The sequence below is a fragment of the Chroicocephalus ridibundus genome, unplaced genomic scaffold, assembly GCF_963924245.1.
Source record: "Chroicocephalus ridibundus unplaced genomic scaffold, bChrRid1.1 SCAFFOLD_84, whole genome shotgun sequence".
Lineage (NCBI taxonomy): Eukaryota > Metazoa > Chordata > Aves > Charadriiformes > Laridae > Chroicocephalus > Chroicocephalus ridibundus.
The window spans coordinates 588,976-659,885 of NW_026961297.1; the positions used below are offsets into that span (position 1 = coordinate 588,976).

General features: G+C 52.3%; 2 protein-coding genes across 2 annotated transcripts; both read right to left on the reverse strand.

Moving 5' to 3' along the window:
* Positions 1 to 474: 474 nt before the first annotated feature.
* LOC134509214 (olfactory receptor 14J1-like) lies at positions 475 to 1,597 on the reverse strand (the record flags this gene model as incomplete). Its single annotated transcript, XM_063321691.1, has 2 exons — positions 475 to 492; positions 1,136 to 1,597. Coding segments are annotated over 2 exons (480 nt in total), but the record flags the coding sequence as incomplete, so codon positions are not given.
* Positions 1,598 to 13,679: 12,082 nt separating this feature from the next.
* LOC134509217 (microtubule-associated tumor suppressor candidate 2-like) lies at positions 13,680 to 41,861 on the reverse strand. The gene is made up of 9 exons (XM_063321694.1): positions 41,808 to 41,861; positions 34,421 to 34,487; positions 32,562 to 32,776; positions 25,053 to 25,158; positions 23,155 to 23,228; positions 21,497 to 21,595; positions 19,956 to 20,075; positions 17,256 to 17,353; positions 13,680 to 13,995 (listed from the first exon to the last, which is right to left on the reverse strand). Exons 1-9 carry the CDS (start codon positions 41,859 to 41,861, stop codon positions 13,779 to 13,781), a joined length of 1,050 nt encoding a protein of 349 aa, XP_063177764.1. The 3' UTR covers positions 13,680 to 13,778.
* Between the last annotated feature and the right edge of the window lie 29,049 nt (positions 41,862 to 70,910).

Sequence of the window (70,910 nt, forward strand, 5' to 3'; positions counted from 1 at the left end):
GTTGAGTCCCCATCCCTAGAGGTATTTAAGAAATGTCTACATTTGGCACTTCAGGGCATGCTCTGAAGGGCAGAGATTGTAGGTTGTTTGTTTGCGGGTTGGGTTTTTTTTTGGTGTGTGTATGGTTGGACTCGATGATCTCAAAGGTCCTTTCCAACCATGAAGATTCTATGATTACATGATGCTATGATTCTAGGCCCAGCCCTTGGTCCCTAACAGATTCCCCTGCAACTCTGACCCTGTCCCCCTGAGTCTGTGGAGAGCCCCAGAACACCAAGAGGGCTTTTCATGGAACAGTTCCTTGGGTGCGTTCCTGATACCAGCTTTGGAAGAGCCATCCAACCTCTACCGCTGCCTTGAGGAGTCCCGTTAGTGAGAGTGGTGCCAGTAGGAAGGCCCCCTCTGACACAGTGGTTCACATGGCCTGTTGCTGCCTGCAGCCACAGGGATGCCGCTGTAGAGACATCAGGACGGTCACAAGGTACACGAGACCTTAGGGGGAACACAAAGGCAAGGGCACAGCAGGACAGTGGGGGTGTGAGGAGAAACCAGCACTGGAAATGCCACATCCTGCTGCTGTCCTTGACCATGGCTCCAGGGAAGCAGCAGCCCCGACTCGCAGACAGCAGAGGCAGAGTGCCCAGCGAGGCAGCCAGGGCAGCCCCAAGGGCCCCCAGGGCAGATCCTCCATGGAGCAGATGGGCATTTTCCTCCCGAACCCCTCCTGCATGCTGGGGCTGCTCGGACAGCTCCGGAGGAGAAGTGAAGAGATGGAAGCAGAAACTAATAATTTTCTGCTGGCTTCTTTATTGAGTTTATCTAACCAGGGAGCCCAGATCCGTACATACCTTAGGTATTTGGGTCAAGAGAAAAACATGTAGGAGACCAAGAAGAAAATCACAGGTATAAAGCAAACAAACAAACAAAACAACAACAACAAAACATTAAAAAAACACAACGAAATAAGAAAGACAAATATGAAGAATAGTTAGTCCTGCTTTTTCCTGATGTACAGTTGGAGCCGTAGTGGTATAATGGCCACCTTATTAATCTGAAGTAGACACCATTAAAATAGTTTCAAAACTCCATCCCTGACTTCCTTGTTCCTCATGCTGTAGATGAGGGGGTTCACTGCTGGAGGCACCACTGAGTACAGCACTGTGATCACCAGATCCAGGGATGGGAAGGAGACGGAGGGGGGCTTCAGGTAAGCAAACATGGCAGTGCTGACAAACAGGGAGACCACGGCCAGGTGAGGGAGGCACGTGGAAAAGGCTTTGTGCCGTCCCTGCTCAGAGGGAATCCTCAGCACGGTCCTGAAGATCTGCACATAGGACAGCACAATGAAAACAAAACACACAAAAGCTAAAAAGCAACTTAATATGAGAAGCCCAGCTTCCCTGAGGTAGGCATCTGAGCAGGAGAGCTTGAGGATCTGGGGGATTTCACAGAAGAACTGGCCCACAGCATTGCCCTGGCAGAGGGGTAGGGAAAATGTACTGGCCGTGTGCAGCAGAGCAGTGAGAAACCCACTGCCCCAGGCAGCTGCTGCCATGTGGACACAAGCTCTGCTGCCCAGGAGAGTCCCGTAGTGCAGGGCTTTGCAGATGGCCACGTAGCGGTCACAGGACATGACAGTGAGAAGATAAAACTCTGTTGCAGCACAGAAAACAAAGAAAAAGACCTGTGCAACACATCCCAAGTAGGAAATATCACTGATATCCCAGAGAGAATTGGCCATGGCTTTGGGGACAGTGGTGGAGATGGAGCCCAGGTCAAGGAGGGCGAGGCTGAGGAGGAAGAAGTACATGGGGGTGTGGAGGCGGTGGTCACAGGCGATGGTGGTGATGATGAGGCCGTTGGCCAGGAGGGCAGCCAGGTAGGTGCCCAGGAAGAGCCCGAAGTGCAAGAGCTGCAGCTCCCGTGTGTCTGCCAATGGCAGGAGGAGGAACTGGGTGATGGAGCTGCCATTGGACATTTGTTCACTCTGGGCATGAGGGACTGTTGAAAGAGGAGAAGACCTTGGCAAGTTAAGGCAGACTTCTTTGGGCCCATCCTATTCCATTTCCCAAAATTTTCCTCAAAATGACTTCTCTTTCCTCAGAATAATTTCATTCATATCTTTTTGCGAGATCAGCTTTGTGCTGCCGAGGGCAGTATCGTTGCAGGGGCAGAGATTCAGTTGTTGATTTCCAATCCTCCCTGGATTATTCACTTCTAAGAGAAACAGATTTGGAATTTCAGTGCCCCCTCCTCAACTGAGAGATGAATTTCTCTGTCCCATCGCCCACCCAGACAACCCGGAGTAGAAGATTGGAAGAACAGGATCCTTCCCTTGCAGGTAGCCCCTGCCGTGCTGTGCTTCTTGAAAAATCTCCAGGGAACGTCCTGCAGCGATCTGCAGCTGTGAGCAGCCCTCACCCACGCAGCACCCTCTCAACAGCAGGACCCTCCCCTGCCAGCGGTTGCTCTTTCTCCAAAGCTTCTCCCCACATGCCCGTGGGGGTCTCCCGGGGCAGGCTGAGAGCTGACCCTGGCAGCCGGCAGAGTCCCTGCCCCGGCACACAGACCCACGGGGTGCAGGGACCCTGCTCAAGGACAGCCCTGGGCACCCCTGCCTGCACACCCTGGCTTCACGGCTATTCACATTTCATAACAAGACCCCTCCTCCCCCTCCGCCTCCTTACAGATCCCATAAGCTGTGGCTGTGCCAGCTTTAGGAGATGCCTCCAGGAACTCCACCTGCAGTGCCCTGCACCCAGAGGCTTACCGTGCCAAGGGCTGCAAGGATTTCTCCTCCAGTGAGCTCTCAGTCATCCTCCCAATCCTGACACCTTTAAGCTCTCTCTCTGCCTCACTCATCTCCCTGAGACACCCAGGCACCGCCCTCAGACCTGCTGCGCTTGGCAGAGGAGCTGCTCCTGGGCAGAGCTGTCTCGCTGAGGCGCTGCCCGCTTGCCATGAGCTCCCTCCATCCCAGGAGCCCAGCCCAGCTCAGACGCAGAGGACCAGCCCAAGGAGTTTTAATGACCCCTCTGGTGGGATTGATGCCGAGTCCATGAACCCCAGACACTGAGAGGAAGCTGAAAAAACCTCTCAAGAAGTCAAAGTCAGGTTCAAACTCCAAAGTTTCTTGGAGTGTTAATGGGTCCCACTGAGATGTTGTCCCCAGGGTCCAGTTAGAGCAGAAACTGGAGGCAGTGATGACAGGTCGAGAAAAGCAAGGTGAAGGTGGCTCTGGTGCTGAGTAACCCTGGATGTGTTTCATTAGTGCAAAGGGCCAAGGCCTGACCCCCAGCCCCCAGGAAGGGAGATCCTGTCCCTCACTCCTTCCTCAGGGCTCTTCCTGGCACAGTGTGGTGTGGAGATGTGCAGTGCCAAGGCCAGCATAGAATCAGAGAATCATAGAATCATAGAATTGCTGAGGTTGGAAGGGACCTTTAAGATCATCGAGTCCAACCTTTAGCCTACCCTGACAAGAGCCACTTCTAAACCATGTCCCTCAGTGCCCCATCTACCCTTTTTTTAAACACCTCCAGGGATGGTGAATCCACCACCTCCCTGGGCAGCCTGTTCCAATGTTTAATAACCCTTTCAGTGAAAAAATGTCTCCTAATATCCAATCTAAACCTCCCCTGACATAACTTGAACCCGTTTCCCCTCGTCCTATCACTTGTCACCAGGGAGAAGAGGTCAGCCCCCATCTCTCTACAACCTCCTTTCAGGTAGTTGTAGAGGGTGATAAGGTCTCCCCTCAGCCTCCTCTTCTCCAGGCTAAACAACCCCAGCTCCCTCAGTCGTTCTTCATAAGGTTTGTCCTCCAGGCCCCTCACCAGCTTTGTAGCCCTTCTCTGGACACGCTCCAACACCTCAATGTCCCTCTTGTAGCGAGGGGCCCAAAACTGAACGCAGTACTCGAGGTGGGGCCTCACCAGTGCCGAGTACAGGGGGATGATCACTTCCCTAGTCCGGCTCACCACACTATTCCTGATACAGGTTAGGATGCTGTTGGCCTTCTTGGCCACCTGGGCACGCTGCTGGCTCATATTCAGCCGGCTGTCCACCAGCACCCCCAGGTCCTTTTCTGCCGGGCTGCTTTCGAGCCACTCTGCCCCAGTCGTGTAGCGCTGCATGGGGTTGCTGTGACCCAAGTGCAGGACCCGACACTTGGCCTTGTTGAACCTCATACCATCGATCTCAGCCCATCGGTCCAGCCTGTCCAGATCCCTCTGCAGAGCCAACCTACCCTCAAGCAGATCAACACGCCTGCCCAGCTTAGTGTCATCTGCGAACTTACTGAGGGTGCATTCGATCCCTTCATCCAGATCATTGATAAAGATATTAAAGAGAACCAGCCCCAGCACCGAACCCTGGGGGACACCACTTGTGACTGGACACCAACTGGATTTAACTCCGTTTACCACCACTCTCTGGGCACGGCCATCCAGCCAGTTTTTTACCCAGCGAAGAGGACACCTGTCCAGGCCACGAGCAGCCAGTTTCTCCAGGAGAATGCTGTGGGAAACAGTGTCAAAAGCTTTGCAAAAATCCAAGTAGATAACATCCACAGCTTTTCCCTCATCCACTAAGTGGGTCACCTTATCATAGAAGGATATTAGGTTTGATAGGCATGACCTGCCCTTCACAAACCCATGCTGACTGGGCCTGATCACCCTGTTCTCCTGCATGTGCCGTGTAATGGCACTGAGGAGGATCTGTTCCATGACCTTCCCAGGCACCGAGGTCAGACTGACTGGCCTGTAGTTCCCCGGATCCTCCTTCCGGCCCTTCTTGTGGATGGGTGTCACATTTGCTAACCTCCAGTCAGCTGGGACCTCCCCGGTTGTCCAGGACTGCTCATAAATGATACCAAGTGGCCTGGCGAGCACCTCCGCCAGCTCTTTCAATACCCTTGGGTGGATCCCATCCGGCCCCATAGATTTGTGCACCTCCAGGTGCTGAAGCAGGTCCCTCACCGTTTCCCTTTGGATTACAGGGCTTCATTCTGCTCCCCATCCCTGTCTTCCAGCTCAGGGGTCTGGGTGCTCAGGGAACAACTGGTCCTACTGCTGAAGACTGAGGCAAAGACTGCATTAAGTACCTCAGCCTTTTCCTCATCCTTGGTCACTATGTTGGCGGCCCCATCTACTAGAGGACAGAGATAATCCTTAGTCCTCTTCCTATTGCTAATATATTTATAGAAACTTTTTTTGTTGTCCTTGACAACAGAAGCCAGGTTTAGTTCTAGCTGGGCTTTGGCCATCATTTAGTTCAAAGCATTCATAACACTCCTTAACATACAGGGCCACACCCCCGCCTCTCCTTGCTTGCCTATCCTTCCTGAAGAGCCTATAGGCATCCATGGCAGCACTACAGCTATGCGAGTCATCCCACCATGTTTCTGTGATGGCGACTACATCATAATGTACACATTATGATGCTGCACAATGGCTTCCAGCTCCTCCTGTTTGTTGCCCATGCTTCAACATTAGTGTATAAGCACTTCAGCTGGGCTATAGGTCCTTTCTCCTTTTTACTGTCGGGAGCAGAAATTCTGCCACCCCCAGACTTATTCCTAAGGAGCCTGGTTATGCCCCCTATCTTTTCCAAGTCAAGTGCCAGCATGCCACCTTCAGGCTTTTTGCTAGCAAGCTTGGATCTATCCCCATCCTCCTTCGAATCTAGTTTAAAGCCCTGTCAATGAGCCCCGCCAACTCCTGCCCTAAAACCCTTTTCCCCCTCTGAGACAGGCTTTTGCCGTCTGTTGCCAGCAGGCCTGGCGTCCTGAAAAGCAGCCCATAATCAAAGAACCCAAAGTCCTGCCGATGACAGCAGTCTCTGAGCCAGGCATTGAACAGCTGGCATTTCCTGTTAATCTTCTCATCAATCTTCGCAACTGTTGGGATAGAAGCAAACACTACTTGTGCTCCTGATCCCCTCACCATCCGTCCCAGGACCCTGAAGTCTTTCTTCATTGCCCTCAGGCTTCTTCCTGAAATTTCATCATTGCCTACCTGAAAAATCCATAAAGGGTAGTAGTCAGTAGGCCTAACTAGGGTAGGGAGTTTCTTCTGGACATCCTTAACTTTGGCCCCAGGGAGACAGCAGATTTCCCTACAGATTGGGTCTGGCCTACATATGGGACCTTCCGCTCCCTTCAGAATCGAGTCCCCTACTACAAGGACCTGTCTTTCTTTCATAACTGAGGATGATGTTGTTATACGAGGCATAATCCATCTTGGCCTCAGTGACAACTCCAAGTTCAGCAAGCTGTTGTCCTTGTCATCGTCCGGTTCCCTTTGCAGAACATCATATCTGTTCTGCAAGGGCACCTGGGATGGTGTGGGGGTTACCTGGGTGGCACGCCTGCTATGCTGGACGGGGACTTGTTGCCACTGGCCCCTGTCCTCTGAATCTCCACATTCAGCCACGCTGCTAGAGGGTGGGGAGCGCTCTGTATGTGGAGCTCTGTCTGCCTGAGGTGCTTCTTTCAGGGAAGGCAGGATGCGACTCCAGTTATCTATCTCCTGTTCACAATCCCTTATACTTCTCAAACGACTTACCTCCTCACGGAGCTCCATCACTAGGTGAAGGAGTTCCTCTACCTGGGCACACCTCCCACAGGTCTGCTCACCACTGCCATTCAACACAGGCGCAAGAGCAGGGCACACCCTGCAGCCTGACACCTGGGTGGCAGCATGTTCCCACGCAAGCTCTGTCTGAGTGGCCACATCGGAGCTGCTCGGTGCAGAGCTCAGGGATAGCATGGCCTTCTGCCGAGTTCTTACCATGACGTCCTGGTCAGGTCGAGAGGTTTCCAGTGACTTACTGTTCAAAGAGCTGCGTCCTGTACACCCGCTCTCGCCGCGGTGACACCCACCAGCTGCCTGCGTGCTGGGTGTGGGGACAGTCCGTTTAGAACTGCCGCGTGTGTCGTTGTCTCCACCCCCGTCGTGTCAGCACCCCATCCCCGAGCTGCCGGTTCCGGCACGAGGCAGCTGCTTTTCCCAGCCACGATCCCCTTCCCCAGTGAGGCCTTACCTGCACTGGAGCTGGTCTCCTCGGCGACTTCAGCTATTTCACCCTTTGGAACACCCATTGTATTTTCAGTGCAGAGCCATTTTCTTTACAGTCAAGGAGGCTTACCTTATGTCCTGGAGGCTGCTTCAACACAGCATCACTACAACTTTCCGTAAGACATGTCAGAGAGAGAGTGGCCCAGCAGGGCACAGAACGGCACAGCAAGAGCCTGAATCTACAGCCCAAAAGCAGAAATGGAGTGTGCTCAGAGAACCCTGCTCCTGGTTAGCGTCTCCTTCAAATGAGAGTTAAGGAATAAACCTAAATTGCTTTGAAATGTTGAGTTCTTACAGCTATAAATGTCTGTTACCTGGCACTGTAAAGACCGCAGGTTACAAAGCTTCGTGCAGCCTAATGCGGGCGGGTTCCGCTTGGAAAATGACACTTAAGAATTTGGATCCCACTTGATGTACTGGTAACGTGGTTTCAGGCAGCTGTTGCCAGCACTGACCAAAGGGATGAGGATTGGCAAAACCAGAGAAGGCCGTAGCCATGCTCTATTTCTGCTAATCTCTGTTTCCCTGAGACGCGAAATAGCAGCTGGCTGCTCCAGCTCTCCTTTTAGCTGCCTTTGAGCTTGCAAAGTCATTTCAAGCCAGTGCCTGAGGACTCGTAGGAATGGAGAAAACCAGTTTCCTGCACTGTGTTGTGTGAACTCAGAAATCGGGTAATGAAAAATGGGGAAAACGCTCAGCTCTCCTAACCTGGGGATGGGCACCGCTTCCTGCTTGGCATCTCAAGACTTGCAGCACCTCAAGACTTGCAGGGATCAAAAAAACCTCAAAGGGACTCAAAAAAAACCCCACAGCCCCTTCCCTTCCAACTTCTGCCTGCTGCCAGGGAGACACAGCTCACCATTCCCTGCTCCCGGATAAGCTTATTTGCCTTCTCGCTGAGGTCTAGTGCCCATAAATGGACTGGGAGCTCTGGATCAGACTGGCAGGAGCAGATCGGGTAACAGGAGATGAGGCAAAAGACAAGCATCTATTGAAGGAGGGAAAATGCGCTTCAGAACGTCTTCTTACCTTCTTGTAGACCAGGTCAATGCGACACCCGACATTGATGTCCACAAAGTCCACTTCAGTTGTCTGGTTCGGGAGCTCTGCGCATTTGGTCATCGTGTCTGGAAACGCTCCCTCCGGCTGCCAGAGGGGGACAGGCTGCATGAATTCAAGCAGCAGCTTTTCTCCTCAGAAGCGAGTTATCATTTCTTTGGTTCTCAAGATGACAGCACCCACCCGCACCCCAAAAATTACCTTCGGTGTGATGCCGTTTGAGGAGAGCCCACTGGGAGGACTGGCCCTGAAGCAGGTTTGTGCACGCAGCCGTCTCTCCACAGGTGACGTCTGCCCCAAAGCGCTCGCATCGCCTTCGGAAAGGGAGGTTACCGCCCTGAAAGAGACAGCAGAGAGATGGTTTGTCAGGAGATTTGCTCTGTTCCAGATGTGGCAATGGCAAATTTGGACAAAAGGAGAGAATTATCCACCTACCGTGGTCAGCGGAGCCCAGTAGAGCTTGCCTTGGATTTCCAGCTGGAAAGCAAGAAGGATGGAGGAGCACGTCAGGAGAGCTGAAGCAGCAGTGGTTAAACAGAAGGATATTCCAGGTAGCAATTGTAGCACTTGCCTTGGCTAAACGTCAGTGGGAAACCCAGGAAATCACTGGTTTTTCTTCGAGATCCCCAACCATTCCAAGAGAATGTATCACTTGGAGAAAAGAACCAGAAACTGGAACCGCTCCGTTTGTTTTCAGTGCTCACCCTGGAGAAAACTCAAAGCAGTTACAGATCTAGAGGGATGCAAGACTGGCTAAAGGATGAACGCGGAGAGGGGCCAGAACTGCTCCAAGCACCCGTCGCTCCCCGGGTGATGTTGGGTGCCCCACGAAACGCTCCCAGGAAGCCGACTGCTGTAACGTGCCGCAGAAGGGCGGTGACGTACCCACTTGAGGGGACATTTTAGCACTAGCGCTTCAGGGAAGCTGAAGCTTTACTTGTCCCGCTCAGCTCATCCTGCTTCACCCTCTCCCAGGCAGCCAACGGAGCTGGTTTTGTCGGCGCAGCCCCCTGCTACGCGCTCCCTGCTGGGAGCCTGCCCTGGTGCGTCTCTCTCTTCAGTGTGCTTCCCTAGACTTCCAAATCAATGCAGCCCTGGAGGGATCACCGGGGTCCCAAATCCCCCACCCCAGAGCAGCGCAGAGCAGGGCCCCCGCACCCTACCTGCGTTACCCACGGGCACAGCCTGCTCTGCTCGTAGCGCTTGGGCTTCATACACGGCCTGTTCTTCTTCTGCCCCCGGGCCCGCTTCCGCTCCACGGGCTCCTTCTCTGCTGCTCCACCATCCTCTCGGCTTTCCCCGTCCTGAGCGAGGTCCTCTGACTTCACTCGTTTGACGGGGGGCTCGCTCTGGCAGCTGCCGACCTCCTCCTCCTCCTTGACCTTCTCTTCCTCCTCCTCCTCCTCCTCCTCCTCCTCGCCCCTGCCGCTGGGCTCGCCCCGGGCCCGCAGGTAGGCATGGAACTGCTCCTTGGAGGCGAGGAACCTACAGAAACATCCCACCCCTGTCACCCCAGCCATGGGGGGGGCGGTGTGACAGGGCCATGGGGGCAGGGGGCTGCTGGGGGGACAGCGGGGCCGGGCATGTACTGGGGGGGCAGTGCAGAGGCTTGGCATGTACCGGGAGGGGGTTATGGGGGGGCCGTACACGTAGTGGGGGGGTTATGGAGGGCCCTGGCCCCTACCAGGGGGGTTATGGAAGGGCCATACCTGTACCCGGGGGGTTATGGGGAGGTCTGCGCATGTACTGTGGGGGTTGGGGGGGGGCCTGGCACGTACCGAGGGGGGTTAGGAGGGGGCCCGGGCACGTACCGGGGGGCCGCCGGGGCCGGGGCCGTCGTGGGCCCGCACTCAGCGGGGGCCGCCGCCGCCGCCATGCTGCCGCACGCGGGGATGAGGGCAGGGGCCGGGCGGGCCACGTGACGGGGGCGCGTGCGCGGGGCGGGTAGAAAAGGCCCGGCGGCGGCCAGGCTGCCTCAGAGCGGCGGCGGGGCCGGGGTTTGCGTGTGCCCGGGCCGGGGGCGGCGGCCGGGCGGGCTGTGTGAGGGGTCGCAGCGCCGCTGAGGTCAGTGTCCGTCCGGCTGTGGGAGGCTCTGAGCGCTCTGCGGGGGAGCAGGGCCTGTGGGCTGGGGGCGGCCCTCAGGAAGGGCCTGGCCGTGGGGGCAGGACCCCCGGGGGAGGGGCTGTCCGTGTGGGGAGGGGCGGCGCGGGGCGGCCGGTGTGTGGGCCTTGCACCGGGGAGAGGTGTCGTCCCGTGTTGTGGCTCCTGAGGGCCTGTGTTTTGGGGCACCTCCTGGGTGCTGACCTGTGAGGCGTTGGGGATGAGCAGCAGCTGCTGTGCCGGGGGAGCAGGGCTCATCCTGGCTCGAGGGACAGAACAACCCCCCTAGAGGCCCCCATCTGGTGACCTCTGAGGGGTTCTGTGCTTTGGGGCTTTGGCTCTTCTGCCTCCTGCTGGCTGTCAGCTGGAGAAGGTGGAGCTCTCTGCAGAGATGCAGGGCGCTTGGTGTGGGCTTTTTTAATGTGGGGTTTTTTGAAGCAGTAAATGCAAGGCCTGGTTGCTCAGGGCTCAGCCGTCTCCCATTGCACAGAGGTGTAAATCTGCTTGAAGCTGTCCCGTGGGCAGAATTCTGTTGGTGCTGCTCCGGCAACAGGGTTTTCCACATTACCCCTTGGAAGGATTTTCAAGCTCAGCCCAGCAGAGGTGTGAGAGGGCTTTGTGTTTCGGCTGCTGGTGGCCCATGGGAGGAACTGTTTTTTGCTCCTCCTTTGGTGCGGGCCGTTGTGCCTTCTTCCTGCTGTGGGCAGGCTGCAGGATGGATGGAGGAGCCGTGGGACAAAGTCACCTTCCCTCTGGGGGCTGGGGTCGTTCTCTGACATGGGCTGTAGCCAGCACAAAGCTCACTGCAGATGTTTGGTGCTGCCACACGTTCCTGGTGGGTGTATGAAGGAGGCTGTGCTGCTAATGCAGCGAGCACGGGCTGGTGCTCATGAGAGCGGCCGGAGTGCAAAGTCTGTCCTTGTGTTTGGTGTGTGGGTGGGAGTTCAGACTGAAAGACAGAGTGATGTGGATGCCATCCAGAGGCACCTGGACAAGCCTGAGAAGTGCGCCCACGTGAACATCATGAGGTTTAACAAAGCCGAGTGCAGAGTCCTGCATCTGGGTTGGGTAAATCCCCGGTATCGATACAGGCTGGGGGACGAAGGGAGTGAGAGCAGGTCTGCTAAGAAGGACTTGGGGACACTGGTGGATGAATAATCAGGTATGAGCCAGAAATGTGCGCTCGCAGCCCAGAAGGTCAACTGTGTTCTGGGCTGCATCAAAAGAAGCGTGGCCAGCAGGTCGAGGGAGGTGATTCTGCCCCTCTACTCGGATGTGGTGAGACCCCACCTGGAGTACTGTGTCCAGATCTGGGGCCCCCAGCACAGGAAAGACATGGACCTGTTGGAATAAGTACAGAGGAGGGTCACAAAAATGATCCGAGGGCTGGAGCACCTCTCCAATGAGGACAGACTGAGAGAGCTGGGGTTGTTCAGCCTGGAGAAGAGAAGGCTGCGGGGAGACGTTCTAGCAGCCTTCCAGTACCTAAAGGGGCCTTGTAAGAAAGATGGAGAGAGACCTTTCACCAGGGCCTGTAGTGACAGGACAAGGAGTAACGGCTTTAAACTAAAAGATGGTAGAGTTAAATTGGACATAAGGAAGAAATTCTTTATTGTGAGGGCAGTGAGACACTGGAACAGGTTGCCCAGAGAAGTTGTGGATGCCCCATCCCTGGAAGTGTTCAAGGCCAGGCTGGATGGGGCTTTGAGAAACATGATCTATTGAAAGATGTCCCTGCCCATGGCAGGGGGGTTGGACTAGATGATCTTTAAGGTCCCTTCCAACCCAAACCATTCTATGATCCTGTGATCTCATTGTTTCAGAATTGTTTGGGCAGACTGCAACATGACAATGCAGTAGGTATTGCAGCTATCTGTGCATTTAGCAAGTATGAAAGGGATTAAGGTTGTACTTGGCAAGGAGGGGCTTTGTGTGCCTGTGTGTGTTGGGTGCCTGTCCTACTTTCAGGTTCTACTCGCTGGACACACTAAAATCTCGTAATGCACTTCAACAGTAGTAGTTGGTGTGGCAGGATCTATTCTAACAAGATGCTCAGTTTATCACAGTATCATGCAAAAGCTGCTACAAAAATACATTTCTCTAAAAAGGAGAAAAAAATCAATTTTTTTTTTTTTTCTAGTGCTGTGGAACAGGCCACAGGCGCTTTGATGGTGATTGAAGCTGTATCTAAGCTGCGGTCTGTGAATCCTGAGTACTTCCCAGGAAAGCTGAAGCACAGCTCCCATCCGAGCAGAGCCGGGTAGGAGCGCCGCCCTCCCCGCTGTGCTCCTGCACCCCGGGGATTCTCTGCACGTACCGTCTCTCGCTTACTTTGACCCCGGTGCTCAGAGCAGGAATGCACGCAGGCTCTTTGCCCCAAGCTGGGTAGAAAAGCATCCCACAGATCTCCCTTTTTTCCAAAAAAATTACGCTCAGGCATATTTTTTTTCTTGCTAGCAGTGCCCACGAGGGACCTGCAGCCCGTCCCACCCCATCCACTCCTCATCCTCGCCACCCCCTCGGGTGGGGGTCACGCCAAGCCTGGGTGAACCCCAAGCAGGGAAAGTTAAAGGTAGTTTAGCCGCTTTTTTCCATGAACCTTAAAAGTGCTCTGGAACTTTGCGTAAGCTTTAGCAATATGAAGTAATATATATATGGGGAAGGAAAGAAATTCTGACCTCAGTTGCGCCCATGTAGTCCGCTGGTGTTGCACCACTGTTTGGTGTTACAGATGGGAGGAACCCGGAGCCCTATCAGGTGCCCGGTATCTCATCCTAATACTGGAAACCTCTTGGCAAGCAAAGATCGAGGTTGAATAACTTACCTTCTCCTTCTTGCTTACGGGACTTTAAATAAATCAAAATGGACCAGAACCTACAACCAGAGATTTTAATTGTACCCAAACCAGGACAAGGTAAAACAAGGTAAGACCTAACTAGGATTTAAATTCACTAAAATTGAAACACGTTAACCAGTAACCTCTATCAAATTCGCTAAAAACCCTCAGGTTTCTCATCTCTAGCCTAGTAGTATCCAATAATATAAAAAAAGCAATTCAGAACATCTTCAACTACATATATATGTGTGTGTGTCTATATATAGGTATAAAGGTACAAGACGTACATGTATATAAACACAGACACATATACAGAAATATTAACAGCTTGAACTGTATTTGTAACTAACCTGAAATACTGCAGCAAAAGTTCATTCTGATGAACCATTAATATAGTAGTTTCCAACTTTTGGCTCTAACCACAGTTAAAATGTTAGTACACCAAGCTAAACATTTTGCTATCCTAACCTTCTGCTGTCCTAGCTTTTTGCTATCTTTTTTGCTACCCTAATCAACACGTCAGAACCAAGAGCTCCTATGTGGGGACGATAAGAGTACCCTGCCTAGTGCAAAGCTATGCAGCTACCGAGCACGCCTGCAGCCACGAACCCTGGGCGCCTGTTGATGGTAATACTTCGCTGGATGGTAACATGTAGCAGATTGGAAATGCAGAAAAGGCAGGGGACCTTTGGGGGTCAGGCGCCGAATCATCGCCGCAAGGTTCTGACTTTTGCTGGAGAGGAGTGCCCTGATGAGCAGCGATAAAAAGAAGTGGACGATGGCGGTGGGAGTTTCACGGGGCTCACGGCTTCTCTCTCCTGCAGCTTCCAGAGAAGCTCTTCATTAGTCCTGCTCAGCTTCTTCTTCTCCTCCACTTCTTTCTCAAGGTATTCTTGAAGATTAGCGTTCTCCTCTGACAGTTGCCTGGAGAGGTAAGCAGGACAACATGTAAGGTGGTGGAATTAATGCAGCCAGTTCTGCACAAGAGGCAGGGCCAGGCAGGACCCCCAGCACCTCCGTCCAACCCATCCCATCCCATCCCATCCCATCCCGTCCCATCCCGTCCCGTCCCGTCCCGTCGTGTCACGTCTCATTCCGTCCCTAGAATCACAGAATCATAGAATAGTTTGGGCCGAAACGGACCTTTAAAGGTCATCTAGCCCAACTCCCCTGCAACGAGCAGGGACATCTTCAACTAGATCAGGTTGCTCACAGCCCCGTCCAGCCTGACCTTGAATGTGTCCAGGGATGGGGCATCTACAACCTCTCCGGGCAACCTGTGCCAGTGTTTCACCACCCTCATTGTAAAAACTTTCTTCCGTATATGTAATCTGACTCTACCCTTTTTTAGTTTAAAACCATTACCCCTTGTCCTATCACAACAGGCCCTTGCTAAAAAGCTTGTCCCCATCTTTCTTATAAGCCCCCTTTAAGTACTGAAAGGCTGCAGTAAGGTCTCACCTAACCAGGTGACTGGTTTTAAAAAAGACAGGGCAGTGCAGGCAGGCTGCGGGACCTGACAGACAAGTGTTTTGGGCATGTGCTGGCAACACCACCATCCTGGAGGATGCATGCAGGAACACCTAGCTTCTGCAGCCCCATTACGCTTGGGCAGGAGCAGGTAAGCAGGGAGACCTTTGAGCAGAAAAGTAGCCAGATGCCTGTGAACACACCTTACAGCATGTGGACATGTCCTCCAGAGAGACCTGCTTTGGCACGTGGATGGAGAAAGGAGCTTATCGCACTTATTTTAGCCTCGTGCACATTGCGCTGGTAATTTACACTGTGTCACCTAAGGTGACGTGACCGGACACAGGCAGAGCCACCTTCATGCCACATGGAGACAGTGGCAGCTCGCACAGCCCAGCAGTGCCGGCATCCTTTAGCAGAGACTCTGCCTTCAGCCCAGCCAACCTGCATCTGCCTCTGCTGCGCCAGGGGCAGGGAGATGGGCAGATGCAGCGTTGCTGCTTCTAAAAGGCAGAGATGCCCGTTCAGCCCCTCTTCATCATTCAGACAGAAGAAGGAAGAGAGGCAATGTAAAAGCAAATGTGTTCTCACTATTGAGTTTGTATCTTGAGATATATGCTCCAATTTTAGACCTAACCTATCCCCAGCACTGCAGACTTAGGATCAGACGCGTTCCTCTGCCAGCCTCCCTGCAGTTTGAGGAGCTGTAACAAATCACAGCCATAAAGCCACAGAGGTCTGCAGGGGCACACTGACATGGTAGGGATGCAGGGGAAAGCACTTGAGTCGTGCCCTCAACTCATGTTAAAGCCTCTCCCAAAAGGCTGAGAGGTCAGTAGGTGCCTAGGTTATGCCAACAGAGACCAGACACCCTCCTGGTCATCTTCATCTCTAGGGTGCTGGAAACAACCATTCCTCAAACATCCCCAGTCCAGAGAACCAAGGAAATGCTGGTTAATTTGGAGGGAGAATCTGAGATGTTGGGAAATCAGATGATTTATTCAAGCACTTGGGGAAGTCCCAGCAGAGATTCTGTGGAGTTCCTGTGCCCAAAGCTGGTGCATGATCTACCTGCAAGGCTCTTCTCCCTTCCTTTGAACCTGCCCTTGGCTTATGATTGGAAATAGCTCTGTAGTGCGCCCCTCAGCCCCCTGATGCCTCCAGGACCCCATCCTGGCCGTGCTGCAAAGGCTGGCTTTGCTCTTGTCCTCATCCCTCCTGCTCCCCTCCCTCCTCTTGCTGCTGCTGGGCTGCCACGGCCGCGCGGGCTCCCAAACTGCAAATCAACAGAAACAGCTCTAATCCGCGCTGTTCCCCGGCAAGGGCAGCTCCCTGAGCTCGTTCACCCTGCACTTCCCAGGCAGTGCCAGCACAACAGAAACGAGCAGCTGGGGTGGCTACCGCTGCCAGGAAAACACATGTTTTAACAACTCCAGCTTCAAAGCCCTGTCTGATGCTGTCCCCAAACTGCTACTGCTGAAAATGACTGTCCTCTAAGTTGAGTTTTCAGGCCGACCTCAAATTCCGAATTTCTCCTGGTAGATGTTCTTCGAAACCAGTACCTACACAGTTACAGGCACGAAGCAAAGCGCTGCAGCCGGCTGCTGGCAGGGGGTGGAGGGTGCTATTCGCCCAGCCGAGGGCAGGGAGCTGCTGCGCAGGGAGACACCAAGCACCGAAGCAGGCACCCTGGCTGCCGTCACAGGCCTGGAGAGAGACTGCCACTTCCAGACCACAATTCGTCCAGTCCAAAAGCGGGTGTCCCAAACTGGTCTGATGAACCAGACCTTAAAAATTCCTGCTTTTCCTCCCCGGCCACAGAAAGGCTGTATGTAGATACCCTCCTCAGACAGTGACACGTGTGTTACAGCTATTTACAATCAGGCGTGATGAAACATAATCCTCAGCCCAACCTGAATGTTAGTACAAGCAATGCTGCCTTTTAAAAATATCTACACGCAAGAGACAATTTTTTTAAAAGGCTAAACCGTTAATAGAGGAGGCACCGGAAAGATAAAAACTAAATTGAAACCAGAGATGAGACACCAAAGCTTTAAAAAGTCAGCTAAAACTTAAATTGCATTTTAGGCCAATGGCATCATTTGGGGCAACAGTGACAGCTGGTGTGTTGGGACAAGTTCAGCTCCAGCATCTCCCCCTGGTACCCTTTCTGCCTGGCTCCAGCTGCCGTCTCTTCCCTTACAGCAGACTATGAACTCTCTGGGACAGGGACTGTCCTACCCTTCTCTATTTCTACACTACCTAACACACGGAGCCGTGTCACCCTTATCAGGTTGTGACAAGAGTGCAAATAGACAGTGCAGATGAAAAAACCCACCTAAGGATAACCCTGCCTGAGTGACAGTGGCACCGTGATGATGTCTCTTCTGAAATTGCCCCATTTCCCACCTTTGTTACCCACTGACTGTGGGGTCTCAGGGCACTGACACTGAGATCAGAAGCCACCGGCAACTTTGCTCTCAGCAGCATGTCAAAATCATGGAAATACACAGACAGATATGTGGCATTCCTTATGTTAGAGTAAGCAAACCCCGATATAAAAAGGATTGTTTAATAAAACAAGCAGATCAGGACACCAATAGACGTTCAGGAGGAAGTAAGTTTTTCCCCTTCTGAAATAAGTGTCAGCCGTGGGCAGTCAAGATCTGCAGTCTCCTTTCAGGCTCAGACAGATTGCAAATACCAGCACAAACCTTGTTATGACAGTGTTTTGCTCAATTCTGGCTCTGAGTTCTTCATTCTGCTGTTGCAGCATGGTGATTTTTTCTTCCAGTTTAAATTTTTTCTCAACCTGCAACAAAAGAAGGTTCGTTAAGTCTGAAGAAAGCCCAACACCTGATCCAAGAGGATTTGTTCTTTATCTTTATTTCTCCCTAGAGCAAATTCTAACATTTGGGGATAGATGGATGTGGTCATCTTGAGATGCAGCTAAGACTTAGAGGTCTGACTCACACCACATCATACTGGTGAAGCAAGTGGGGTCATCAGCAGAGCATGGAGTGGAGGCAGAGCTGAACCAACCCTTACTTCTAACTGAGGAAAAGGAGGTTAGTCTTGTCAGCACAAATGAAACGTCTTCCTTGATGATGCCCTGACAACTTTCATCCCTCAGGCGCCAGCGTTACCAGCTGTTGTTGTGGACAGGGAGCTGGTGGCACCTGGGAAGCATGGGGATGCCCAGCATGAAGAGGACACTGTAGTGGGAGTGGTCAGCCTCTCGATGAAGGAGGAATGCCAGGTGGTATGATGTGCCTCATCCAGCTCAACTAACCTCATTGGACATAAATGTCTGGTATCCAACCTCTAGGATTGTGATTCCATGGGTATGGGGAGGAAGGAGTTACCCACCAGGGCGGATTACGCCCAGAAGCAGCCTTAGATGGCTGCTGCATTCACATGAGGTGGGCTGCCCTTTGGAGACACTTCCCTCCACTGCTGGCAGTGTTGGCTTAAATGACAGGCTTAAACTAGTCATTTAACTTTAAGCTACAATTAAATGACATTAATCCCATCCCAAGCAGAGGTAGCTTTTCCTCAGGACAGTTCAAGGACAAAGTTTGAGCATGTCAATAGCAGTGTATTAAAACATCAGTAAAATGTAGCACAGCCTCAGATGCCCTCTTTTCCCCAAGTTTGGAATATGACATAATTTATCACCTTAGTTCTTGGTTTTCCAGCAGTTTGAATTTTGCTGGATTCAACACTTTTGGAAGAAAACAAGATATCACAGGGTAACCTTATTTCTGTGTAAGCTCGGTTATTCAATTTCCCAACCTTTTATAAAGAACCAAAATATTGTGCACAGGAGTTTGCAATAACTCACACTTCATGGTGGAGACATCAGTTTTGTGCAGTGGTTCCCAGTCTATGCAGGTAACTGTAAAGGATACTCCCGATTCTTAGATATTCTGGCCTCTCCCAGTACATTTTGTTAGAGCAGCACAAGGATTCTGGCCCTGTTTTGAAATGCTCTGAGAGAGGCACCACTACCACGGCTAGCCTCTCTGCTTCCTCAGTAGTTCTAATAAGTAGTAGCTATGCCAGCATGAAGCATGGAAGAGATCTGTGCATCTCCTTCCCCCTCCACTGCAACCCTCACCCTATACCACTCCTCTCCTGCCACCTTCATTTCTAGCCTCCCTTAGGGAGGACAAGGAGCCAAGCCTGACCCTGTATTTGAAATGCCCTCCTGCTCCCTTGTGAGGCACCCCATCTTTCAGAGCATTTGGAGATGCCCTGAAGATGTTCTTGCACCTATAAAGGTAACTCTTTAAAGAGAAAGCAGTTGTGCCTTTGGACAACAGTAGGGCCAGTGTTTTACTGTGATAAAAGGCAGGAGCAGGCCTGTGTGCTCACATGGGGTTAATTAGCAAAAGCAGCAAAATGACCAGGAACTATGTAGGTTGTTGTTTGGGATTTTTTGTTTTTTCAGTATAACACTACAGCGCATGTTTTCAGATGCTGGCTTTGCTCCAGGAGCAGCGTGTTGGAAGGAGCACAGTTAACAAGCCTCAGTTGTAGAGGCACTTCTCTCTACTTCCGCTTACTCAAGCATCTGTTCAGCAAAATCACCATCAGAGTTCTCCAATTTCCCCGTAAATGGAAACAAATCTTGCTGAATGCTGTGCTGAACCAGCTGTTCTGGCTCCCCAGCTGAGGTGGTGCCTCATCCTCTCACCACGCCACACGTTTACTGTCACTGTAGGATATGCCTTACAAAATCAATCCCCTTTCCAACAAAAAAATGTAATTGATGGTGAACCGGGGAGTTCTTCGTTAGGGACCCCGACAAGCAAAGGATGAGAAAACAGCACAGGCTGCAGAAAAGCATCGCTTTAGGGTTGGAGAGACCTTTCCCAGCATAGGGACTGCTTGCTGAATATCGCTAATTCATACTCGCGGCTGGGAGCTCCCTAAATGCCTGCACAAGCAGCAGCAAGACACACACATCTCAATCTTCCTCCACTTGTCCTTTCCAGCCCTGAACCTGACTCCTGTTGGGGCACATGGTGCAGGCTGGTGTACAAAATAAAGCCCTGGCCTTCCACAAAGTTCCCCTTCCTCCATTCTTCCTACACCACTTGCCTCACTGGCTAACGTAACAGGCTGAGCCGGTATGGCATGAAAAAGCAACATAGATCAACGGATGTGTAGGAGAAATCAAGGGATGGGATAAGATCCCAATTTCTGAGTGAAAACCTGACACATGGTACAGTAGAATCAGCTACGCAGGCTGACAGTGGAACAGCACAATACATAGCCATTTATGAACCTCTTTGTGTCTTTCCCCAACACCATGTGTTGTCTCACCCTTTTTAAGTTCATCTGCTGTAACCAAACTTTTACTTTATCATCTCTGTGACGTCTCCTCTGGAGGAAAAATGACAACTCACCTGCATTTCTAGCTCCATAATCATCTTCTCCTGTTGGTGAATCTGATGGTTCTTCATTTCCAGAACATGTTTGAAGCTCTTCAGATCTTCTTCTAAGTGCAGATACGGAGCTCGTACAATCTAGGACATATACCAGTGATTTGGATACATATCAGTCATAAATGCATCTTCCACCATAAGATAAAGTTTCCTCAATGCAGACAGTGGTTTGAGAGTCTCAGTGATGTGAAAACCACCTGGACTTGGGCCTCCACAGCCCATCCGAACCCTGATATTCTCCTTGAGACCATCCCTTTGGCTGGATAGCTAGTGGTACCTTTCTTTTGACCAGCCTCATGGCTAGAAGAATGGGCTGCCAGGTTGTTCAGCAACCTCATTCCTACTCATAGCTTGGGAATTGCATGAGGTGTTTTATGATTGTGCAGGTATTTTGGCTTAGGAAAAGTACAAACCCGAAACTGAGGAAACTGGAAAAGGGGGCTGGAAGGGAAAACTACAGTGTTCTGCCTTGCCTGCATCACTGCATCACGGTGCCCGTTAACAAAGATCAGATCCAGTGGGAAGAAATTCCTCCTCTGCTTGAGAACTTCAGATGTAGGGGACACCAGGGTTCGATTCATGGGCAAAAGATGTGCTCTGAATTACACTGATGAAATACTGTTGCTGACTTCAGCTGTTTGTATTTTTCCCAGTGAACTGCCTGGTGGTACTCAGCGTTAACATCACTGTGACACAGCAGAATTTGTCCTTTCACATAAATCAGTACAGTGGAGGTGGAAAGGGACAGATGCTCCCTGTGTCCCATGGCCAAACCTGTTCCAGACATTTGTGCTCCTTTCCTAAGGAGTGCTCTCACCTAAAAACTCACTGAGCCCTTTCCTCACCCCACTGTTTTTGTTCTGTCCCCCCTGTCCTGTTGATATAACTGCCGATGGGGTTGTGCTGTGAACACACGGAAATGCCCCAAGTTAAAAGAAACCTCTTTTTGGAGGGTCATTTCAGTGTTATTTATTTCATTTCAGATAAATAATTGCAGTGTGTGTTTACTTACACACTGTAAATAAGCAGCATGGCCCCCATAGACAGCAGTTGAATAAATATTTCATATGACAGGGCTGTCCCCTGCAAGCCCAGAAAAAAATGAGGGGATACAGAGGATATCAAAGAAGTTAGTTCAGAAGGCACTCAACAACAAAAAAAAGAAACCTAAATGTGAAAAGACAGAAAGTAAAGAGAGGAAGAAGGGAAAGAAGAATAGACAACAGTAAGGATGTACTAGATGGAGTTAATGAAATGTGAAATGTGTTGGAAATAGAGCTACAAAGGCTGGGTGAAAGAATAAAGAAAAAGAAGTAAAATCAGAAAATTATGAACCTAGACTAAGATTTCTGACTCCTCGTCAAAGCTAACTGGGGTCTTGGTTGGGACCTGCCCCCCAGTCCCTGGGGTAAGGATCCCATTTCCATCCACTTAATCGCATGATGTGAGTCATACTTAGAAACATGTATCTTGATGACCGTACAGTTATAGTCGCCATCTACCTTCAGCTGTTCCTGGGTGTTTTTCTTCAGAGCCTCTTCAAATCGGTCTGCTTTGGCCTTAAGAGATTGGTTCTGGAAGGTGAGGGTGTCTACCTGGTCCTGGACGGGAGACACATCAACCGTGTTATCACCCCTCTTACATTCATACAAGTCAATCTGCACTGAGAAACCACCAGGGGAGTCGAACAAGGCTTAGAAACTTCTGCAAGGTGGTATGTTTTATGCAAGGCCACTTGAACATACAGTGATAACCCAGTGCCTCAGGAAATCCCAAAATCTCTGCAACGCCTGAGGCTGGCTGACGCTAACTGGAACTAGTTCATGAAGTTTCTTGGATGCTAAATCACGCCATCACCTTGGGCTGGATGAGAACGAGCATGTCCTTCCTTAAGTGAGCTGGCATTTACTATCACAGGCATGAAAGAGATCATTTGTGCGGTCCCTAGAGCCTGAATGAGGCGGTAGCTACCCCGTCCCTGCTTCCTTCACCTTTCTGGGCTTCTAACATGGTAACACGCAACGATGAATTAGTGGTGTGGGCTTTAAAAGATCGTCATTTCATCTCAGAGCTATACACAGGAACAACACGTTATTTTAAGCAATCATATTTTTGTTACCTCTCTATATACAACATCTGTAAAAGCCACCGTTGCCGTGAAATTGGTATTCTTATCTTTCATACGTGTAATTTCTTGGCCATAACAGTACATCAGTGCTCATTGCAAAACTGCTGACACGCCTCAAACTGTCACAGCCGCCTGAGGAAGGCAGTGGCAGTTGCTGGGTGCAACGATATGTGCTCGTCAGGGGTTTTAAAAAGTGCAATTCATCTCTGCCTAGGAAATCAAACAGCGCTTGCATTATTTGCTGTGGCATTTTCATTTGTTCACACAAGATTTCCAAACTTAGCATGAATCCCAGGGGCATGTTTCTGCCCTCCACTCCTTGGGATTTCTTCATCTAGAGAGTGAGAACAGCATGGAGTTGTTAGAAGGACTGAAAAAGCCAAGATGATCTTGAGCTTGGTGTTAAATAGTGGGATGTGGGAGATATGATGGGCAGGGCTGATCCTGGCCAGCCACAGCCTGGCTGCACAGCAGGGCCAGCCCCGGGGCATCCCTCACCAGGGACCGCATTGCCTTCCGGTGGGAATGGTGATGTGTCTACACGCGGGACTGGTCCTCTGTCTTCAGGCAGTGGGAAAGAGTTGAGAGCACAGGCACAGGGCCAGGCAGGGAGAGGCGAGCGTTTCTGAGCCCCGGGGGTGTCTGCCCGAGGGTAGCACGTAGAGAAGGTGATGCTCACAGGCACGGCAGGTGCTGGAGCTCTCCCCACCATGCAGGGAAGAGCTCATCTTTGCTCCTTATGCTGGGCCAGCCGCCAGCAGGGTCAAAAGGACATTTCGTTGCTTTATCCAGCTGCCTTTTCCTCCCTTTAGGTTTTCCCTCTCTCCTCTTTCAGATAGTATTTTGCTGAACCAGCCAAGGCAGGGGAGGAAAAAACCTGAGGGGGCACCTTTGCTGCCAGATCCCAGTTTGGCCGGGCAGAGGACAAGAGGTACTAGAGCTGGTAAGAAGCAGCCGGCAATGGGGCTGGGGCTGCCCCGTCAGCTGCTCCACAACATCATTCCAGGGGTGGGGAATAACAAAACTGCTAACCTGGAGTGACAGCCGCAGCTTTTCAAAATTCTCTTCTAATTGTGCCTTTTCCAGCTTGTGAGCAGTATTCAGTTCTGGGGGAAGACACACAGACACGACACTGCTAAGTGAAATCCAGCAAGCCAGGGTCCAAGAGCACAGACATCAGGAGCCAAGCGCAATTCGGGATGGAGTTTTAGGGCATGGAGGTTGAGTAGGAAACTGGTCGTAATCTACTCTGTGACCTTAGGTGAATTGTTTTGAGCATCAGGATTTCCTGCCCTTTCAGTGGCTGCGGGTACCTCTATTTCTACACGAACAGATTCTGACTTTTCAGAACTGCTCAGAATTCCCGGCTCTCAGGGGCTCTGATCTGAAAAGGGTCAGTCTGACACACCCGTTCAGAGTGAATGTCCCCAAATCAAAGAGTTTTACACTGAATATACTTAAAAGCTTGGGTTGGAATTTCTTTGGGGAGATAGAGGGGCCAGTAACTGGGATGCAAAAATACATGTGATAGTACTTCTCCAGGAGCTGTGGCGAACGACCCGTGAGGTTTATTGCATCAGTGAGACTGACAGACCCCGAAGAGAAAAAACTCCTCTATTTATATTACATGACTTAAGGTTTCCTTACTAGAACAACTCACACTGGACTTAATAATAACCAAAGCAGTATAAAGTTTAATCTCTAAACCAATGGCATCAAATTGTCATTCAGTACAGCAGTAGAACCTACCTTTTTGGTACTCGGACACTTTATTTTTTGTGTCTTTACCCCCAGATCTATGGGGTTTTTCCCTCGAGCTATTGCTCGCTAGCCACAATAACAGCAATAATACTACTATTGCTCTAGTGCCCTGTACATGGCACCAGACGGCAGCTGCTGCAATGCCTTTTCCATGCGCAGGAGGGCATTTCGTAGCCACACCAGGAGCAGGGAGTACAAACTTTGGCCACCAGAGCCCTGATAAACCGCTGCCAAGATTTATCGTCAGAAAATACTAACGCAAATGGACAGATATGAACATCCTCAAGCAAGGAACAGCTCTTCTTTTGTTATTTTCGAAATTGTATATGTTAATTTAAAAATCGTACGCTAGATGATACCATCTCTGCCTACGGGAAAGGGGAATAGGCTGTTCTCCGCTCAAGTTGTGCTGTCGACTGTGTCTCTAATTGACACAGTGCAGAGCTAAGCAATGTGGCTTGGTCTGGGGAAAGCTGTGGGAAAACCTACCAGAGCTATTTAAATATTAGACCATGCTTATATTTAAAAGAAAAAAAAAAAGAGGGCGATTGTCCAGATATCTGCTAAATGTCAGCTAAAGCATGTACAAAGACATTTATTTAGATACTGAGCTGGTAGGGAGGAAGCAGCTCTCTCTGCAGCATCCAATCCTGTGGAAAAACCATAACATAAAATTAAGGTAACGGTGCTGAGGTGCAGATTTGCACCGGCATGTGGCTTTGGTCAGCTCAGCATGGCCAGACTTGTGCTACTGAAAATGATGAGTCTTGTTTTTAGAAGCAGTGTAGGCATTTAAGCACCTAAATTTGGAGATCTTCAATGAACTCTAGCCTCCTGAACACCTCCTGAGGCTCTTGAGAAAAGTCTGGGTGTGAAGTGAGGTGGAACTTGGACTCTGTGTTCAGCAGCCCATGGAGAGAGCCTTATTGTTGTCGCAGAGACCCCTCCGATAGTCTCAGGTCCAAGTGAGATGCTGTACACACTGCATACAGCTCTCCCTCACCACTAGCACGAACCTGGTGGTCCACCCCACGTGAAAGCACTAGACCAACACGAACTTTCTCTATCATCTACTCTGGAGGAAGAAAATCCAGGTTTACACAATCTCACTACAGCGCTAATTTCCGCTCTGGAAGAGCTCTGTAGCCATTGGGTTGTCGCTGGCTTACCTCGAATCTTCCAGTCATTCTCATCCTGCAGTACTGTAATGGCAACTACGTGGTTATTTTCCAGCTGTAACAGTGCAGCCTCGTGTGAAGCTGTGATATCTTCCACCTGTTCCAACGACAATGGATGGAGACATGGAGACACGATTAGGCATGCTGTGGCACACTGACAAGCCACTGCGAAAGAGCTCCAGTGAGCTGAAAACAGTAAAGGGATCTACTGAGCGTGACACTTCCAGCACCTGAGCAGGTTTATTCATTACGAAACAGGCATGTCGACGCCTTGAGTGGTAGCGTGTAGTCACTGGTGGTAGCATTTTTGCTCTTTTAACTTAACGGTGATAAAAGAGGTACATAACAAAGCAAAAGGCCAAAAATCCCTTAAGCAAAAACAGCCATTCATGAAATGTTCATAAATCTCAACGTTCCGTTAATCTAAATTATATTAATGACCCGACTCCCTCTGATGGTCAGATAAACATACACAGTTCTGAGCCACCCTGCTTTTTGTCTTCACGGCACTTTGCTGCAATGATGTTTATTGTAAGGTCTTGAATTAACTTCCATGGAAAGTGCCTATGAATTATTCATATCTGTAAAATACTTATTTCTAGAGAAACATTGAAATTATTACTAGTGGGTATGCAAAATGAATTGCACTCTATCAACTGAGGTGCTCAATGCCTACTTTGCCTCAGTCTTTAGCTATTCCGTGGGCACCCAGCCTCATGAGCTAGGAGACAGGGAGGGGAAGCTGGACGAGGTCATCGCAATGAAAGAGGAAGTGATCAGTGACCTGCTACACCGCTTGGATGCGCACAAGTCTATGGGACCGGATGGCTTACATCCAAGAGTGCTGAAAGAGTTGGCAGACATGCTCGCCAAGCCACTTTCCATTATCTACCTGAAGTCATGGCTAACTGGGGAGGTCCCAACGGACTGGAGGGTAGCAAATGTAGCACCCATCTGCAAAAAAGGCAGAAAGGAGGATCCGGGAAACTATAGGCTTGTCAGTCTGACCTGGGTAGCAGGGAAGGTCATGGAGCAGATCATCTTGAGCGCCATTACAAGTCATATAATGGACAACCAGGGGATCAGGCACAGTCAGCATGGGTTTAAGAAAGGCAGGTCCTGCCTGACGAACCGGATCTCCTTCTATGACAAGATGACCCAATTATTGGATGAGGGAAAGGCTGTGGACATTGTCTACCTAGACTTTCGAAAAGCATTTGACACTGTCCCCCATAGAATTCTCATGGAAAAACTGGCGGCTCACGGCCTGGATGAGCATACGATCTGCTGGATCAAGCACTGGCTGGATGGGCGGTCCCAAAGAGTGGTGGTCAATGGAGTTAAATCCAGCCGGCGGCCGGTCACAAGTGGTGTCCCTCGGGGCTCGGTGTTGGGACCATTTCTGTTTAACATCTTTATTGACGACCTTGATAAGGACATAGAGTGTATCATCGGCAAGTTTGCAGATGACACGAAGCTAGGCGGGAGTGTTGATCTACATGAGGATAGGGAGGCTCTACAGAGAGACTTGGGTAGATTGGACCGATGGGCCAATGCTAATGGAATGTGCTTCAACAAGGCCAAGTGCCGGGTCCTGCACTTGGGCCACAACAACCCCATGCATCGCTACAGGCTTGGGGAAGTTTGGCTGGAGAGCTGCCTGGCAGAAAAGGACCTGGGGGTTCTAATTGACAAGCGCCTGAACATGAGCCAGCAGTGTGCCCAGGTGGCCAAGAAAGCCAATGCCATCCTGGCTTGTATTAGAAATAGTGTGACCAGCAGAAGGAGGGAGGTGATTGTCCCCCTGTACTCAGCACTGGTGTGGCCACACCTTGAGTATTGTGTCCAGTTCTGGGCACCTCAATCCGAGAGAGATATCGAGGTGCTGCAGCGAGTGCAGAGGAGGTGTTAAGGGATATGGTGTAAGGGAGAACTTTGTAGAGTGGGGTTGATGGTTGGACTCGATGATCCCAAGGGTCTTTTCCAACCTAAATGATTCTATGATTCTACACTTTTACATGAAAAAGAGTATCTACGAAGTCGCCAATACCCAAATTCCTGTGCCCTCTTGAATCGTGTGTTTGGAGTCCACATCTAATAAACTGATGAATGATATGACAGAACCTTTGTGCAGACACATGAGTTTTCATGCGGGTGTGGAAGTAACCAAGGTGACGGTGAGGCTACAAAACCTTCTCCCGCTCTCATATTGAGGCCAGAAAGAGGTCCTGCTGCTGCAGGCTGCCCAGCAAACTGCACCCCACCACACGCAGCCATAAGGGGAGCAGGGGAGGCAGCTGGAAGAGGGCAGTGGGCAGCCTGTGCTCGGGTGCACCCGATGGGTTTGGGGCTCCTTCGGTACATTGCTTGTGACTAGACTTGGCTAAAGGCAAAGCCAGATCCCTAACAATGGTGTTTTGATATGCATCGCTAAAGAAGATACAGAGAAAAGCAGTGATCAAGGTTAAGTCAGTGGTCCAGAGCAGTTTCTGAATGCAAGGCATCGATTTGCTTTTCTGGGTTTTGTAATCACAGTGATCTTATTCTCTACATTTAACACGTTCTCTGTGATATCTGGGAATTCAGAGGATCAAACTATTTCACTTTTATAATGAAACAGCTGTTCATTGCAAAGTGACTTGACTTGAAACAGCTTTTTTCCTCACTCTTATGTTAAATAATGGTAGAAAGTTACTGCAGCTGAGCATGTCTTGACTGGAATAAGTGTTATTTCACTGTGTCTAACTGTCAAATGTATGTGTTAGATTATCCAACAGAAGCAAATTTTCCAACTGTATTGGAGAAAGCATGCTCTTAGAATGAAAGACAGGCATTTAAAGTTATCCAAACTCATTTTCACAATAATATGGGAGACAATTCAGTGGTGAAGAACTGTTTGCAAAACAACGGAGACTCAGCCTGCTGATATATTGCATGAAAGAGCAGGGGAAGGGGGGGCCCATGACTCAATGGGCTACTAACGGGATAGAGAATATCACTTGACTTTTCCCAGAGCACCATGTCCTTGTATACCGTGTCTGTGCGCTGAACCCTCATGAGCATCGCCATGTTCTTTACCTCTCCCTTGCTTAAGTCTTTATTCATACTCTAATTGCTTCTCAGCTGAGCAGCTCCCCATAGGAATGATTACGCTCAACTCCAACGCCTTCACAAGGTGAAGGGGTCTCCTTTCGTTGCCACCATCCTTGGCAGGTTATTTATCTACAAAGCCAAGTAATATGTTCCAAATGGTCTCCAGGGATTTTTCTGTCTTCTGTACGTTTCATATCCACATCCCACATGACTCTCTCTAATCTTCCAGCATGACCTCCTGTCTGCAGTTTTTCATGGCAGATAGTCTACTTAGCACTGGGAATCAGATCTCTTGGATATTAATTCCAGCTTTGCCACTAACTTTCTCTATCGGCTTGATCAACTCAACCTGTGTCATGGCTATTTCTGGCTACAAAGAGAAGTTCAGGTGGGATTTTTAAGGCTTAATAAAGCAAAATCAAGTGGAGGCTCTAGTGGGACAAGTTCAATAAGTTGGTGGACAAAACAGCTTGAGCTGAGCAGCTCAAGCAAGAAACGCTGGCAAGCCAGGATCGCAGCCTTTACTTTGCAAGGAGACATGAGGACTATTGGGATGCATTGTCACACATGACTTGTTTGTGAGGAGTTTGGCTCTCACGCTCAGCTATGCCGAAAGAGCTGCCTTCACCTCCTCAGAGACAGATGAGCCTTCAAAACCTGACAACTGTGTATCCAAAGAAACAACAGCTACCTTAGAATCATAGAATCACCTAGGTTGGAAGGGACCTTTCAGATCTTGTGCAAAAGTAAAAGGTGACTACAGCAATACAGTGCGGAAGACTCAGTTGTGACTGGAAACCATGAAGTGGGATGACTAACGTTGCAAATTTTGCCGTTGTTATTGACGCCATGAACACAAGCTCCAAATTAGCCTGCACAGACGGACAGCTCAAGGACAAGGCTTTTCCCATGCCCAGCGTAAGAGCTCTTTAGCTCGTGGGTTAGGTGCCTCTGGTCTAATGCTGGTTGGGACCAGTCCCAGCTCAGCAGCGTTGGAGCTGAACGAGTCCAGTCCCTTGAGTAGGCTTGCTTGTTTTGGCATGGTCTGAGCCAGGAACTTCTCCTCCTCCTCTGAGAAGGGGAAGGAAGAACCAGAGGATTACAAACCCTTTGGGTCAGCAGCCGTTAGGGATCCTTATTCCTCATGCACCTTGGTTCCTAGGCTAAAAAAGTTCTCCTTCTCCTTGGCCAAGAAACATTCCTGGTGAGCAGCTTTCCAACCCAGCCTGTCAGCCTCCTCCGATCCAAGAGCACTTGACACAGGATGGGTGTACGCCAGAGTAGGAATTGAAAGGGAAAACCCGCTAAAACTCATCATGAGATGCTAACGGAACCATGGATTGAAAAGATGGGCTTAAACTCTGAGATACTAGGCTCACAGCAGCACTTTCAAAGCAGTAGAGAAAAATGTTTGTCTTAACTTCAGTAATTCAAGGAACAAAGAGCCCTGGAGCAAACCAAAGGGCTGGAGGAGACAGAACTATTTGCCCAACAGAAGGAAAGATGTGTTTCCATTGTTTCTGTGTGGTGATTAATAGAATGACAATAGATAAGAACAGGAGAAAAATAAGTATACTTCTAGTCAAGTCCTATGGTGACCTATATCACCCTTTCTTGCACTGATCAACTTGAGGGAAAAAAACCCACCATCTGTTCTTGTGGTCTCGGAAGTTTGCAGAAACACTTCAAAGAGCAGCAGAGAGAAACTATCTCAGCAAAAAATTAACTCGCAGAACAAATTCCTTCATAAATGCTTATGCCTGGTGATCCAGGAGAGGCAAGGCTTGCAGCTAGAGCTGATATCTTCTACTAGGCAAACTGGCACACTGACACAGTGAAAGGAAAAAGAAGCCAAGGCTTTTGGGAATACCACCCATCCTTCATATCAGAAAGCAAAGCAGAAAATTTGAGGGGCATTGCAAGAAAACCGTCTTGCATAAACTGAAATCAGAACCAAATCTTCATCTCTAAGAATTTACAGAGAAAGATTTTGAAAAATCTGGTTTAGAACACAAAAACCTATTTGACAGCACCTTCTAATGCATCTTTGAAAATCAATGCCCTAACAGAAAAAGGTAGTTTGTCCAGGACAAAACAACCCAGTCAGATAAAGCCTTTGTGTTGCATGTTATAAGCCTGCAAATCAGGAACAACTAGCAGGCACAGCAACTGAAATAGGTAAAATCCAGCAAGAGTTCTTCAGCAAACCCCCCACTGAAGAATCAAACCAAATTGCATGGCTGTCCCCAGGGCAGCAGGAACTCTGGGGCACAGGCTGGGATGCCGTGTGTCTGACCTGGCTGTCTGACCCACGTGCCAGCGAGGACCACGCTTGTGCCCGGCCCCGGCGTACCGTTGCTGTTACACAATAAATCTAACACCGGGCAGCTGTGGCATGAGTGACATAAAACTGTCACCGTCTCAGTCTGTATTTGCATTCCCATCCCAGGAGTGTTTTACAGTGCATCAAGCACAGGCAGCAAATGGTGTCATCTCCCGTTTTACAAACAGTTGACCTTAAAGACAGTGGGCTGCCGCCTCTGCTGCGCTGTGTCGGTGCTCTCCTCTCCCATGAGCTCCCCGCAGGCCAGCCCCCCTCCCTGGCTCCTGGAGGCGCTTCAGCTACGGCCACACAGTGCTGCACCAGCCTTTACCTCTTAAATGGTGGAAATTAGCTCAGGCACAGGGTTCTGCTGATGGGGGTGGTTTGCTTCTGAAGCCCACAGCTAGCGCTGTCATCGTCCTTGGGAACCACGTGGGGCACGTCTGTGCTCTGCCCTGGGCATGAGCAGGGTGGAGCAGCAGCTCTGGAGCCTTGGCCACAGGCTCCTGCTTGGCCACAGGCTCCTGCTTCAGGCAGCAGCCCCAAAATGCGCACTAGAGATACCCTGAGATACAGAGCATGCAGACATAAAACCTTCTCCTCGACCTTTCGTTGCCAAAGGTTGTTGCTGCCAATTTACGTTGCCTGAGAGAGGGAAAAAGTCACCCTCTACCAACTCCAGCTGCCCTGGGCATTGGCAAAATCCCCAGGATGGAGAGAACGATGCTGGCAAACAGGGGGTCTGTTGGCTAGGCTCACGTTTCGCAGATCTCTGGCCCTTGTACTGCATCAGACACCTGGGTGGCATGCCCATGGCAGCCAGGGCTGTGGCATGTCAAAGTGCGAGGGCACAGACTGCAGAGTGCACCTGAGTGCAGCAGATACTCGTGTGAGAAAAGCCCTCACGAACTGTGGGCAATAGTAAGGGTTGCAGCTGGAAAAATCAGATCTGTATCCCATGCTCACCGAGTTCCAAATGAGAAAAGGCAAGGTAAAGGCATTATTGCCACAACCCAGAGCAGGATGTTCTGCCACCATGTGAGAGGTGCCCATAGGTGAGTTAGTGTTTGTTCACTCCAGCCATTAAAAATAAGACTAAAGTAGCTGCATGTGAGAGTATTCCTACCTGCAGAGAGTAGCATTCCTACCTACCTGCAGAAAGCAAAGCAGGGAGAAACACTTGGAATGTACAATCTAAGAGATTAGACTGAACGGTGGAGCAGAAATCAGGGAACACAGAGTGTATCACCGGTGTTTCGGCTACGTGTTGCATGGGCCCTATCACTTTGCTCTACTGCCCTTTAATTAGCATTGCAAATAACAACAGGCAGGACTATGCTGGCCTTACCTGTGTTAAGCAGATTCTTGTTCAACCCTTGGTTTCATATACATTGGCTACAATAGGTGGGTTGGGTAGTAGTATGCATGGGGAGCAGAGCTAGTCTTAATATTTGTGTTGTAAAACATCTGGAAGCATGTGAAGACAAGACATGGAAATGTAATGTGCTACTATGTAAAAATACCTATAGGAATAATAGGGAGGAAAAGCAATAAAGATAATCAGGAATATATTATTCCAGTCATCAGTTCGTTACCAACACCTTCATGAGGAGAGGCTGAGGGAGCTGGGCATGTTTAGCTTGGAGAAGAGGAGACTGAGGGGAGACCTCATTGCCCTCTACAACTCCCTGAAAGGAGGTTGGAGAGAGGTGGGTGTTGGCCTCTTCTCCCGGGTGAATAATGACAGGACCAGAGGAAATGGTCTGAAGCTGCGGCAGGGGAGGTTTAGATTAGATATTAGGAAGAATGACTTTACTGGCAGAGTGGTCAGGCACTGGAACAGCCTGCCCAGGGAGGTGGTTGAGTCACCATCCCTAGAGGTGTTTAAGAAACGTGTAGATGTGGCACTTCAGGGCATGTTCTAGTGGCAGAGATTGTAGGGGTTTTTTTGTGTGTGTATGGTTGGTTCTTTCCAGCCACGAAGACTCTATGATTCTATGATGGAGTGTTCAATATATTTCATTACCTACACCCACTCAGTATTGGCATGGTCTACTCTTCACAGGGAACAGGCAGAGACTGACCTGATCCTGATGCTGCAATTTGACTTGCTCCAGCTGGAGGCTGTGCTGCTCCTGCAGGCTCTCCCTCTTGGTGTCGTACTCCTTCTGCAGCTGCTGCTCCAGCGCCTGCAGCTCCTCCTGCTGCTGCCTGCCAAGCCGCTTCCACTCCTCCTCAAAGCGCCTCTCCAGCTCCTCCTTCTCGCTCTGTAGTTTCTTCCACCTCTCTGTGTTGAGGGCTGTGGAGACAAGACCGTACGGTCAGGCTCTGAGCTCCTCGGGAGCAAACAGTGGCGTTGATCTGTTTGTGCAGCACTGAGCGCAGTCGTTCTCGCCGACCCTGGGGCTCCCATGAATCTCAGCCATCAACAAGCTCTCGCTGTCCCTTCTCTCTCTGTCCCCATCTCTCACACACACATACACACGGGCACTTGTCTAAATAGAGGCACTGCCAGACTATGCAAAGGCCAATGCAAAACTGGGATCTGATTAAGTATAATAATAATAATAATAATAATAATAATAATAATAATAATAATAATAATAATAATAATAAATAAAAGCAGGGAACTCCGTGGACCTGCAGGGTGACGGGATGTCCGCTCCTGGCCAGCATAGTCTTGGATCCACAAATTGAGGCGTTGGGGCTTTTACTTTGCCTTGGATATAAGAAACAGCATGTGAGACAGTCGCTTGACACAACGCCTTTCAACTGGGATATGAGATTTTCCTTATTTCCTTCTCTCAAGCCACAGTCTTGGCTAAGTCGCCACTTCCAATGATGTGCCAGGAAGGCAGAGGATGGGACACGGGGACAATAAAGCTCGCTGTGAAATGATGATCAGACAGAAGAATTGAAGAGGAGCACAGCAGGGAGCACAAGCTGTTGGGCATGAAAAAAGGGCTGGGATCAGCTTCTCTGCACTGGGTTGTCATAGCCAAGGTGAAGAAGCATCACAGGGAGGATCTGCAGCTCTGCCCAGCTCACAGGGTCTGAGCCCCATTTTGCAAACCGTCCTGCCAGATGGCATAATCTGGGCTTACTGTGCGACCCAGCACCTGGGCTCCCACTTGCAGGGAAAGCTGAGAGGTCCCCCCTGTTCACAGCTCCAGTCACCAGTGGTTCCAACACCTTTTGGTACTCAGGGTGTCCCCTGCCCTGATGGTCCTCCCTCCAGGGGCCCTTCCTCTTCTCCATTTGCCCTGCGCTAGATGAACCCAATGTCACACCCATTCTGGGGAGGTTTAAGCCCAAAAGAACTCAGCCTATTGACTGAAGCCAGCACAAAAGCCCATCTTCTCTCTCAAGAATTGAAATGTCTTTATGCCCTCCCTGTCTCTCCTGTCTAGATCAGAAACCAGACAGGAAAAATGATGCACGCAGATACAGGGGGAATACACAGACAAAAGCACAAACATGCTGCTTTTGCCGCCTTGCAACCAGGAAGAGACCTGTCACTAACAAGAAAGTTCTGAGCTTGGTGTCCTTCAGTTTGTAGCTGAACTGCAAAACACGCAAACGTACATACAAGCGATGCATTCCCAGGCACCGTGCACCACAACAGACCCAAGTTCCCACTTCTCATCACGCTCTGCTTTCTCCTTGGCAGTGGTGGTACATAGTTTGAGAACGGAAGCTATGAGTTTGTGAAGAACCATTTGTCTGGTAAAGATGATGCACAACCAGCTCCAGTGTGTGTTGTGATGGACCCACCTCCACAACAAAGGGGTAAAACCATGGTTCCCTGCAAAGCCCCAAACCCCCTTGCCACTGGGCTTCAGAAGACACTTCACCGTATGTATGCAGGTTCCCCAGGACCAGGTCCCAGGGAATTACAGCTTTTGTGTAAAGTGAGAAAAAGGACTTTGCTTGTACTACTTACCAACTTCATCCCTGATCTTTGCAAGCTCGACTCCTGACTCCTTTATTTTCACAAGGGCATTTTCATTCTAAGGAAAAAGAGAGAGAAATATGTAGAGTCCCCAGGTTTATCCCAGATAAGCACTTTCACATGTTCATTGAGTAAAACAGATTAGATTGATTCCTCAGATAGTTTTTTTCCACTTTTTTTTTGGCGAGTGGCATGGATTATAATGAACTCATTCAGTTTTTAAACCAAGCTTAGGAGCCACAACTCACTGGCTACAAATACCTTGTATCTCTATGAATGCATATACACACACTCAGGTGCACAGGGCAGCACAGAATACTCTATTTACTCCTATGTATCTAAAAAGACATTTCTATTTTTCTATCATTTTGTGTTCGATCTGTGCACCATTTATGGCTGGACTGCGTACGTACAAGATGGTTTTACTAATTCTGGTAAAACACTTTTATCTACTCATGCCTGCATTTAACCACCTCCAGACGTAGTGATAAGCTCACACCGCCAAATTTGAAGAGCAGATTACTGTACTTACACCGTTCTAGGCATGGTGGGCATACCCATACAGACACCAATAACAGCCTGACGTTCATGCCTATTTCCACATTTATTTCTGATATTTTAGTTTCTGTAAAGGACAAGAGCTCCTTTCCTTGACCTGTCTCAACAGAAATCTGAATACTTAAGGAATCAAAGCAGATGAGCTGGCCAAAGGAAAATTAAAACATATTTATGTTAACAATGCTAAGGTGTTATTGCTAAAACGCAAGGACTTTGTCAGCATCTCACGAGTGCTGTGCAAACTGACAAAGAAAAACCTCAGGAAATTCTCCTGGAGTTTGGTTTAGTCCAATAAATCCCGGCATAACGGTTCAAACATAAGGGCACTTTAAATTGGAATGTATCCTGAATCACATTAGGAAGAAGACAAAGGAACATATCCTGCTGGGAAGATCACCAGTGATTAGGAAAACTAGATCAGGCTATTATAAATATGTCCTAGGTTAGAAAAGGCCACGAATATTTCAAGGACACTACAAAAAAAAGCATATTCAAGAGAAAAGGCAATGTAGTAGTAAATGGAATTAGAAAGAGTCCTAGAAAGTAAATCTTTTGGTAATAAGCAAGCAAGGCTAATAAAAATCTAGGGCACAGAAAGGATTAGTTCAGCAGCAGGATACAGAGCAGGTAGGAGAGCATATTAACTCTGTTTTACCAAAAGGAAAGTGGAAAAAAAGAAAGATTTCAGAGCTTAATGTTTCTGCTTATTTTTCCTGCATCTAGTTTTTAACTCTGTAAAGGGAAATAACACAACAGCTTTATTTTTTGTAATAGCAGGAAATCGGAATCTGCCAGCCCTTCCCTGTTGGTGAGAACAAGGTCCAGTATAGCACCTTTTCTGGTTGGTTCCTCTACCACTTGGAGGAGAAAGTTGTCATCTATGCATTCCAGGAACATCCTGGATTGTTGGTGCCTTGCAGTGTTGTCCCTCCAGCAGATGTCAGGGTGGTTGAAATCCCCCACGAGGACCAGGGCCTGTGAACGTGAAGCCACTTCTCTCTGCCTATGGAGGGCCTCATCTGCTTGGCTTTGCTGGGCAGGTGGCCTGTAGCAGACCCCTACTGTGACATCACCTTCCCCTATCTTCCCTTCAATCTTAATCCATACACTCTCAACCAGCTCATCGTCCTTCCCCATGTGGAGCTCTACCAATTCTAGCTGGTCACTGATGTAGAGGGCAACACCTCCTCCCCTCCTACCCTGCCTGTCCTTCCTAAAGAGCTTGTATCCATCTACCCCTACATTCCAGTCATGGGAATCATCCCACCAAGTTTCAGTAATAGCCACTATGTCACAGTGGCCCTTAATTTATCATGTTTATTGCCCAAGCTGCGTGCATTCGCATAGAGGCACTTCAGCTGGGCTGGCCCTGTCACCCTCTTGCGGGAATCTCCCTTGATTCCCTTGGGGTGTCCCGGTGCGTCATCTCTGGCTTGCCTTAGGGCAACAAGTTGAGAGCCCTTACTAGGACTCCATCCCTCTGCCCCTGATGTGCTGCCCCACTGTTTGTCACAGGCAAGCATGACATTATTGACCCCTTCCCCCTTCCAATCTAGTTTAAAGCCCTATCAATGAGGCCTGCCCCAGAACTCCTGCCCCAGAATCCTTTTCCCCTTCTGGGATAAGTGCATCCCATTAGCTGCTCGCAGCTCTGGTGCCTCACATACCAAGCTGTGATCATAAAAGCCAAAGCCCTGTCTACAGCACCAGTCCCGGAGCCATGAACTGACCTGTTGACTCCTCCTATATATTCCCTTGTCCATCGCTGATGTCCGAGGGATGGAGGAGAACACAACCTGAACTCCTGATCCCTTTACCAGTTGCCCTAAGGCCCTGAAATCTCTTTTAAATGATTGTGAGCCTCTCATTGCTACCTCATCACTTCCCACCTGAAAGACCAGAAGTAGGTAATAATCTGAATGGCTCACAAGGGTGGGGAGTTTACCTACGATGTCCTTTACCCGGGCACCAGGGAGGCAGCAGACCTCTCTCTGAAGCGGCTTCAGTCTGCATATTGGGCCCTCTGCTCCCCTCAGCAGGGAGTCACCTACAACAATGACCCTTCGATTTTTCTTTTCAGGGTCAGTTTTGATGGTTGGCCTGAGGTGAGTTGGCCTTGGAGGCTCTTCTGACCTTCGAGAGCCCTCTTCCTTGCTTGCCACCAGTTCCTTCTGCAGAGCCCCATACCTGTTCTGCAAGGGCACTGTAGGTGGTGCACTTTTTAAAGGAACCTGCTTGCTCCCTTTCTTTCTTTTGTTCCATCGGACAGAGACCTGTTCCCATTGACCCTGCTCATGCGGGTTACTACGGGACAGCTGGGGGGCTTGCTGGTGAAAGGATATGGAATCCTCTGGTCCACTAAGAGTTATGTCCCGTTCTGTTTTTGTAGAGAGCAGTTTGTGGAAATGGTCAGTTTCCCTCTCACTCTCTCTGATGTTCCTCAATCATAGAATCATAGAATCATAGAATCATAGGGTTGGAAAGGACCTCTGGAGATCATCTAATCCAACCACCCTGCCAGAGCAGGGTCACCTGGAGCAGGTTGCACAGGAACGTGTCCAGGCAGGTTCTGAATGTCTCCAGAGACGGTGACTCCACCACCTCTCTGGGCAGCCTGTTCCAGTGCTCTGCCACCCTCAAAGGAAAGAAGATCCTTCTCATGTTTAGGTGGAACTTCCTCTCTCGATCTACTCAATCTATTCAGCTCTTCTCGGAACTCCATCTCTTCATCTTGGAGCTGTGCCACCTGGCTGAGCAGGTCATCAACCTGCTCACACCGCACACAGCCATGGTCAGCATTGTTGTCCGCTGCCAGTGAAAGGCTGTGGCATTGCTCACAGCCTCTGGCCTGGATACCAGTATCCATCCGGGTGGGTGCTGGTTTGTCCTACCCTTAAGGACATTGGGTGGTGAGACCCTCTCCAGAACAGTGGAGAATCGCCATGGTACCAGCTTAAAAATGCTATCCCATAACTCAGGCGCCAGCATGGACACCACCCTACCAGAACAGTGGACCTCCTGGCTGCCTCACACCACGCTGGGGCTGTGGTCTCCAGAGCAGCCTCTGGGGCTATCTTGAGCCACTGGTGTTGGCACAACTGAGGTGCCTTCACTGTCATGTCCCTACCCTACCAGTACTTCTTGCATTGTATTTTATTTTGGTTAGAGCTTTCTGACTGCTCTTTGGGACCTCACGGTTATGTTTCCTGGGAGGTCAGATGTGCAAGGGTTGCCCTCAGTGACCAGGCCTCAAACAGCCCCTCATTCTCTGGGGGTTCTTTTAGAAAGCAATAACACGAGTCCTTATCTTCCTCTTCTGCAAGACAGGCAAGGGGTAGTTTTGGCTAACCTTCGGATCATCCTCATGGTCTCCTGGATGCTCAGGGAACTTACAAACCCCTGATATTTTCTGTTCCTGTAACCTGCTTTGTCAGTGTAACATGACAGATTTGGTCTGCACGTGTTCTTGCAAACAGTGTAAACACAATGCTAATACCAAATGAAAAAGCCTGTCCTCGTTATCATCAATGTGGCTCTGGAGATAACCAGCACTTCAGTGTCAGTGCAGCCAGGAAATTGGGAATGCCAGTGCTTAGGAAACCAAACATGACAGTAGAGCAAAACTGGATCTGACATGAGAATGGAAAGCTATCAGGTCCAATGCTGCAGTTCATATATGTCCAATGTCAAAACACCAAAGCAACTAGAAAACTCACAAGCATGCGAGGAAAAATCTGCCAAAACAAATGTGTAAGAAGCCAAATTAACGGGATATCCCATTGAATTAATCAATCTTCATTCACATTTATCTCAACAAAGTTTGAAAGGGAAGGCGGAGTAAGCAGGAACCTTTGTTGCCCTCCCGAGAGTTTTGTGTCGAACAGGGTCGGCGTATCAAAGGAGCTTTGTAGGCTCCCTTCACCGGGCACGGGTGTGAGTACAGCCACTGAGGGTGAGCACTAAGGGCCAAAGGCTCAATGTCCATACTAATGACACAGCTGTTTCCCGTGGGTGAAAAGGTCATAGACGCTGTAAGGAGATTGTGAAAATATCTGGCATTTCAGTGTGACAGTTCAATGGCAAGGGAGAAAAAAATTGCTTTGATGTGATCTGGGATTAATTTTTCTTTTTTTTGGTCAAAATGTGAAACCAAAACAGTGGCTTTTGTACAAATTAAAATGTTGCATTCATTTTTCGGGTACTTTTAGTGAATGAGGGATTTCATTATTGCTTGGAAAACTGTTGAGAAAGGTTTTCCATTGGCTGCATCCCAGGAAATGACTCTGATATTGAAGTAATTTTCATAAAATAAAATTACGCTCATGATGGAGATGAAGGAAGCCTTCTTCCTCATACCCGTACTCTACAACACAATGATTAAGTCTTCTGTCTGGAATATGTCCTGTCTCCTCAGACAGAAAGAAAAATAGAACAACACGTTTGTTCTATGCTTAAACTACTGCGCTGTTGAATAGAAGACACAGTAGCAACTCTTTTTCCTATCATCAGCTTTCTAAGGTACAGACCTCCCAGTATTTCTGCCACGAAAGGCTCGCTGATGGACTGCATTTCATCAAGCAAAAAAGACACTGAAAATTGCCCTGATGTATTCTCCATTCAAGTCAAAACTCCCTGAGGACAGACTGAGGTATGACTTATATTGGTGCAGTATCTGAGCAGCTCCAGAAAAACTGGCAGATAGCCAGGCAGGTAGGCAGAGAGGTGGGAAGGAAGGAGGAATTTTTCTTTCTCATATTTGATCAGAACTTCCTATGTTGTCCAATTAAATGGAACAGCGGCCAAAACTTAGCAGTGTAGTTCAGAAAAAGAAATCTGCAGGACTTCGAAATAACTGCATGTGAGGACCTGGAAAAATAACTTGGTAAAAGATGCCATGATGCAGGCCTGAGGATGGTCAAGACACTGGTGTTGTTCAAACAGATGAAGAAGGGAAGCAGTCATGAGGGCTTGGGCGAGAGGAAAGTCTCTGCTTTAGTTTCCTGGAGCTTCAGCTAAGAGCTAGGCATCCTCGAGGATACGCTGTCAGGGAGACAGGTCAAGATTTTACTTTAGACCAGGAATAATTGTGGGATGGGGAGTCAGAGTTAAGGTCTGCCTTAGTGTATCTCTCCTCTGAGAACTGCAGACTACCTGAGAGATACTAACTCATTAGAAATGCTAATTAATTAAACCTCCATGTACTTATTAACAATAGGTAAGCAATAGTAGATCCACTGCAAAAAATGGGTCAGATCAGGCAAGGAACATCAGAAAATTGCCCAGACCCACATAGGAAGTCAACTGCGGCTAGGGAGTAAACATGGGAGCTGGAATTACCTCCCTAAATCAAAATGTCTCTCCTCCCTGCCAACTTACATGCTTGCGTCTATTCTGAGGTCCAAATATATGCACTGTATCTCCACAAACACCTCCCAGTTCTCTACGATACCTTCTAAAAATATGCACTGCACACAGATGCTCTGTGGCTCTTGTCATTAAAACTGCTCCTTCAGAATAGCTTTTCTGTATCCAATGCTTTCACAATATTGAGGGGAAAAAAAAAGAAAAAGACTGACCTGCAAATGGTGCTTAGTCACTGTTGTGCTTTTTTCAGTTCCCTGGGGCAAGGACTTATATTATAATTGGAAAGAGAAGCATATACATTGGGAAATCTCTTGTACCAATAAATATTTCAGTCGATACTTGCAGAAGCAACAACTGAATCCCACTGCAGGTGATGTTCAAAATGATCTACAGGCTTCCTTCAAAAAAGAGGTGTTCTAACACTCCTGTTTCAATCATGCCAGTTATCAGGTAATCCTCCCTCATAATACTCTTTAGGTTAAAGTTTACAACCACCTAGATATCCCCCAGTGACTGTACTTTAACAAGTTTTATATTAAGCCATCCATTTTTTCTTAACCTGCTTAGTAGCGTATCTCAAGCTATATTTGAATAGATGATTAGGTTAATGGAAGACACTATCAGCTTTTCATTAGACCAAGTACATGAATAGTTTTAAAAGACAAACTCTAGCAAAATATACTGCACAAGCATGTGTTTCTGCGAAGATATTTTCTATTAAGCAAATTAAATGCATTAATTCATTCTCTCCTTCCTTAATACTTAAAATCCAGGCATATATCCAGAAGAATAACATGAAAAGCTATGTGTTAGAAACGTCCCACAACTTCTCTCACACACGCCGATCTCCTGCTACCTGTAGCTACGTACTTACCTCCGCACTGACATATATTACACGACCCATTTTGGTGCCTGGAAGTTCGATTGGTTTAGATTCACCCTGACATAAGAAAACATGTAGTTTTGCCTTGTTTCCTTTCTAGGATGGAGGATCAGTCCCCGTCAGAAAGGAGGATCACTAGAGAGGTAAAACCTCAGGACAGCTAGAAGCTGAAAAAAATCTCTCTTCAAACTTTAGAACTCTGTGCAAGTTCCCTTTCTAACTTGTACTCCACAGGGTTATTAAAAATGTATGAAAAGCATAGCAACAAATCAAGCCAGCTGTTACTACAGAAGATGCCGGTGGTCCCTCCTTGTTTCACGAAAATCCAACCCTTCCGTTTAGGCTGCAGGATAAAATGATGTAAGGCACCGCAGTGCGTGTGAAAGCGACAGTTCAGACTTGTCCCTGGTGAACCAGAGCTCTGCACACCGTAAATAAGCCGAGCATCGCTCCCCACTCCGCCACCCCGGGATGCGCACACACCACTGACTCCAGCTGGAAGCAGCGGCACAGGCTTAATCACGGCAACGGCCGCCTTCCTGCCCTTTCCCTTAAGGATAAATTTAAAAGTACCGTCTCGTCCTCGCACCGAACGCAGCAAAACAACTTGGAGCAGAATTTGCCCATCCTGGCAGGACTGCCGCCAGCCGGCCGCACTGCCACCCGCCTCGCCCGGAGCCAGACGATGAGCCCCGGGGGCGATGCCGCTATCAAAAAGGGGATGTCGCGCCCCCGCACACCGTGGCCGGCCTGATGCCGCCGGGGGATGGCCGCAGCGGCGGGGCCGGGGGTCGCGGAACCGGGAGCAGGGAAGGGGCAGGGGCAGGAGAAGGAAGGGGAGGGTGGCTGTTGGTGGCTGCCGGCGGCTGGGGAAGATCAGCGGGTGCGGAGCGGCAGAGCAGTCACCGGCGTGGCGGAGGGCTGCCCGCTGCCGTTCCTGCCGCCGCACCCCGGTTTAGAATCACCGCATCATAACGGAGTTACGGAACCGACCAGGCTGGAACAGACCCTTACGGTCACCGAGTCCAAACGTCACCCTACCGCTGCCAAGTCCACCACTAAGCCAAGTCCCGCAGCGCCACATCTACCCGTCTTTTAAATACCTCCAGGGGTGGTGACTCAACCGCTTCCCTGGGCAGCCCATTCCAGTGCTTGACGACCCTTTCAGTGAAGGAATTTTTCTTAATATCCAAGAGGTTTGCTCAGGCGTCTCCCAAGAAAAGGGGGTCCGCTCGCTTGCCCAGAGCAGGGCACGTCCAGCAGCGCCGTGGCGGGAACGTGTCGGGGCGAGCAACGGCCGGGAACGGTTTTGAAACTTCTCCGCCAAAGCCGCAAACGCGCTGAAATCCGGGAGCACGGCCGGGCTCCCCCCGGGAGGCGGCTCTGGCTGATTCTCATCTTCATGCCGCATTCACAGCCACTGATCGCTGCAGTCCCCGTCCTCCGCAACCCTCAACCGTGCCTTTAACCCGAACGTCTCCCGGCTCGCTGCCGGCGCGGCTGCTCGCCCTCACCGCTCCCCAACCGATCCTCACCGGTCCCTTTGGTCAGCTTAGGTCCTCTCGGAGAAAGTGAACCCGAACTCATTCAGTTTAAATTAAGCCACATCTTGCAGGTCAAGGTGTGCAGCATTAAGGTGAGAAAAGACCCAAACCGAGAAAACAAAAGGAAAACCGAAACTATTTTAAAGAGCAGTTCCTCGGTCAAAAGCACAAAAATGCTTTTTGTGCTTTTGAGGATGAAGAAAGAGGGGTCTCTCTGGTGGGAGCATTCTCCAGGTTGGAGGTAGGTTCCTACATGGACAAGGTTGAACATACAGTTGAAGGCACCAATGCCTATGGGATTAAGATATAGAAATGGAAATAAGCATAACCGATACAGGAGCAAAAAGCTTAGCAAAGCAGGCATGTCGTGGGAGAGTGCCGCGATTGAGAGACGGGACGCTGCTTGATGCAAGCAAGATGTCCGTTTATTAGACGCGTCGGAAAGCTTTTTATACAGCTACTTAACAGTTACGTAAATTACACAAATTCTATCATTTCTAATTGGCTTAGCTCTAAATGTTTCATTACAATAATCCCTCCTACTTGCGGTTCCACTACATGCTAGAAGCTACTAGTTTAGGAATGTGCTAAAAGCTACAGTGATAACTTGTTGCCTACTCCCTACTTCTTCAAGGTTATTTATCTCGGACCTGCAAGGCCAGTTGTTCCCTGGCTCCTCAGAGTTATTTGTCCCAGATCTGCAAGGTCGGCATGCCTTCGAGTTTCTTGCATACTTGTACTTTTCCGCTAGCTGCCCCGACATCTCCCCCTTTTTGTTTCTTTAAAGACAGAACTGAGGCGCGGGTTTAAAGGTCATCATACTCAGTGAGCTGGACAGAACTAACACTACCGTAAATCTTCGGAATATCGCCGTTTTGAATAAACCATGTATGTCGAACAACTTTAGTCACCATAGACCTGACACAGGAAAGAGCGCAGCTTAGAATCAAAAGGCCTACCAATATAATAACTAATATGAGCACAGCAGATTGTACCAGGCTCCTAAGCCAGCCCTGTAGCCCAAACCGATCACCCAAAGTACCCAATCCGAAGAAGTCCGTATCAGATTGCACCTTTTGTGAATGCGCGAGGAGTTGTGTAATTTGCTTATGTATCGAAGAAGAGTGGTCCTCTAAGTCCATGCAGCACATTCCGTCGCTACCATCTCTTACCACAGCGATAGCAGTCACATAAAACCGAAGGGTCACAATTACCACAGGCGACGCAATGAATATGTTCTACTGGAGTCTCTGCTCTATTGTCCATAAAAGCACTGCATCAGTCCTCCGAGTGTTCTCCGGTATGCTGTTCAGGGGAATGATCTAGCTGTGGATTGGTGTTGTGGCCGCCCGACTGTGGTAGGGGTTCACGGAACGGTCACACGCTCTTCGCTGGGATCCACCTGGGGCCTCGTTCTGTGGAAACACAAGCATAGCCTCTGCCCCATGTGACAAGGGGGTATGGCCCCAAGACCTTACCTGTCTCAGGGTCGCGGATCAGGACTGGAGCTTTTACGCTGGCTTCGAAAGAAGTGTTTGTGTTAAAGTGGCGAACGATCGGAGGGTTGTTATCTATTAAAGAACAATTTAAAAAGTTAAAAACATACAGGGCTTTCTGTAGACGTTCTTCAGGGGTGGCTGTCCCTACTCCCCCCTTCTGTTGTTGTAACAAGCGCTTTAAAGACTGGTGAGAGCGTTCAATCAGGGACTGGCCCGTAGGGGAATGCGGGATCCCAGTGATGTGAGTGATCCCCCAAGAGATAAAAAAGGTTTTAAGTGCAGCCGAGACATAAGCAGGGCCATTGTCTGTTTTGATTTGTGCAGGGATGCCTAAGGTAGCAAAAGCACGCAGCAGATGCCTGCGAACATCTTTTGCCGCCTCCCCCACAGGGCAGGAGGCAAATAGAGCGCCTGAAAAGGTGTCAATAGAGGAATGGACGTATTTTAATCTCCCAAAGTCTGGATAGTGTGTGACATCCGTCTGCCATAATTGCAGGCTTTGTAAACCTCTGGGATTAACCCCACCTGGCGCCGTAGGAAAAGAATGTTTTTGACAATCCGGGCAGACAGCGATAATGTTCGCCGCTTGCTGAGAAGTGAGGCCAAACTGACGTTTGAGGCCCCCTGCATTCTGATGGAAAAAGGAATGACTAAGCTTAGCTTGTGCAATACGGTCAGGTAAAACTTGTACCGGCAGAGTGAGCATATCGGCCCGTCGATTGCCTTCTGCAATAAATCCAGGTAAAGAGGTGTGCGATCTAACATGTAAAACAAAATAGGGATGTGTTCGAGAGGTTAAAAGGAAAACAAGTTCCTGCAACAAAGCAAACAAATCAGCATGCGAAGTATGACGCAGCACCGAGGCCTCTGCCCGTTCGACGACGCCTGCAACATAAGCAGAATCAGTAATAAGATTCAGTGGTGTAGACCACTTACGAAAAGCTCGAACAACAGCGGCAAGCTCTACGATTTGAGGGGACCCAGAGACTGTCTCAACGTCCGGCTCCCATTGTTGAGAGCGGTCATCCCACCAGACAATCACCGACTTGTGTGTTTTTCCAGACCCATCGGTGAACACAGTAAGGCCTTGGAGGGGCTGGTGACATCTCTTTGGTATGGATATTAAGTTAAAATGAGCATGTAGAAGCTTGTGGGACGGAGGATGTGAGGTTAGTTGACCCGAATAATCTGTTAAAGCAAATACGAAAGCATCAGACTGTTGGAATAACCATTGTAGGTACATATTAGTTACAGGTAAACAGATAGAAGCAAAGTCCATCCCTGACAGGGCAAGCAAGCGCTGCCGTGCTTTAATTACCAAGGAAGCAAACATTTCATGTTGCGTCCAAATTGTTTTAGTGGGCTGGTTGGGTAAAAAGACCCACTCAATGATTAATAAGGGATCAGGATTGTTAGGGTCCCACTGAAAAATCAAAGCATATGGCTGACGTGCAGGGTTCAAAATAATTAAATTGAAGGGCAATTCAGGCGCACAGCGGTGTGCTTGCCGTAAGGCGATGGCTTCCGCTACTTTTTGTAATGAGGCAGCGGCTTCAGGACCCAGTCGACGAGGGGAGCGTAAATCGGAATCTCCCTTGAGGAGTTCAAACAAAGGGCTTAAGTCTGAATTGGAGATTCCTAGCAAGGGTCGGACCCAAGTAATGGTCCCTAATAATTTTTGAACATCGTGCAAATTTTTAATGTCCGCCTGTATATGCACAGGTTGGGGAACTATCGTCTGGGTCCTGATGCGCCAACCCAAGTAGGTCCAAGGGGGCATTTTCTGGACCTTTTCGGGCGCAATACAGAGGCCTGCCGAATTGACAGCGGCCGTGACAAGGGCTACGGCCTTTTCCATGAGCTCAAGGTGAGGCGCAGCCATCAAGATATCATCCATATAATGATATAACAGAACTTGAGGCAACGCAACCCTGACAGGGCTAAGTACCTTAGCGACATACCATTGACAAATTGTCGGGCTATTTCTCATTCCCTGTGGCAGTACAACCCACTGATATCGTTGCACAGGGGCTTGCATATTGACACTTGGGACTGAAAAAGCAAATTTGGCAGCGTCATCAGGGTGTAGTGGAATGTTAAAAAAGCAATCCTTAAGGTCAATAACGGTGAGATGCCAATTGCGGGGGATCATAGTTGGAGAAGGGAGCCCTGGCTGCAGAGCTCCCATATCTACCATAGCATCATTGATTTTTCGGAGATCATGGAGCAGGCGCCACTTGCCAGATTGCTTCTTAATAACAAAGACAGGTGAATTCCAAGGACTAGTAGTAGGTACTATATGTCCTTTTGCTAATTGTTCCGTAACCAGTTCTTGGAGAGCGCGAAGCTTTTCGCGTGGTAGGGGCCATTGATCTACCCAAATGGGCGTCTGCGTTTTCCAAGTCAGTTTCAGGGTGTCGCGCACCTCAATGGCCCCCCCTAAAAATGCGACTGAATGGAAGTTCCCCATTGTGACAGCACATCACGTCCCCATAAGACCATAGGAACAGGCAGCACAAAAGGCTTGACGGAAGCCACTCGTCCTTCTGGGCCTTTGATTTGGATCAATTCCGAGGATTGGTGGCTTCTACCAACTCCTCCGATTCCGGCCAGGGCCTGAGGCACAGCTGCCAAAGGCCATTGTGGAGGCCACTTCGCCTGTGAAATTACGGTAACATCGGCCCCTGTGTCAATAATCCCATTCAGGATTACTTGCTGAGTGCCGTGAATAAGAGTACATTGGCAAAGTGGTCGCTTCTGGGAAATGGACTGTACCCAGGGAATCTGTGGATCCCCAGTAGATCCAAAACCTCCTTGTCTTTGCTGCGGAGGTGGGTGAGGCGAAAGAGAGCTTGCGTTCTGCGGGATCAGTAGCAATTGTGCAATGCGGCTTCCTTTGGGTACTGTGCAAGGGGGAAGTGGGGTCCAGGCCATGATTTTAATTTCCCCAACGGTATCCGCATCAATTACTCCAGGCAATGCACAAAGTCCGGCTAAGGTAACCGATGATCTCCCTAATAGTAGCCCTTGTGTTTTCGGGGGTAAAGGACCTGAAACATTAGTTGCTAATAAATGAACAGAGGAATCAAGCTGCCCTAAGCCCCGCCCCTCCCCTCCCATTGGCTGACTCCCACACGAGCCCCACCCCCTCCCCCTCTCCAGGCCACACCCCACCCCCCCGCCCCCACTGACAGGGCCGTGTGCAGACCGTGGGGGAACGTGGTCTCCACCTTGCCCCACCTCTGCCCATTGGTTGATTGAGGAGGAGGCGGACCCAGCTGGGGGGAGGAGCCAATGGTAATCGATAGCAATAATCCCGCCCCTTCCCCCCTCCCAACCCCGGGGAGGGGGCGGAGCCTCTGAAGCACAAACTTCGAAGGGCGGCATTTCCTCAAAATTGGGCGAAACGCCGGCTCCCAGTAACGAGCGGGCGGCTAAACTGGCAGCCGCCCCGTTTCACGGTGTCGCCCCGTTCCCGTATCCGCCACAATCGTCAGGTAAAGCCGCGGGATAACCGCATCCCGCCCCGCACCTCACGTAGCCTCGCGAGCGTCCTCCTCCTCGGGGGATCGCCGACGGGGCATTTTTCACGCCGGCCGCGGCTGTTTTCTCCCTCAGGAGCCTCCTGATTTTACGCTTCGCCTTAACGGGCGAACGACGCCACGCTTGCGTATTTTGAGCCCGTTCAGTAATTATTCCACACCCGGGCCTGTTCGCAAACCCCCGGGGAGGCCAGGCCCGGCCCGTTGGGATTCTCGGCCGCCATTGTGGCGCTGGGGCCTGGGCCTGCACGGCCAGCAAAGCCTGGCACCCCACAACTAACATGGCGGCTAAAGCGGCTCCCCCCTGGGGGGTGAGGACGAGCCCGAGATGTCCCCTTGTTCCTCCCCTCCCCATCGCTCCATCCTTGCCCCCCCATCCTTGCCGCCCCCAGTGCCCCCCATCCCTGACCCCCCCCATCCACATCCCTGACCCCCCCATCCCTGACCCCCCCATCCTCGACCCCCCCATCCTGACCCCTATGCCCCCCATCCCCATCCCCCCCATGCACATCCCCATCCCCCCCCATCCTCATCCCCCCCCCATCCTGCCCCCCCAGTGCCCCCCATTCCTGACCCCCCCCCCATCCACATCCCTGACCTCCCCCATCTTTGCCCCCCCCCCCATCCTGACCCCTGTGGCCCCCATCCCGGTCCCTGACCCACCCCCCATCCCGCCCCCCGCGTTCCCCCCATCCTTGTCCCCCCATCCACATCCCTGACCCCCCCCCACCCCTGACCCCCCCATCCTCATTTCCCCCCCGATCCTGTCCCCCCCGATCCCATCCCCGTCCCCCACATCCTGAACCCTGACCCCCCCATCCTTGTCGCCCCCATTCTGCCCCCCCATCCACATCTCTGACACCCCCATCCTGCCCCCCCAGTGCCCCCCATCCCTGACCCCCCCCATCCACATCCCTGACCCCCCATCCCTGAGCCCCCCATCCTTGTCCCCCCCCATCCTGACCCCTATGCCCCCCATCCCCCTCCCCCCCCCGCCTTCAGCCTCAAAACCACCCTTTCCCACTTGGCGCCGCCCCGGCCTCCAAAATTTCCATATGTCTGGAGATGGCTCCGATCCCCCCGATCCCTTGGGTGTCCTCCCCCCCCACTCCAGGGTCCCCCCGAAATACCAGGGTCCCCCCCAAACTCCTGCCCCCCCCCAATCCCTTGGGTTCCCCCCAAACGCTGGGTCCCCACCGAACTCCAGGGTCGTCCCCCGAACTCCTGGGTCCCCCCGAAACTCCAGGTCCCCCCCTGATCGCTTGGGTCCGCCCCCAACTCTTGGGTCCCCCCCGAATCCAGAGCCCCCCCCAATTCCTTGTCCCCCCCCCCCACCAGGTGCTGCCCCAGCTCGGCCTCGCGATGCTGCAGGAGCTCGAAACGCTGCTGGGGGAGGCGGTGCTGCCCTAAGCCCCGCCCCTCCCCTCCCATTGGCTGACTCCTGCATGAGCCCCACCCCCTCCCCTCCCTAGGCCACGCCCCTCAACCCCACCCCACCACCCCACCGACAGGGCCGTGTGCAGAGCGTGGGAGGCGGAGGGGCGGCATGGTCTCCGCCTTGCCCCACCTATGCCCATTGGTTGATTGAGGAGGGGGCGGACTCAGCTGGGGGGACGAGCCAATGGTAATCGATAGCAATAATCCCGCCCCTTCTCCACCCCCAACCCCGGGGAGGGGGCGGAGCCTCTGAAGCACAAACTTCGAAGGGCGGCATTTCCTCAAAATTGGGCGAAACGCCGGCTCCCAGTAACAAGCGGGCGGCTAAACTGGCAGCCGCCCCGTTTCACGGTGTCGCCCCGTTCCCGTATCCGCCACAATCGTCAGGTAAAGCCGCGGGATAACCGCATCCCGCCCCGCACCTCACGTAGCCTCGCGAGCGTCCTCCTCCTCGGGGGATCGCCGACGGGGCATTTTTCACGCCGGCCGCGGCTGTTTTCTCCCTCAGGAGCCTCCTGATTTTACGCTTCGCCTTAACGGGCGAACGACGCCGCGCTTGCGTATTTTGAGCCCGTTCAGTAATTATTCCACACCCGGGCCTGTTCGCAAACCCCCGGGGAGGCCAGGCCCGGCCCGTTGGGATTCTCGGCCACCATTTTGGTGCTGGGGCCTGGGGCCTGCCTGGCCAGCAAAGCCTGGCGCCCCCGTGACTAACATGGCGGCCGAAGCGGCTCCCCCCTGGGGAGTGAGGACAAGCCTGGCTTGTCCCCCCCGGCTCCTTCACCAGGGCACACGGCCCGGCCGTTCAAGATTCTCGGCTGCCATTGTGGCGCTGGGGCCTGGGCCTGCACGGCCAGCAAAGCCTGGCACCCCACAACTAACATAGCGGCTAAAGCGGCTCCCCCCTGGGGGGTGAGGACGAGCCCACGTTGTCCCCTTGTTCCTCCCCTCCCCATCGCTCCAGCCTTGCCCCCCCCATCCTTTCCCCCCCAAGTGCCCCCCACCCCTGACCCCCCCCAATCCACATCCCTGATCTCCCCATCCCTGACCCCCCCATCCCGACCACTGTGGCCCCCATCCCGGTCCCTGCATTCCCCCCATCCTTGTCCCCCCATCCACATCCCTGACACCCCCCCCCACCCCTGACCCCCCCATCATCATTTCCCCCCCTGATCCTGCCCCCCCCAGTGCCCCCTATCCCCGTCCCCCACATCCTGAACCCTGACCCCCCATCCTTGTCCCCCCATTCTGCCCCCCCATCCACATCTCTGACACCTCCATCCTACCCCTCCAGTGCTCCCCATCCCTGACCCCCCCCATCCACATCCCTGACCCCCCCAGCCTTGCCCCCCCCATCCTTGCACCCCCCATCCTGACCCCTGTGGCCCCCATCCCGGTCCCTGCGTTCCCCCCATCCTTGTCCCCCCGTCCACATCCCTGACACGCCCCACCCCTGACCCCCACATCCTCATTCCCCCTGCCCATACTGCCCCCACCCAGTGCCCCCCATCCCCCTCCCCCCCCGTCTTCAGCATCAAAACCACCCTTTCCCACTTGGCACCGCCCCAGCCTCCAAAATTTCCATATGTCTGGAGATGGCTCCGATCCCCCCGATCCCTTGGGTGTCCTCCCCCCCCACTCCAGGGTCCCCCTGAAATACCAGGGTTCCCCCCACAACCCTTGGGGGCCCCCCCCCCCCGCTCCCACTACAGGGTCCCCCCCCCAACACCTGGGTTCCCCGCGGTGGGTCCTCCCCCCCTACTCCTAGGTCCCCCCCGATCCCTTAGGTCCCCCCCAAACCCTGAGTCCCCCCCGAACTCCAGGGTCCCCCCCCAATTCCTTGTCCCCCCCCCGCACCAGGTGCTGCCCCAGCTCGTCCCCGCGACGCTGCAGGAGCTCGAAACGCCTCTGGGGGAGGCGGTGCTGCCTTAAGCCCCGCCCCTCCCCTCCCATTGGCTGACTCCTGCACGAGCCCCGCCCCCTCCCCTCCCCAGGCCACGCCCCCTCACCCCCGCCCCACCACCCCCCCCAACCCCCCTCCCACCGACAGGGCCGTGTGCAGAGGGTAGGAGGTGGAGAGGGGGCGTGGTCTCTGCCTTGCCCCGCCTCTCCCCATTGGTTGACTGAGCAGGGGGCGGAGCCAGCTGGGGGGAGGAGCCAATGGTAATCGATAGCAATAATCCCGCCCCTTCTCCACCCCAATCCCGGGGAGGGGGCGGAGCCTCTGAAGCACAAACCCCGCCCCCTTGCCGCCCCCATCCTCCCCCCAATCAATCGCAGCGCTTCCAGTGGGGCGGGGTGAAGCGTGGCCCCGCCCCCTCCCTGCCCACCCACCCCCCCCCCCCCCCCCCCCCGCAAAAAAAAACTTGGGGGGTGATGGTGTGTGTGCAATAAAGTGGCTTTTCCCACGGGGGGGGGGGGGGGGCTCGTCTTTGGGGGAGTTTGGAATGCGATTTGGGGGGGGCGCTGGGATGGGGGGGGCTCCTTTGGGGCGGGGGGAGTAGTCATGTGGTGGGGGATGGGATTTAGGGGGTGGGGGGGGCTCTTTTGGGAGGGGGGATGGGATTTGGCGGGGGGGGGCTCCTTTGAGGGGGGGCTTTGGGGGGACGGGGGTTGGGGTAAAACCCCGAAATTAAAAGAAAGTGAAATAAAATAATATAAAATAAAATATAATGAAATAAAATATAATAAAAAATTAAAAAATAGAATATGAACCCAATAGCAATAACAACAACAATCACAATATTGATACTAATAATGATACTAATCGAGATAAAGGTGACGATAATAATAATAATGATTATTATAATTAATAATGATTTAAAAAATTACTTTTATTTTCAGCCAAATGGAAGGGATTTGGGTGGCGTCAGGCGGCCGCAGCGGAAGAGGGCGGGAGGATGGAGGGCCCTGGGGGACACCCCAGCCCTAAAAGCCAACCCCCCAAAAAAATCCAATCCCCCCCAAAAATCCAACGCGAAATTCAACCCAACACACCCCGCCCCCCCCTCAAAATCCAACCCCAAAAAATCCAACCCCAAAAAATCCAACCTCAAAATCCAATCTCCAAAAAATCCAACCTCCAAAAAATCTGACCCCAAAAAATCCGACCTCCAAAAAATCCGACCCCAAAATATCCAACCTCAAAATCCGACCCCAAAAAATCTGACCTCCACAAAAAATCCTCCTCAGACAAAGCCCCAACCCCCTGGATGGTGGAGCCGCCTCCAGCGCTTCCCTCCGCCCCCGTTCCTCACCCTCCGAACTCTTCTCTTCCGCTCGCAGGGGCTTCAAATTCCCACCCTCGGTTCCTTCGACGCCCTTTCCCAACAAATCCTGGTGGGAGACGAAATCGTGACCCTCCGGAAACCGGTTTTTCACTTGGCCAGGAACCTCGCCCTCATGCACAACCTGTTGCCCCTCAACGGACAACCAAGGGCCGAGGGGACCAGCTCAACACCACCCCGGCACCCAACCAGCGCTTCCCGGGAGGCCGGGGAGACCTCAGTTAGAGTCGTTAGGAAAGAGTTGAATAAAAACGTAGCGGGAGGACGTTGCAGAAGAGCGTGGACTTTTTTAATCGGTCACAATCGGAACGGGGAAGAAGGGTTGGAGAGTTGGCCGTGGCTGGGCCTGGAAGCCAGGGGCCGCCTGAGGGACCTTTTCCGTGGCTGCTAATGAGAAGAACCGGATTTTGGGGGCAAGAGTGGACAACGGGGTGGCTCGGAGCCACGTAGGGAAGATCTGGGCATCCCTGGAGGAGGAAGGAGAGAATGAGAGGCCCAGAGGGCACCTACCTGCGGCAGTGGAGGCCACCTGAGCTTCCATCCAAGGCCACTCATCTCGGTGGCATCGTCGAAACTTGCCGGGGGGCCCTCGGTCCCACTGTCCACGTCCCTGGGGAAGATATCGAACAGTGCTGGTCCCAGTAGGGACCCCCCAGCGTCACCACTCGTCACCCATCTCTGTCTGGACACGGAGCCGTTGACCCACCACCCTCTGGATGCGTCCAACCAACCAACCAATTCCTCACCCGCCAGAGTCCACCCACCAAATCTGTAACGCCAATTTCGAGGGATTTATCCTTTTATCCTCCTCCCGGAGAAATAACGGATTTTTGACAGCAGGAACCGCCGGGAGGTCGGTGGGAGCTGGTCTTGGCCATCCCGACCCATCCTGGGCGTTATTTTGTCTTCTTTCATCTGGTTTTTTGGGGTTTTTTTTTGGAAGGAGGGAGAGTTTTCAGAGAGGAAGGGCTTCCCTTGGGCGCTCTCACGGCTGGAAGGTCTACAAACCTTTCCGTCCCTTCGCTCTACGTCACGAAATATCGATAATTCCATAAAAAGGTGATCGTGAAATAAAAAAATCACGTCTGCAAATAGGTACACGAAGTCCAGTCTGTCGCGTGAAGAGGGGCCAAGCAGTTTCGGCAGGAAAGAAACCCCCTTGCATTCCAAAAATTCGGCGGGACACCCGATTCCGCCGCCGGGCTCAGCCCCGTCACGTTTCGTACGTAATAAACTACGGACGGTTTGGTTCCGCCGAGAGCGGCCGGCGACGGGATTCTTCGCCCCAGTGTCTTCCCTGGGGATCCAACCTCCCCCCGTCTCTCGGGCTATTTTTATACGAGGAATTCGGGGCGCAGGCTCGAGGAGGAGTGAAGTGAGCCCGAAGGGCGGCATTTCCTCAAAATTGGGCGAAACGCCGGCTCCCAGTAACGAGCGGGCGGCTAAACTGGCAGCCGCCCCGTTTCACGGTGTCGCCCCGTTCCCGTATCCGCCACAATCGTCAGGTAAAGCCGCGGGATAACCGCATCCCGCCCCGCACCTCACGTAGCCTCGCGAGCGTCCTCCTCCTCGGGGGATCGCCGACGGGGCATTTTTCACGCTGGCCGCGGCTTTCACGCCGGCCGCGGCTGTTTTCTCCCTCAGGAGCCTCCTGATTTTACGCTTCGCCTTAACGGGCGAACGACGCCGCGCTTGCGTATTTTGAGCCCGTTCAGTAATTATTCCACACCCGGGCCTGTTCGCAAACCCCCGGGGAGGCCAGGCCCGGCCCATTGGGATTCTCGGCCGCCATTTTGGTGCTGGGGCCTGGGCCTGCACGGCCAGCAAAGCCTGGCGCCCCCGCGACTAACATGGTGGCCGAAGCGGCTCCCCCCTGGGGAGTGAGGACGAGCCTGGCTTGTCCCCCCCGGCTCCTTCACCAGGGCGCAAGGCCCGGCCCGTTCAAGATTCTCGGCTGCCATTGTGGCGCTGGGGCCTGGGCCTGCACGGCCAGCAAAGCCTGGCGCCCCACAACTAACATGGCGGCTAAAGCGGCTCCCCCCTGGGGGGTGAGGATGAGCCCGAGATGTCCCCTTGTTCCCCCCCTCCCCATATTTGTGCCCCCCCGCCATCCCTGACCCATCCCTTCCCGCCCCCCCAGTACCCCCCCATCCTAGACACCCCTCACCCTTATTCCCCCCCCCATCCCACACCCCCCATCCACATCCTTGTCCCCCCCGTTCTTGTCCCCCCCATCCACGTCCCTGATCTCCCCCATCCTTGCCCCCCCCCATCTGACCTCTGTGCCCCCCATCCCCATCCCCCCCATCCCCCTCCCTGGCCCCCCCATCCTTGCCCCCCGCGGCCCCTATCCCTGACCCCCCCCACCCCACCCCCACAATGCCCCCCATCCCTGACCCCCCCCCCTCATTCCTCCCCCCATCCTGCCCACCCAGTGCCCCCCATCCCTGACCCCCCCCCATCCACATCCCTGTAACCCCCCCGCAATCCTTCCCCCCCCCCATCCTGACCCCTGTGGCCCCCATCCCTGTCCCTGACCCCCCCCGTTCCCCCCATCCTTGTCCCCCCATCCAGACCCCTGACCCCCCCCATTCTTGTCCCCACCCATCCACATCCCTGATGCCCCCATCCTCATCCCCCCCCCATCCTGCCCCCCCCGGTGCCCCCAGTCACGGACCCCCCCATTCCTGTCCCCTCCCATCCACATCCCTGACCCCCCCCCACACCTGACCCCCCATCCTCATTTCCCCCCCCATCCTGCCCCCCCCCAGTACCCCCCATCCCTGAACCACCCCCCCACATCCCTGAACCCCCGGATCCTTGCCCCCCCCATCCTTGCCCCCCCCATCCTGACCCCTTTGCCCCCCATCCCAGTCCCTGACCCACACCCCATCCCATCCCCCCCGTGCCCCCCATCCTTGTCCCCCGGTCCACACCTCTGACCCCCCCACCCCTGACCCCCCCCATACTTGTCCCCACCCATCCACATCCCGACCCCCCCCATTCTTGTCCCCTCCCATCCACATCCCTGACCCCTCCACACCCCTGACCCCCCCATCCTCATTTCCGCCCCCCCATCCTGCCCCTTCCAGTGCCCCTCATCCCCGTCCCCCCTATTCTTGTCGCCCCCATCCCTGGCCTCCCCCATCCTTGCCCCCCGCACCCTGCATCCCTGACGCCCCCACCCCCTCCCCCAGTGCCCCCCCCCCAAACCCTGGGTCCCCCCCGAACTCCAGGGTCCCCCCCCCAATTCCTTGTCTCCCCCCCCCACCAGGTGCTGCCCCAGCTCGGCCCTGCGACGCTGCAGGAGCTCGAAACGCCTCTGGGGGAGGCGGTGCCACCCTAAGCCCCGCCCCTCCCCTCCCATTGGCTGACTCCTGCACGAGCCCCACCCCCTCCTCCTCTCCAGGCCACGCCCCCTCACCCCCCGCCCCACCACCCCCCCCCCGACAGGGCCGTGTGCAGAGGGAAGGGAGGGGGAGGGGGGGCGTGGTCTCTGCCTTGCCCCACCTCTCCCCATTGGTTGACTGAGGAGGGGGCGGAGCCAGCCGGGGGGGAGGAGCCAATGGTAATCGATAGCAATAATCCCGCCCCTTCTCCACCCCCAATCCCGGGGAGGGGGCGGAGCCTCTGAAGCACAAACCCCGCCCCCTTGACCCCCCCATCCTCCCCCCAATCAATCGCAGCGCTTCCAGTGGGGCGGGGTGAAGCGTGGCCCCGCCCCCTCCCCCCCCCCCCCAAAAAAAAAAACCGGGGGGGGTGATGGTGTGTGTGCAATAAAGTGGCTTTTCCCACGGAGGGGGGGCTCGTGTTTGGAGGAATTTGGGATACGATTTGGGGGGGGGAGGGGCTGGGATGGGGGGGGCTCCTTTGGGGCGGGGGGAGGAGTCATGGGGTGGGGGATGGGATTTAGAGCATGGGGGGGGCTCGTTTGGGAGGGGGGATGGGATTTGGGGGGGGGGAGGGCTCCTTTGAGGGGGGGCTTTGAGTGGAGGGGATTGGGGTAAAACCCCGAAAGCAAAAGAAAGTGAAATAAAATAATATAAAATAAAAGAAAAAATAAAATAAAATAAAATAAAATAAAATAAAATAAAATAAAATAAAATAAAATAAAATAAAATAAAATAAAATAAAATAAATAAAATAGAATAAAAAAATAGAATATAAACCCAATAGCAATAACAACAACAATTACAATATTGATACTAATAATGATACTAATCGAGATAAAGGTGACGATAATAATTATTATTATAGTTAATAATGATTAAAAAAATTACTTTTATTTTCAGCCAAATGGAAGGGATTTGGGTGGCGTCAGGCGGCCGCAGCGGAAGAGGGCGGGAGGATGGAGGGCCCTGGGGGACACCCCAGCCCTAAAAGCCAACTCCCCAAAAAAATCCAATCCCCCCCAAAAATCCAACGCGAAATTCAACCCAACCAACCCAAAAATCCAACCCCCAAATCCCCAAATACGACCCAAAATTCAACCTGAAAAAGCCAACCCCAAAAATTCCGCCCCCAAAAAAATCCAACCCAACCAACCCAAAACTATCCAACCCCAAAATCCCCAAACCCCACCCAAAATCCAACCCAAAAAAATCAAACGCGACATTCAACCCAACCAACCCAAAAATGTCCAACCCCAAAATCCCCAAGTCCGACCCAAAATTCAACCCAAAAATTCCAACCCCAGAAGAATCCAACCCAACCGACCTCAAACCCAACCCAAAAAAATCCGACCCGAAAAATCCAACCCAAAAATTCCAACACAAAGTCCAACACAAAACCCCATCCAAAAAATCCCCAAATCCAACCCAAAAAAATCCTGTCGACGCGGAAGGCTCGGACAATAACACAACGACCAACGTGATCAGGTTAATGCCACTTTATTGCGCAGATAGCTCAGTTATTACAGACGTTCCGGTTCCGCATCACGCGCCGACACTTTGCCGATTGGCTGCACGAGCTGTGCATGCGGTAAGCAACACATTATAATTGGCTTAAAGCGTCTGTCCACGCGGACAATCACCCCTCCGATACCCTGGGTGAAGCTCTGCATTTCGCACGCTGAGTTCAGCACACTTTCTCATATCTTGTTGGTCTCAGCATTTCTAACATCCCTACAATGTTTTCACACAACCTTCAAACTAACAAAGCCTACATAGTTCTTCGGTGCTTGGAGTGTTCACAGATGACCCCTTTGTACTAAAAATCCTCCAACAAATCCCCCTTTTTGTTTTTGAACAATCCAAGCACCTGAAAACATTTTTTCTATAGACACTTCTAAAGATCCTCATAGACAAGAAAACAAACAAGGCAAAATGATCAGCAATATCATTACGACAATCAAAATTACAAGGCCCTGTTTCAACAAATCTTGTACCCAGCCTGCCAGTCCCCGAGAATTAAACAATTGCTCCAACCACGAATGACCCTGAGTGAGCTTATGCATATTGTGCTGTAACGGGCTAAGTGGTCATGAATGGAGCGTGAGCGATCAGACAAATTCATACAACACATCCCTTCAAAATCCTCACAACCATGGCCTTGTGCTAACAACAACAAATCAATAGCAGCACGATTCTGCAGCACAGCATGTCGTATACTATCAGCATCTGTTAATAAAGCAGAAATCATCTCAGAAGTCAGGTTAAACTGTTTTATACTCCAACAGGCTAGCTTTTCTAGATCTGTTAAAGCCTTAGCTGCAGCTACAAGTGACGTTAACCTGCTCTGATTCTAACAGCGAGCTAGTTGTTAAATTGACTTGGGATACACAGCCTTCAAAGTCCTCCAATCGCAGGAACGGAAAACCAATCAAACACGTTCGGAAAGGATCTGATGGAGTGGCCATGGACAAGCAAAAGGCCGAGTTGCCTGTCTGATTTGCCCATGTTACCCATGTGTTCTGCCTAGGGGATATGTTTGTAATACCTTCCACTCCCGGTCCCGCTAAACCAATAATCGTTATCCCAGTCACCCAACCCATGTTGCCGCTATGACTTTCCTTTTCGCTTCCAGCCAAATCGCCTTGCACACATTTTCTTCATTTTCTCCCACTCTTCCGGTTTTACCTCCCAAATGCGGGGTATTAAAACTTTTCTGCTACACTCAACTACTAAAGGAGTATAGTTATCCTGATACTTCCAAATTGCTCTCACCCAACAATGTGTTTCCCAAGCTGACCGACGATTAAGATTCTCGTCGACGTCATGCCCTGTTAAAATGGCTATACGAACAGCCTGTTGTATTCTTGCATACTGAACTTCCAGACAAGCCGAACACCAAAACCCTGCTAATCCGGCACGTTGTTAGAGCTGTTTCTTGCACTCGTTACACTCGCAAAGAACCCACGGTTCACACTCTCTACAAGCTGGACATACGACAGTTGCCAAGCCTGCGAGAGCCAGAGTGGCGAGTTCACGTGGTCACATCAGCGTCTCGCGTTCCACTCTCTGGTGTTTCAGGTTCCCTCCACGGCTTAATCCAACGTGCTGGTACCCATCTTGGACCTTGATCTGTCAAAACACAAGCATATCCGCGACCAATCATTTTTATCTCCACTGGACCCTTCCATTGCCCTGATTGCCAGTCCTTATACTGTACCTGTACTGGTGTGGTTGCTTGCAAACCAGACCGTAATGACATCTGATGAATCACTATTGGAGGTGAGTCACGTTCTCCAGTTAACCGCAAATAGTTCAATACATATAAAGCTTTTGCAAGGCGTTCTGCAGGAGAAGAGGTCATTTCTCCCCCTTTTTGTTTTTGCAAAACCGACTTCAGCGTAGTGTGTGCACGCTCGACTATGGCCTGTCCCGTGGGAGAATGAGGAATTCCAGAATGTTTACGTATACCCCATAGAGTACAGAATTTAGCAAATCATTGAGAAACATAAGCAGGTCCATTATCGGTTTTAATTTCCTGGGGTACCCCCAAAACTGCTATAGCTGCACACACATGCTTAATAACATGTTTGGCTGTTTCTCCAGTTTGTGCTGTGGCCCAGATGGCGTGCGAATAGGTGTCAATGCTTACATGGACATATTTGAGCCCTCCAAATTCAGGAACATGGGTAACTTCCATTTGCCATAATTGCAAGGAATGCAACCCACGTGGGTTCACGCCCGGGCCAAGCCCAAACCCAGTTCCTTGGCAATCTGGCCAGGATTGCACTATGCCACGTGTCTCAGAAATAGGTAAATTAAACTGTCTCGCCAATACTTTAGCTGATTGATGAAAAAAGTCATGAGACACTCGAGCTTGTTCAAATAGGTTCTTTTGACGGTTCTCCCAGGTTGCTGCAACCAAATGGTCAGCACGATTATCACCAATGGCCAGGCCATAATCAGGCTGATGGCTACGTATGTGCACTATAAAATAAGGACACGTTCTCTGATTTAACAAATGTAACAATCGTAACAATAACTGATATAAGACAGAATTTCTAAGAGATCGAAGCATCGACCGTTCCAGTCTCATAACAGTACCGACCACATACATAGAATCTGAAACAACATTAATCGGTTCATCCTGCCAGTTTTGAAAAGCCCACACCACTGCCCGTAATTCTAAAGTCAGCCTGCTGGCACCCAGGCCTCCTTCCCACCCGCTCGTCCATGCTTGGGCACCTCTGCCTTCCTCAGAGCGCTCGCAGGGCCACCTGGCCCCCTGCCCCACAGCGCAGCCCCCTCGCCCTCTCCCCTCTCCCACAGGCACAGAGATTCCGCCGGCCCCACGCGACTCCCCGCAGAGATCCAGCACAAGGCTGGAAGGGAGGACTGCAGCCGGTTCAGGCAGCTGCGTCCCAAACAGACTCAAAGCATCTCCTCGCTGTGCCGTGAGCCCCACAGCACCTCCCAGGAGCTAAGGCAGTGTCATCTGGACCGTACTGGTTTGGGCTGGGCTGGAGTTAATTTTCTTCGGCAATAGCTCGTACAGGTCTATGTTTTGGATTTGTGACCAAACATTGCTGTTGATAACACAACGAGGCTTTAGTTATGGCTGAAGAGCGCCTGTGCAGCGTCGAGGCCTTTTCCGTGGCTCACGCCGCCCCGCTGGCGAGCAGTCTGGGGGTGCACAAGAAGCTGGGAGGGGGCACAGCCGCCACAGCTGACCCCAACTGCCCAAAGGCCTATTCCAGACCATATGACGCCGTGCTCAGCAAGAAAATCCGGGGGAAAGGAGGAAGGGGGGGACGTTCGGAGTGATGGCATTTGTCTTCCCAAGTCACTGTCACACGTGGTGAAGCCTTGCTTTCCTGGAAATGGCGAGACGCCTGCCCGCCCATGGGAAGCAGTGAATGAATGCCTGTTTTGCTTTGCGTGTGTGCACAGCTTTTGCTTTCCCTATTAAGCTGTCTGTATCTCATCACAACAGTGTTCTCACTTTAACCCTTCCGATTCTCTTCCCCATCCCACTGTGGGCAGCAAGCGGCTCTGTGGGGCTGAGCTGCCAAGCGGGGTTAACCCACAACAGGGCCCAAAACATTCGGCAAGACACCGAGTGAATACAGGCATCCCCTGCGTCCTGACATTCCCATGTCTTCGCCCAGATGCTGCCAAGAAAGGAACTCTGAGGAGTACAAGGAGGAGAACCCACCGCCAAAACTCTCCATCGGTTTGGCAGAAGGAAATCTCTTTCCTGACCCCAAAGACAGGGATCAGTTTAGCCCCCAGGCTGTGAGCAGCTCCACAGTTGAAAGGAACCTTCCTACCAGGTCTGGAAGACGACAGGGAGCAGCAGGCGCCCCACCTCGCTTTCCACCCCAAAAATATCAAGCAAGCAGAGACCAAGACAGGTGACGCTTCCTTAGGGCTGCTGCAGGCAACACCATCCCTGGTAAAAGCCTCTCCCTTCCCAGCAAGGCACTAAAAGTCACCAAGGGGAAGAACCTGGGCTTCAAAAAAGCGAGGCATTCTCCACCTACCCAGCATGGGGACGTACTCCCACCTCTTCTTGGAAAGACCCACGCCAAAGATGCTAGAAGCAGGGGAAACGACAAGACAAGTCAATGATCTGGTGAGAAGCCAGGGGACCTAGAGGAGCAGCCTGGCGTGGCAGGGAAGGAGGTGCTCCTCGGGTACCGGCTTTTCTTTGGAGCAGGGTGTTATCCCCTGCATGCTTTCCCAGCCAAAGTTCAAGCTAACACACTACCACAGCTTCAAGCGTAAAGAAGCCCAACGGCGACAGTGGGACAGCAGAAGATATCAAGAGTCCATCCCCAGAGGCCAAACCCAGAGAAATTGGAGAAGACAAGTGAAAGAAGCCAGGGCGTGCTGTTGGCTAAAAGACAGCTTTACCACGTTGGCCAGGAACACGAAGTGTCTTTGAAAGGAGGACTTGGTCCCTGAAGGGGTTGGGATGCCAAGCAACTGGCACCTTTGGCTCAAGTCTTCCCACAGTTTCAAAGAGACGGCAATGATAACCTTCAAACCGCCCTCTGAAGGGAAGGTCAAATCCTGTCCCAGAAGAAGAGCTGAGATTTCTGCAGGAAGACCTGAGGAAGAGTGTCCCGATGGTCCACGTTTCCCCATGGGGACCAGACATGCCCAAAGCTTCCTGCTCGGAGCAGCTGGGACAAAAATCTCCTTGGGTCAGCATTCCCAGGGCACGTGGTGGAGCAAGCCCAGCACGGAAAGCACAGCCCAAAGCCCTTTAGACCGAGCCCACAAGGCCAGGTTGTGTCTACCAAGACAGACAAACCTTCCCCATCCCTGTGGTTTCACTCCTGCTCTCTCAGCAGCTGGAGACAGCAGCGGAGAGGGGCAAAAAGCCTGCCGCGCCAGGGCTTCCCACTGTCTCAGAGGACACTCACCTCTCCTCGGTGACCCCCATGTACTGATAGACAGGGCCAGGCTGGCTGAGGACTTTCATCTCTCTCTCCAGCAGCTCCTTGAAGTAGGAAGTGGGCAGCCGAGAGGCGGCGTAGGTCACTGCATCACAGGACACCAGCCCAGGGTAGTGCACCATCATCCGGGCAGCCAAGTTCACCTTCTGGCCAAGGACCGCCAAAGAGAGAGGGCACGCGTTACAGAGAGAGAGCACGCGTTGGTGTGGCCTGCGCCACCAGCCCCGCGGCACCCTTCCAGGCCAGTACCTGTGTATTCGTGTCTCAGCGGGTGGCCAGTGACTCCGCAGAACGTCGTCCCTCTGGTAACTGCCACAGACATTGTCCTGGCACACAGAGAAACAGCAGGGCTTCAGCAGCGCCCCAGGTGCAGTCCTGCCCGCCTGGCTTCATCCCTTCCCTCACCTCCCCTCGGTGCCAGCCTGGGCCACCAGCTGTCCTGCCCTGCCAGCGTGGGTCTCGGGGACGTGGAGAGCTCAGGGGTGCAACATCTGCAGGCTGCAAGGGACAAGGGGCAGAGGCAGAGCACGTGCAGGGCCACAGCCCTCTCGTGAACAAAGAGAGAGAGAAGAAGGCGCCCGCCATGTCACCGCCTGGCGATGACAGCCACTTGGGATCAGGTGGCTGGGCCCCATCCCCGTTCATGGGCCAGTGGTCCAGAAGGGCCTGCCTCTCGCCACAGGGGCCTCTGGCCCTCACGAGGGCTCTTCCCAGCGCAGTGGCCAGCAGAGCGTGCTTGGAGGGACTCCGTCTGGCTGCCGTGGGCTGAGCCCAGGGGTTGCCTGCCACCTTCTCAGGGCACTGCCTCCTTCCTGCCAGGGACACGGGAGGGCAAACTAGAAGGCACATCTCTTTCTGGGAAGCCCCCTTGCGCCGTCCCAGGCAGCACGCACCCCGCCAACCCCCACCGCACACTCACTCTATTTCCTCGAGCATGGTGGAGCACGAGTTGAAGATCTCCAGAGCGCTCTGCAAGGCGTGAAGGCTCTCGCAGGGCAGCTTGTTTGCAGGGAGTCCCAGCACACAGAGGAACATGCAGCCCTGCCCAGGACAGATGTGGAACGCGTTGCTACAGCGCCTAAGAGGGAGTCTCTCCCTCGCGCTCACTGCCCACCCTCTGGTGCTGGGGGAGGTGACCGTTCCCCCTCGCTCACTTTATCACACAGGAGGACTTTGTTGATGTGACCCTCGTGAGGAGAGAGGATTTCTAGCATCACCCTGCCGGCCTCCTTGAGGATGGTGCTGAGATGCAGCTGGACAAAGATGCAGGTGACTGGCCGTAGCTCAGAGAGGAGGTCCATGGGCAGTCCTGCATCGAGCTGGAAGACAAGAGCACGACGGCTTCACCAGCCTGCTCTCCCGGGCTCTTACTGACCACACCGGTACCGAGGGAGAGCAGGCGTGCTGGCGATAGCGGGCACTAGCAGAGAAAGGGACAAATCCTCCTCTCAGTGCAAAGGGCGGGCAGGCCGCCCAGCCTGCGGCAGGCAGACGCCGAGTCAGAACACAAACGACAAAGGAGAGAAGGCTGCTCCATTAACGCGCCATCTGGGGACCCGTACGGACATGAGGGGAGACCCTCAGGGATGCTCCAGGGACTTCAGGGGAATCTCCCCTTTATCCCACCGTCGTGTGCACAGCACATCCAGAACCATAGCCACGCAAAAGACAGAGAGACAGGAGTCGTCCTCCCGCCACCCATGTCTCTCTGAGGACAACGCAGACAATGGTGCAGCACCAGTGCCCCTGGGCTCAGTTCCCCCGCGTTGTTGTCTCAGGGTGCATTTTCTTTGATTGGTCTGTTCCCGTGAGAACTCCATCTCTGCAGGGCACCACTTCTTCTGCCCTCCAAAAATGCAGTCCCCACAGCGGTGGCCTTGCTGTACCTTCCCGAGAGCAGCCACTGGTATGTACTTCCTAAGCACATCCTCGGCATTCAGGTCACTGGGCAAGGGAAGAGCAGGTCTCATGGCACCTGAGGAGAGAAAATGCAGGTGGTCACTGGGCAGACGGGACTACGAGCTGTTGCAAAGCAGGGCCTGGCCCTGGAATCGAGGGAGAAAGAGTCTTCTGCGCTTGCTCACGTTGCCACCTCCAGATGCTGAGGGCAGAGCTCTCCCCTGGAAGGAGGAGGCGGCAGCAGCCACCGCCCTGGGAGGCCCAACAGCATGAGTGCTAACAGACAGAGGGAAGAGGGAGGAGGTGGTTCCTCTCTGGCCCCTGAAGCAGCAAAGCCCCACCTTTCGGGACAATCACAGAGCAAGGGGAAGTGGGCACTCACCTTCCCTTTTTGAGCGGTGGCTCACTGGGTCTTGTACAAGCTTGCGTAAAGGCGTCTTGGCATTTGGACCAAGGCATCGGATCCATGCCCGTCACCTGAAGACACACAGAATGAAAGCACTGCCACTGGCCTCCCCAGGAGTCCCAGGGGAAAGAGCCTGCCCTCCACCGTCACTGCCCAGAGAAGGGGAGAAGGAGCCCACCTGGCTGGATGGGACAGCAGTGCTTCCTCAGAAGCACCGGAGCTGGGCAGCCGTTCTCCAAGCATGCCCATCTCCAAGCAACCACAGCTCCATGGCCCACAGAGGACATTGCTGCTGGGGCTCAAACCCTCCCAGTGCCTCCCGACCCCTCAAAGCAAGCAAGCCCAGACCATGGTCACCCCTGAGATGGGAGGACAAGAGCTTCGGCTGCCTGCCCGCTTTCCCACCTACAACTCTCTCCACATTCATCCCCTCAGCCTTCCGACACCTCCCTCCTTCATGGCCAGGCCCAGGCTCTCAGAATGGCTCTCGAGGCCATCCCATCCACCTGCCTGCACAGGTCTTGCGCCTGCAAGACGCTTGGTCCTCAGCCGGTGCTTCTCACAGAGCTCCCAGCAGGTTGCCGAGAGGACAACTTCACCTGCACCCGCAACCTGTTTGGCGTCACGAACTTCAGCCAGGCATGGGCCAAAAATGCAGAAGCGTTGCCAGAAAATCAGGAGGCTCATGGGCCCTGCAGAGATCCCTGGGGAGAGGGAGAAGCAGAACTGACACAGGGAACATTTAGAACTCTACAGCCCCCAGCATCTCGGCTGCTCAGAAGCTCATCTGAAGCCCAGCGGGGAGACGGGCATTACGGAGGGGCAGAGCATCCTCCCTCCTCCTCGGGGAGATGCTGACATGAGTCCCTGAAATGGGCATCTAGAAATAGACAAACCAAGTCGACATTGAGAATGTGTTGAGAATGCTGGGCGTCACCCTCAGCTGCCTGCCCCAGAAGCCCAGCAAACCAGAAGCACCCTGTGACACGGAAGAGTGCCACACATCTGCGTCTGGCACAGCACCGTACCTATCTTCAGCTGGACCTTCTTCCCTACATCCGTGTCACGCCTTCCGTACTTCTTCTGGATCTGTCGGCTACAGTGCAGCACCAGGCTGATGGTCCTGGCCACCTCCTGGGCTAGTGTACTCCACAGCACCAGCACAGTGTCTCCTGGGGAAAGGGAGGGAAGGTAAAGGCTCAGTCGAGACCTGACTCTCCCTGACCTACACTCAGTGGCAGGGACAGCAGAAACCAGCCGCTGTGAGGAGGAAGATGGGCTTGTGGGAGGCCATCATCCTGGAGGACCATGTCCTGGGCACCGGGACACCTCTCCTCTCCTGGGCAAGCCACAGCAGCAGCCGGCCAGCAGCGGTGGCACCCCCTGCCCCGAGCGCTCCTCTGCAGCTGCAGCACTGGAGAGAGGGCACTGCCAGAGGGGTGTGTGCGTGGCCAAAGAGCTGGCTCAAGGCACTGCGCAGAGCCTCTTGAGAAGGAGAGCACAGCAAATGGCCGCCACAGGAGTTAAATGCTACAGCTCAGTGCCCAAGGTCATCGTTGTCCCAAGAACCTACCAGCAAACTTCAAGATGTCTCCTCCAAAAATCAGGAACTCTGCGGACAGAGGGAAGAAAAGGAAGAGTCATGTGGGCACCTTCTTCCAGAAGCCACAGAGAAAGGCCCCCTGCCTGGGGAGGAGCACCGGGGCAAGGGTGCACCGTGGGGGACAGCTCAGGAAAGCACCGCTCCGGCCTCTCTCCCAGGCTCACGGTGGCCACGCTCAGCGTTTGATCCGCTGTTTCGTGCCTACTTGGGAAATCTCTGCAGTTCGTTTAGCGGTAAAAGGTGGTAAATAGGGAAAAAAACCCAACCAGGATATCCAACTAATAACCAAGAAGCACTTAATCAACCCCAAACTTTGGAGATATTTAGTCTCCAAACCGGACGCAGCACATTGCTCGGTAAGACGATCTTCCCCGAAACATAATCTTGGCAGTGACTCCCCAGAGAATGATCTCTTAACGGCGCGAGGTTTGTTTAGGCGGACTCTTGATCTCCCTTTTCCCTCCCACGGCTGACGAGACGCTCATTATTTCCACTCACACCAGTTATTTCCGATGGAGCGAGCGGTTCCCCTTTGGATTATTGCTGACCTGGGCACGAGCCCGGCCCAGAAGCCAAGCGAAAGGCTCCGTCTCACATTATTAAACATCCCAAGACTTGAGCTCCTGAAATGATTTCTCAACCTTTGGCGCTGGATTAATCAATTAATGGTTTTCAGAGCGCTCTGGACGTAAGCACTTTTGAAGTGCTGTTATTGGAGAATCTAGAGCTGTCGGCACTAATAAAAAGCACGCACTTCATTCCTCGCGTTCCTCTACACTTCTCACTTTAGTATTAATAAAAACACCTTTTTTTATAACGCTTCTCTTGGAGGGCTCCGGCCCTCAAACGACTAAATATCCACACAAAAATGAGCGCAAAACTCCTTGCCAGCTTTTCTCCACTGGCAGTAAATTTGCCTTTTCTGCGGCTTTGATGGGGAGGATCTGTAGCATCCCTGAACTCGCAAAGGTGCCTCGCCCCAGGCGTGCGACTACCTGACCAGCGAGCGGAATCAGCCGTGCAGGATTTTCTTGCCGTGCCGCAGAAGATGACCCTGAGAAAAGACGAGCAGAGAAATGAGCCTGGTTGTCACACCCAGCCAAGGGCGGTGAGCCGGGGGACCCCCACCCCACCTCTGCCCCCTCGGGAGCGGGGCCGGCACGGACCCTCCACGCAGAAAGAAGGGGCCTGGCGCGGATTTCATCTCGAGCCCTCTTCCTCAGCCCAAAGTGACACAACTCCCTCTCTTTCTCAGCCCCAAAACCAGCCACGACAGCCCCTTTGCCAGCCCCGGCAGCAGGAGTCCCGCTCTCAGGCTCGGGCCACAAACCGGCTCCCCCTCTCTGCTTCCTTCCCCCCTCTGCAGCCCCCCTGGGCGACGCTGAGGGACCGCAGCCACCCCACAGCCTGACATCCCCAGGGCCCCACCGACACTTTGGGGGGAGCGCTGGCGAACTGTGGAGGGCCCGGCCCCACGTCCCTCTGGGGCGGCACCAGCACGGCCCAGGCGCCGCTTTCTTACCACCCTGACGGGCTTCATTTCTCCGCCATCGCCAGCACCGCACCCCAAACCCCCCAGGACCAAGGGACCCCATGGGGAGCTGTGACCAGCCACCCCCCTCCCACCCGTCAATGCCCCCCCTCAACCCTCCCATTCCCCCAGCCCCACTCAGGGCCCTCCTGCACCCCCCATCACCCCTCGGGGCCGCCCACTCCCCTCTGCGCAGTCCAGCTGCCTCACCATGTGCTTGCAGCGGCCCCGTGGGCCCGGCCCGACCCACCACCCGCCCGCCGGGCCCCGCTTTCCGCCGGGACCACCGCACTCCCATTTCCAGCCGCCTGCCATTTCCCCCAGGCCGGCCCGCCCACGGCGGGCGCCCATTGGCCACTGCCGCCCCACCACCCACCCCCTCCTCCTTGGGCACTGCTGCTCCATTGGCCCGATCCAGCCGTCAATCCCCACCACGCCCCACCCCCGGAAAGGCGATCCGGCCAGTGGGAGGGCACACGGGGAACCGCCCAATGGGAGCGCGGCACGGCAGCCCAACCAATGGGAGCGTCGCTGTGCACGCGCAGCGCAGCCCCACAGCCGGCCAGTGCCCTCCACCAGCTCTCTCTAGACAGGGATTTTGACGCTTGAACATCTCTTTCTAAAGAAATCTGTCCACAGTCTTTTCGTAGTCTGAGTAGTGGTCAATGGAGTTAAATCCAGCCGGCGGCCGGTCACAAGTGGTGTCCCTCGGGGCTCGGTGTTGGGACCATTTCTGTTCAACATCTTTATTGACGACCTTGATAAGGACATAGAGTGTATCATCGGCAAGTTTGCAGATGACACGATGCTAAGCGGGAGTGTTGATCTACATGAGGATAGGGAGGCTCTACAGAGAGACTTGGACAGATTGGACCGATGGGCCAATGCTAATGGAATGTGCTTCAACAAGGCCAAGTGCCGGGTCCTGCACTTGGGCCACAACAACCCCATACATCGCTACAGGCTTGGGGCAGTGTGGCTCGAGAGCTGCCTGGCAGAAAAGGACCTGGGGGTTCTAATTGACAAGGGGCTGAACATGAGCCAGCAGTGTGCCCAGGTGGCCAAGAGGGCCAATGCCATCCCGGCTTGTATTAGAAATAGTGTGACCAGCAGAAGGAGGGAGGTGATTGTCCCCCTGTACTCAGCACTGGTGAGGCCACACCTTGAGTATTGTGTCCAGTTCTGGGCACCTCAATCCGAGAGAGATATCGAGGTGCTGGAGCGAGGGCAGAGGAGGGCAATGAAGCTGGTGAAGGGCCTGGAGAATAAATCTGATGAGGAGCGATTGAAGGAGCTGGGACTGTTTAGTTTGAGGAAGAGGAGGCTGAGGGAAGACCTCATCGCTCTCTACAACTACTTGAAAGGCCATTGTAGAGAGGTTGGTGCTGGTCTCTTCTCACAGGTAATTAGCAATAGAAGAAGAGGGAATGGCTTCAAGCTGCAACAGGGTAGGTTTAGGCTGGACATAAGGAAAAAATTCTTCACAGAAAGAGTGGTTAGACACTGGAATAGGCTGCCGAGGGAGGTGGTGGAGTCACCATCCCTGGATGTGTTTAAGACTCCTTTAGATGTGGTGTTAAGGGATATGGTGTAAGGGAGAACTTTGTAGAGTGGAGATGATGGTTGGACTCGATGATCCCAAGGGTCTTTTCCAACCTAAATGATTCTATGATTCTATAATAAGGAACTTCGGATGGGACATAGGAATAAAAGGAGGGTTTACCACCTTTGGAAGAAGTGACAGGCAACTCAGGAGTACAGAGATCTTTTAGGTTATACAGAGAGAAGATTAGGAAGGCAAAAGCCCAGCTGGAGCTCAACGTGGCCACTAACATTAAGGACAACAGAAAAAGCTTTTATAAATACGTCAACAAAAAGAGAGCCAGGGAGAATCTCCATCCCTTACTGGATGCGGGGGGGAAAGTTGCAACCAATGACGAGGAGAAGGCTGAGATACTTAATGCCTTCTTTGCCTCCGTCTTCAATAGTCAGACCAGCTGTCCCCAGGGTGTTCAGCCTCCTGAGCTGGAAGGTAAGGGTGGAGAGCAGAACAACCCACCCATAATCCAGGAGGAAGTAGTCAATGATCTGCTTCTGCACCCAGACGCACATAAGTCTGTGGGGCTGGATGGGATTCACCCAAGAGTACTCAGGGAGCTGGCGGGAGAGCTCACCAAGCCTCTCTCCATCATTTATCAACAATCCTGGTCAACAGGGGAGGTACCAGATGACTGGAGGGTGGCTAATGTGACACTCATCTACAAAAAGGGTCGGAAGGAGGATCCAGGGAACTACAGGCCTGTCAGCCTGACCTCGGTGCCAGGAAAGATCATGGAGAAGACCATCTTGAGTGAGCTCTCACGGCAAGCGCAGGGCAGCCAAGGGATCAGGGCCAGCCAGCATGGCTTTAGGAAAGGGAGGTGCTGCTTAACCAACCTGATCTCTTTCTATGACCATGTCACCCGCCTTCTGGATGTGGGGAAGGCTGTGGACGTTGTCTATCTGGACTTTGGCAAGGCCTTTGACACCATCCCCCACAGCATTCTCCTGGAGAAGCTGGCGAATCCTGGCATAGACAAGTGTACTCTTTGCTGGGTTAAAAACTGGCTGGATGGCCGTGCCCAGAGAGTTGGGATTAATGGGGTGAAATCCTCCTGGCGGCCGGTCACCAGTGGTGTCCCTCAGGGCTCAGTTTTGGGGCCAGTTTTGTTTAATGTCTTTATCAATGATGTCGATGAGGGGATTGAGTGCACCCTCAGTAAGTTTGCAGATGACACCAAACTGGGTGGGGGTGTTGATCTGCTTGAGGGTAGCAAGGCTCTCCAGAGGGCCCTGGACAGGCTGGATCGATGGGCCAAGGCCAACTGTATGAGGTTTAATAAGGCCAAGTGCCGGGTCCTGCATTTTGGTCACAACAACCCCAAGCAACGCTACAGGCTTGGGGCAGAGTGGCTGGAAAGCTGCCCGGCAGAAAAGGACCTGGGGGTGCTGGTGGACGGCCAGCTTCACATGAGCCAGCAGTGTGCCCAGGTGGCCAAGAGGGCCAACAGCATTCTGGCTTCTATCAGGAACAGC

Bases quoted from the DNA above. Each gene is read 5' to 3' on its own strand.
- LOC134509217 (XM_063321694.1), bottom strand. From the start codon at position 41,861: ATGGGCAAATTCTGCTCCAAGTTGTTTTGCTGCGTTCGGTGCGAGGAC. The intron at 34,488-41,807 runs GTACTTTTAAAT...CTTTTTCCTTAG, and splicing joins TTCGGTGCGAGGACGAGACG to AATGAAAATGCCCTTGTGAA. The intron at 32,777-34,420 runs GTAAGTAGTACA...TTGTCTCCACAG, and splicing joins AAAGATCAGGGATGAAGTTG to CCCTCAACACAGAGAGGTGG.